Genomic DNA, 72,089 nt, shown 5'->3' on the forward strand with positions numbered 1-72,089 from the left:
TGAAAATCCAAGTACACTACGTCTACTACTAATATCATCTTCCAAACTTAAAACTGAATCCAAAGTCATTTTACCCTTCTGAAATCCCCCCTCATAAAACGCTAGAACACCTCTTTTTTTCCAAAACATAACTCAACCGCTCTACTACCAAACGTTCCATAAGTTTACACAAATGGAAAGTTAATGATATTGGTCTATAACTAGAAGGGATCGACAGGGGTTTCCAGCTTTTAGAATAGGCACTACTACTGTCTTTTTCCATGAGGAGGTGAAGATGGCCGAAACTCCAAATATGATTTAAAAATTTTAATATTATCTTAAGAGAGCTGCCAGCCGTATGATTCAACACACAAAACATATATCATCATGACATGTACTATTAATAGTTTTCGTAAATCCAGGCAAAGAAAACTCCACATCACTGATAGTATCATCGCTACAGATAGCTTCCAGCACAGCAGGGGCCGTAAAGGGGCCGCGCCAGCGTCTATCCCCGGGAAGCTGGCCCGGCTAGGATCGTCCCATAACACTTTCTGCATCGACACTTTGTGAGGAAGCTTCAGTAAGTCCTGCAGGGATCGAATTAACCTTTCAATCAATCTGATATGCCTAAGGACTGAAATGTATGAATCTGCTTTTTGAGGAAATACCACTTGTTTAATAATACGAGAGAATCTGCAGATGCTGGAAATCCAGCGCGACACTCACAACATGCTGCAGGCAATCGGCAGGTCAGGTAGCATCTTTGGAGAGGAAGAAAGAGCCAATGTTTCGAGCCGAGACCCTTCATCAGGACCGGGTTAAACTGTTGTACATTCTCCAGTGGCTTCATCTGGCACTGAACGGGTTAGCGCTCGCCCAAGGAACTCCTGCCAAAAGCTCTGGGGTGCAAGAACAGGTGAAACCAGTTGTGGGACTGCCTTGGAGCAGGAAGATCGACTCCATGCCTGTCAGTATTGTCGAGATTCTGATTGTTTCTTCTCCTTTTGACACGGGAACATCGCAAGTCAGTGTTTTGGTGCTGACAAACCTTCAGCTGGCGGAGCCTCGACCAGCGAAGCAGCGATTTTCCGGAGAAGTTACATGACTTCAACCTCACCCCTACACAGCCCGTCACTATCAGCAGTAATTTCATTCACACTACCACTCAAAGAATTTTCAGATTAACTCGAACTGCTTGGGGCAGTCGGGCCGCTTTGTGCCCCCGTGGTTCCCGAGCGGGAGGGAACTGCGTTCTGTGCCGAGCTCTGACTTCGGCAGAAGGTCATTAATCGCTGGCTGAACAAGTCCTTCAGTCGCCATCAGCAGGTGGGAGGCTCGAGAGGACAAAGTCCCGGGGCGGTGACAACAGCAGTGAACTTCACGGCACACAGACTGTGAGAAAAATCTGTTCATGGTAACTGGCCGGTGAGTGTCTCCTTATCACGCGGTGGTGAGCAAACTCCGGCTGACAGGTAGAACACTGCATCACAACACACAGGTGAGAGATAGAGGCAACTCGTAGTGCTGCGGGGGCTACAGAAAGCCGGTGGGGTGGTGGACACTTGTACAGTAGCTGTGGAGAAAGGGGCAGAGCAGGGAGGGAGAAGGGAGAAAGAGGCGCTGGGAGAAAGTATGGTGGGGTGGGGGGGAGTGGAAAACAAGGAAGTGAATCAGATACATTATCACCGACTTAAATGAGGTGAAATTTAGCAAATCAGACAGGATTTATGAAGAGGAATAAACAGTTGATGTTTCGGGCGGAGCTGGATGAAAACATCTCAGCCCGTTTCTTCCTCCATAGATGCTGAGTTCCCCCAGCACTCTGTATGTCTTCCCCCAGCACTGAGTTCCCCCAGCACTCTGTATGTCTTGCTCTGGGATTTCCAACGTCTGCAGAATATCTTGGGTTTATGACTTGAAATTTGTTGTTTTGCAGCAGCAGTATAGTGCAAAAACATCAAATTATTATCAATTACAAAAAATAATAGAGCAAAATCAAAATAAATACTTGTTCTTGGATTCCTGAACATTTTAGAAATCTGATGGCTGTCATGGTCCGGTCCGTGAAGTCCGCATTCAGGTTCACGGTCTGGTCCATCGATCTGTATTCCAGGTTTTCTGGTTTTCCCTTGTCCTGTTGTGTGCCTTAATTGAAGCACATGATTCTGATTTTGGGCTGTGATATAAATAGCTCCTGGGTTCAGCTTCATTTGCTGGCAATGGAGTGGTTGAGTTGAGTTGTGACTGGAAAATGGTGGAGAGAGAGAACATCAGGGAAAGAGCCAAGCTATTGAAGGAAGTTTTTGGCGAGAGTGGAAGTGAACTAGAGATGGAAGTTGGAGGGAAAGAGGAACGGAATGGAAAGAGGAAGAAAAGAAAGCAGAGGTACGGGATATCAAACTCTGAGGAGTCAGCGGATGATCAAAGCTGGACAGCAAAACAATGGAAAGAAGATGAGATTCAAGCAATTATAAAACTAAGTGAAGATGAGGCGTCTTTTGGTGATTGGAACCCGATTTGTTTGACGAAGATGCTCAACAAAATTATAAGTGAGATTAAAGGAGCAAAGATTTTACAAAATAGATTGCTATTAGTGATTTGTCGGGATAGGGTTCAGCAAGGCAAAGTGATAAGATTAAGTAAAATAGACCACAAAGAAGTACGATGCTCAATACCCAACAATAGAAAGTGGACTAGAGGAGTTATTTCAGGGATATCAACAAAAGTTACTGTGGATGAGATTAAACAGAACATAAAAAGAGCAAAAATTATTGAGGCCAAACGTTTGGAAGTTACAAGAAAAGGGAAAAAGTGTGATAGTTTATCGGTAATGATTAACTTTGATGAAGAGAGATTGCCACCGTTTACTTAGGGTATATGTGTTATGCGGTTAGAATATATATACCACTGCCTTTAAGATGCTATAAATGTCAGAAATTCAGGCACGTTGCGGCGGTCTGCAGAGGAAAACAAAGATGTAGGAGATGCGCTGGAGAACATGAATATGGGAAATGTGAAGCAGGAGCTAGGCTGAAATGCTGCAATTGTGGCGAGGAACGCAACACAGCTTATCGAGGGTGCATTTATAGCAAGAAGGCAGCTGAGATACAAAATGTAAAAGTAACTCAAGGAATCAGTTATGCAGAGGCAGTGAAAGAAGTTAATGAAAAAAAGGCTGTCAAGCAAACGTATACAGGGAATAATAAACTGGTGAATTGTGAGAGCTGTAATATGAAAAATAAGGATACACTATGAATGAGTAGAAAGGAGTTTGTGCTTTTTATGGAGGATGCAATTAATTGTTCAGTGCAAACAAGCAAAAGAACTGAGAAAATTAAAATTATCGTCAAGTCTGCAGAAAAGTATCTTGGTATTAAAGGGATTAAGTGGGAAGAAGTCAAAGAAACGCTGAATGGAGGATCCAACAGTTCACAGGCAGGGGAGATGGAATCTTAATGGCAGTATACTTATCACAAATGGTCAAGAATTTAAGAAGTGTTTCAGAACTTAAGGAAAATCCTCAGATTTTATGGTTGAAGCCCAGGGTAAATGTGCAGAACTCCAACAACAAATAGAAGTACCTGACAAGAACAATTGTGAGTTGGAAAGAGATTGGAAAATGGAGGAAATTATTACAAGGATACAAAAGGAAAAGGAATTTGTTGCAAATTGAATTATCTACATTCAGGTTATAAAATAAAAACATGGAAGCAAATGAAGAAGAACTCCGAGGTCTCAGTACAGTAAACAACTGCAGGCTATGATCCAAGAAAAGGAAAACCTGAAAAAGCAGATAGACTTGGAAAAACAAGAAGGTTAAAAGTATAACGTGCGATAATTACTATTCTTTAACAAGATGATTTTAGTCTTACAAGTGATGTAGATGAAATCAATGTAATTGAGATAATGCAACTTCATTAGAACATGCAACAAAATTAGGGAAGAATAGCAGTTTGTGGCATTATCTAATGAGCGCATTAAGCATTCACGAGGAATTGCAACTACAGAGTGATGCTAATAGAGAACTGCAGGCTGAACTAGATAGTCTAAAGTAGAGAACTCCAGGACATATTTGGTTGGAACACCACAAGTCTAGCAGGTGGCAGTAATGCAGTGAAAACTAGTTGCCAACTGCCATAAAACAAAGAAGAAGTTTCATTTGCTGGACTGTTCCTGTCCCTGCCCCTGCACTGCTGTCAAGTTCAACTGCTGGAGCAAGGTAAGGAAGTATATGTCGTTGTTTTGAACTGTCTCTGTGTCCATGCCTTCGCTAGGTAGGTCTGGCTATTTACCGCTACCTAGTGTTGGGAACTGTCTCGTTGTGTTCAGCATTCTGTGTATGAGTCCCAGCCCTACATCCTGTTCACAAGGAGGGGTCCTGGCTCTGTGTTCCATGTTCCTGTCTCTCAAGCCCAAGGCTCCGCGTTCCTGTGCTTGAGACCAAGGCTCTGCGTTCCTTGTCCCTGCATTCCTGTCTCTCCCTCGACCAAGTCAAGGCTCCCAGCTTAGTGTTCTGAGGTTCCTGTTTCCCAAGACCATGTCATGTCTTCGCCTAGTTCTGGGGTCTGAGCCCAAGTCAACACCCAGGTTCTGGGTCCTTGGCCAGTCTCTGGCTCAGAGTCCAAGCCCAAGCCTCATCATGTCTTCACCTCGAGGAGCCCAAGCCATGTCCAGTGCTGTAGTCACGTCCTCGCCTAGTTCCGGGGTCCGAGCCCGAGTCAAGACCCAGGTTCTGGGTCCTTGTCCAGTCTCCGGCTCGCAGTCCAAGCCCAGGCTCCTAGTTTCCAGTTCCTAGTCCTGGTCCCACTTACCTAGCCAATGTCCTAGCCCAAGTTTGTGTTCTTGTCCCAGCTCCTAGTCTGCATCCATTCATGTCCCTAACTCTAGTCCTGTCCTGTTCCTAGTACTTCAGTGTCTGTGTCTTGCATTTGGGTCCACTCCCATCACCCCCCCCCCTTATGTGTGAGTCTGCAGGATCCTGTACCTCCTGCCTGACGGTAGTAACAAGAAGAGGACATGTGCTAGATGGTGAGCATTCTGAGTGATGGATGCCCCTTTGAGGGACAGCCTCTTGAAGATGTCCATAGTGTGGGGAGGGTGGTGCCTGTGATGGAACTGCCTGAATTCACAGCCCTCTGCAGCCTTTTGCGATTCCGTGTGCTCTCCGTACCAGGCTGCGATACAATGAGTCAGAATGCTCCCCACTGTACATCAAAAGGAAATTGCCAGTCTTTGACATACAATATCTCTCAAACTCATAATTAAGTAGAACCACTCATTCAAAGTTCAAAGCAAATTTATTATTAAAGAACATATACGTCACTACAAGTGTACACACCTGAAATTCATTTTCTTGCGGGCACACACAATAAACACAGTGCAGATCTGTGTAACGATCTGAAATGGAAATACCATTGGCATTAAACACTTGAATGCACCTTTTTAAAAAAAAACGAGGCCATCCTCTGTCATTTCACTGCTCAGGTATAAATATGTACAGAACTAGTGGCAGCAAGGAAGGACCACGGGGAGTCTCTGTCTGAGTGAGTAAATTCTGACTGAAGGACACCATGAAATGTTCAAACCATCGACCGGGTGAAAACTTCTGCGATCATTTTATTGTTAGATGATTCTGACGATGATAATTGTGAAAAATCTGCCATTTTCTACAGCACAAGAAGGCTGGAGTTGAACTAGAGTTGCAGGGGGACGGGAACCAGAGTGCTTGGGCACGTAGTGGAGTGGTTTTAGGGAAAGATGATGCTAAGCCTACATACAAAGACAGGAATTGAAAGGTTGAGCAGCTGAGAATAATGTTCTGAATATCTCTATTTCAATACCAGTAGTATTATAGTTAAGGTGAATGAGCTCAGAGCAGGGATCAGCCAGTGGAATTATGACATTATAGCCATTACTGAGACTTGTTTGCAGGAGGGGCAGGACTGGCAGCTCAATATTCTGGGGTTCCATGTTTTAGACATGATGGAGCAGGATGAGTTAAAGAGGGAGGGGTGGCTTTACAGTCAGGGAAAATGTCACAGCTGCACCCAGACAGGACAGATTGGGGGGCTCATCTACTGAGACTATATCGAGGAATTAGACAGATGACTGCTTTAATGGAATTTAAAGTTACAGGGACTGTCGGAGGAGAGGGGTAGACAACAGACTGTGCAGCAGCCCAGTGTCTAACGTAGATGGTAATGTCGGGAGTCTCAGTCCTAGAGTTGTACAACAGAATAACAGGTCCTTGGGTCCAATTTATCCCTGCTGACCAAGAACAGAACAGAGTGGGTGTATCCCAAGCTTACACCATTGATGAATCATACAAATTGTGGAGATTGGATAGAAGGGATATAGAGAATTATGGTCCTGGTGCAGGACAATGGGAGTAGGCAGTTTAAATGGTTTCAGCATAGACCAGATGGGCTGAAGGGCCTGTTTCTGTGCTGTACTTCTGTATGACTCTATAAATGAATGTTAGTTCAGGATGCTTGGAGATTCACTCTGCTGTGTTCTTTTTCACCTGTATTTAGATTTTGGATGAAGAAGCAATGTCCATCTTCAGAGTTATCACCTTCTTATTTCTAAGTGCCTTTGGACGTTTCACTGAGCAATGCTGTAAGTAATCACCGCTGATTTATACACATATCCCCTTCTTCCCTCATCCCTCACACAGGGTGCTCGGTGTGACTGGCGAACCAGTATTGTGAACACCCTCCCTTCTCCAGACCCATTCCTCACTTTGCCATCCCCTTCCCCATCTTTCCCACTATGTTCCCACAGAGACTGCTCCTCTGAACATTTCTTGTGTTCTTGTCCAGTCACCATATAGCAGGAGCATGCATCCACACAAAGATGGACATCCCCTCGACTTGACCCAACATTTATCTCTCTTCACTGTCAGTCTGCTTCCCCTCTTGAAGCCTAAGACCACAGAGTTTTAAAATGTAATCTTGCCTGAGTTCTCAATGCTAGTCAGTTCCAATGCACTTCTTTCCTTTCCAGATCAACATGGACCTTACCTGACTGGTGAACATTTCCCACACTCCACCATGACCACTCTAACTGTTCCCCTAAGCCCCCTCCTTCTCCTCCTCCTCCCCTCTTCCCCAAATAGGGAGCATCGCCCACACTTTGCCCCCCTGCTGTGTCTATACTAACTCCTCTGATCATCAACATAACAACCCCATGCCCTCATCCAATTAAATAATGCAGGAATTGGTCACTTATGTTTTATGCAAAGCCACAGTACTTAGCATTGAAAAACTTTGGAACAAAATTAACCCAACCTGTCTTTTGAGAATTGACTGGATTGAGTGCAATGTATCGCTGTTCCCCATTACTACCTCTCCAGCTTTATTTTCCAGCAGTCCAATATCTCACCTTCTTTTTACTCCTTATATATCTGAAAACATTACTGCTATCCTCTTTATTATACTTATATTATCGTATAGATTATTTCATATTTCATCTTTTCTTCTGTTATTGCTTTTTCAGTTGTCTTCTATTAGTTTTTAAAAGTTTCCATTCCTTGAGCTTCCTGCTAAATTTTGTTACATTGTATGTCCCCCCATTTGCTTTTATACTTTTTCATTGGGATGAAATGGTCTTGCATCTTCTGAATTGTTCCCAGAAACTCCTGCAATTGCTGCTCTACTGTTCTCCTGCTCGTGTCCTTTTCCAATTAAGATCGAGCAGATCCTATCTCATGCCTCTACAGTTCATTTTACTCTACTGTCATACAGATATATCTGATTTTAGCCACTCTCTCCCAAACTGCAGGATGGTTTCTTCCATACTGTGACCACTGACCCCTAAGTGTTCTTTTACCATGCTGTTAAATTCCTTTATCTTGCTGTTAAATCTGCCTTGTTGTGTTTTCCCAGCTGTCTCCGAGTCTGAGCAGGCTGCCGTTGACACCCTCATGCAGGTGTTACAAAAGAGCGCAGAGGACGACTCTGTGGACCCCGACCCCACCACCTACCTCGGCCTGCGCTCCACACACAGACACGACCAGAGAGTTGAAGAGCATTTCCTGGAGCGGCTTAAAGCAGACGCCATTCGGAAAGTGACTCAAGGAATAGGTACGGCACTGAAAGACGTTCACTCGGTGGGCATGGCTAGAGATGTAAAACTGTGAAATTGTATCAGTCAGCTGGCATACTGAGGACCATCAGGCACCACGAAGGTTAAAACAAAACCAAGAGCTACAACCTGCATAAATAAAACCCCAAAAGAAAGTGCATCAACACAAAGAGGCAACGTATAAGATAAAGGTGGACTGGAAGGAGAGCTGGAGACTGATTGGAGTGGTATGGAAATCAGTGGAATTGAATGTGTGAGAGATACATGCCATATGACTGATACAATACGACCCGCTCTGTGTCCCTGGTCAGTTCAATGGCTTTCCTTTCCTTGCATTCGATCACAATTGGCAGAGGTGTTGAATGGTGTCAACATCCAAGTTCGTGAAACACTTCACGTTGTCCCACCGACTGTTGATTGTAACTGACCTTGTAGCAAAGGGAACATCGTTCTAGAACACAGAACGGTCCTGGACAGCCCACTTGGCCCTCAACGTTGTGCCAATTTGATACCAATTTACAATGAATGCCCTTCAGTGTGTCATTCGTTTCTCCCCTTCCCGTTATATTTGTGTGTCAGAATCACATTGAATTTTCACTGCCTTATGTCATGAAATTTGCTGTCTTTGCGGCAGCAGTACAATGCAATGCATAATAATAGAGGGAAAAACGTGAACTACAGTAAGTATATCTACCAAATCTCTTCAGACTCCTAATGAATTATAGCTGCTGTTTTGCTGCCTTTGGAGCTGCATCAATATGTTGGGACCAGGTTAGATCCGCAGAGATCTTGACACCCAGGAACTTGAAACTGCTCACACTCTCCACTTCTGATCCCTCTATGAGGATTGGTGTGTGTTCTACTCTTTCTATCGTGCATCTAAACCCTCGTCCGTTCCAAATGGCCTGATTCCACTACAACCCAATATCCCATTCTAGGAACCTAGCACTCTCTGTGTTTATTTGGAAAAGATACTGCCCCTCACATAATCTTTATACTTTCCCCCATAACCTTAAATCACGTCCTCTAGTGACAGTTAGAATCTATCCTGTGCAAGAGATTCTGACTGTCAACCCTGTCTAGACCTCTCGTGAGATGAGAAATGTGTCAGGGCGCTTTCAGCCTTTGACTCTCTTGGGAGAACAACACAAGTTTGTCCAACCTTTCCGTTTAGCTTGTACTCACTAATGCAGGCAGCATTATGATAAATCTCTTCTGCAACCTTTCCACCGTCTTCATATCCATCCTGTACAGGGTGACCAAAAGCGCACACAATACTCCAAGTGCGGTCTGGCTAAAGTTTTGTACAACTACAGCTTGACATCCTTCCTCTTATATTTAGCAGCCTGACCAAGAAAGGAAAGCATACCATTCACTTTTGCTGCCATATCTGCTTGCTAAATCACTTACAGGGAACAATGGACCCCTTGGTACATCAGTGCTATTAGGGGTCTGCCATGTACTGTGTAATTTCCCCTTTCATTTGACCTTCCAAAGTGTAAAAGCTCATACTTGCCCAGATTAAACTCCAGTTGTCCCTTCTCTGCCCATTGATTTATATCCACCATCTCCTCTTAAACCCTGTTCCTTAATGTCAACAAGACAAAGGAGATGGTTATCGTCTTCAGGAGAACTCGCACCCCCTTTATATCAGTGGGGTGCAAGGACTTTCAAAATCTTGGTAGTACTCATATCGCACAACTTCACATGGTCCCAGGACACATCCTACACCAGAAAGCCCACCAGTGCCTCTACTTTCTGAAGAGGCTGAAGAGAGCTGGACTTTGCACATCTATACTCAGGTCATTCTACAGATGTGCAGTAGAGAGCGTTCTGACAAGTTTCAACACTGCATGGTATGGAAACTGCACTGTGGTGGATGTTAAGGATCTACCAGAGGTAGACAAAACTTCCCAAAGCATCACTGGCACCAGCCTACCTGGAATAAAGGACATAAACAAAGGGGCTGGAAAAGGGCCAGTAACATCATGAAGGATCCCATGCACCCTGCTCATGGACTGTTTGTCCCACTCCCATCAGGGAGGAGGCTGTAGCATCCACATAGGAACACCAGACTCAAAAACAATTACTTTCCCCAAGTAGAAAAGCTGATCAGGAGCTCCACCCACCACACACCCCCCAACCACCAGTAGTTTATCTTTCCTGACAGTCACTTTATGTAGAGACATCCCTGTGCCTATAATTACTTCATGGACATACAATCATCTGCAAACTTACTAATCCATCCATCTACTTTTTCATCCAGGTCATCCAAACAACAGAGATTCCAGTGCATATCCTTGCAGAACACCACTGGTCATAGACCTCCAGTCTTCCATCTCTGCTCTCTGTCTTTTATGGGCAAACTAGTTGCAAATCCAAACTTGCAATTCACCCGGAGTCCCATGCCTTACTAAATCCCATGTAAATAACATCCTCTGCCTTACACCCATCCAGCTCCTTTGCCACATCTTTAAAAATAAAAGGCTTGATCAAGTTTGTAACACATGACTTGACCCACTTGAACCCAGGTGATTGTCCCTAAGTGGGCCATGCCTTTCCAAATGTGCCTAAATCCTGTCCTTTAGTATCCTCTCCAATAGCTTCCCTACCACAACCATGAAGATCACTAGCCGTCCATTACCTGGATTAGCTGGTCTTTAAACAACTCCTACATGTCAGACATGGACATGTCCAACAGTAACTCCTGCCAATCAACACCCCTTAGCTCCTGTCTCGTCCTGTCATCATCTGTCCTCTTCCAGTTTAGTACCTTACCAAAAAACTTGATTTTATCCTTAGAAATAACTATTGTTAAGTGTAATTTCATTTTTGAATTTTAACTGTTTTCTCCCCTTGCTCTGCAGGAAGTGCTCTGCCCACTGGTTCAGCTGCTCTCTACGTGCTGGCTTTTAGAGCTGGCTGTCTGGATCCAAGCAGCATCTCTGATGGTCAGGCACAGATTAATATGGTGAAAATTCTTGGAGAGAAGTTCAATATGGAGTACCAAAACCTAGGTAAGTTGTAGAACAAGACCATCACAAAGTTAAATTGCAACCAAGATTGAGCAGAAGGAACCATTTTTTGGCTTCTGCTGATACCACCACATGATTGGGGGCAAAACTGTGCATTGTGGTTAGTGCAACACCGAGTGGTTAGTGAACCAGTGAACTGGGTTCATTTCCAGATGTCAAATTCCAGGAGTTCATACGTTCTCCCTGTGACTGTGTGGGTTTCCTCAGGGTGCTCTGGTTTCCTCCCACATTCCAAAGACATACGGGTTAGTGGGTTAATTGGTCACATGGCAGTAATTGGGCAGCACAGGTTCGTTGGGCTGAAGGGCCTGCTGAAAGGTTCAAAGGTTTATTTAATATCAGAGCATGTATTTGTTATATAACTTGAAATTCATACTCTTCACAGACATCCATGAAAGAAGAACCCCATAGAATGAATGATAGAAACATTGAAACCTCGAAACCCCTTCTCTCTTCACACAAACAGCGGCAAATGCATCTTACTGTGCTCTATCTCTAAATAAATAAAATTTGAATTAAGCACCACATAACACAAACAAGTAGTTTGGCTTCTTATGCCTTTTGAAAACATGATGTAATCATTCCCATTCCTCACTCTTCCTTCAGATATTTACTCAATTTCCTCTACTGGTCACACATCCCCTTCCACAGACACCATCAGCTTTGGGAGCTGGATTTATAATGAATGTCAGTCCTGTCATGAGAAAGAGCAGGCACTGGGCATTAAGTGGAGACGTGTTAAACCGAACTGCTGGCAACTGGTGCCAATAAGCATCAAATTGCAGAGCTAAAGAAAATGGTGCATCTGCTGTAGAAATGTCTGAAGATGAATTGTTTCTCTATCTTCCCCTTGTTTAATCCTCTCTCCCCACCTTCTTACTCTGATTTCTTGTCTCTTTTTCCAGTCCTGATGAAGGGTCTCTGCCCGAAACATTGACTGTTTACTCTTTTCCATGGACGCTGCCTGGCTCGCAGAGTTCCCCTGCATTTTGTGTGTGTTACTTAGATTTTTAGCATCTTCTGATTTTCTCTTCTTTGTGTTTCTTTATCCTAATGAGAGAGGAATGTCCATCACTGAGTTATCAAAGTTCAAATAAAATTTATTATCAAAGTACATATATGGCACCATAAACAACCCTGAGGTTCTTGCAGCCAATCACAGTAAATACAAAAAATACAGAAGATCCAGTGAAAGACCACACTCCACAGGGTGGACAACTCATTTATTGCATCTGAGCATCCATTTTTAAAGTGTGATTGGTCCTTTTAGAAGTTGATCAATCACTTCTCTGAAGTTGTGATTGCCACCACTTCTTTAAGCAGACTGGATAATTTTTATGAAGATAGAACAACACAGGAACAGGTCTATTTCCCTCCAATCTTGTTTGTTGATGGGCCTTCCTAAATATCTCTCAAACGTTGCCATTGTATCTGCTTCTATCACTTGTCCTGGCAGCACATTCCAGGTACCTGCTACCAGGTGTGAGGTTCAAACAAGAACTTGCCTTGTAACTCTTTTGTAAGCATTCCCTCTCTCATCTTAAATCTGTGTCCTCTGGTATTTGTCATTTTCTCCTGACTGTCCACTCAGTCTCTTCCTCTCACAATTTTGTGTACTTCTGTCAGTCCTCCCCTCTGCCTCCAACAGACGGGAGAAAACTGGTAGTGTCGTGGTTAGCCTGGCGCTTTACAGTACAGGCGACCCGGCTTCAATTACATGCCACTGCCTGTAAGGGGTTTGTACGTCCTTCCTGTGACTGCGTGAGTTTCCTTTGGGTGCTCCGATTCCCTCCCACAGTCCAAAGACGTACTGGTTGTTCGGTGAATTGGTCATTGTAAATTGTCCCATGATTAGGCAGGGGGATTGCTGGGCAGCTTGGCTCACAGGGCCAGAAAGATGTAGTCTGTGCTCTATCTCAATAAATAATTAAAAACAAGCCAAGTTTGTCCAACCTCTCCTTACAGCTGCTACCCTCTAATCCAGGCAGCACCCTGGTGATCCTCCACTGCAGCCTCGCCAAAGCCTCCACATCAATGCTGTAGTGTGGAGACCAGAACTACACAACACTCCAAACGTGCCCTCACCAAAGTTCATTACAACTACAGCATGATTTCCTGACTTGTACATTTTCAAATATAGTGCCTGTGATTCTGTCCTTGTGTTAATTCACCCAAGCTCACCTGGATGACTGTTCTCAATCCGACATTCCTAGCAAGAGGTTGAGACTGTTCATTTAATGTTGAGGAAACTGATAGATTGTTCTGAGTAATGACTCTTAGTTACCTGGGTATTTCCTTTCAATATTTTTATTAATATTATATAAATTGCATGAATACAAATACAAAATTCATAAGGTTACAAGCAAGTAATACGAATTACATAACATTTAAATCACAGTAATATGATCACAGTATCCCATATTCCAAATCAATCATGTTGGAAAAAAAGATTGAATTATGAAATAAAACAAAATAAAATCTACCCCTACTACCAAAATGAGCTGGTTGCTAAAAAAAGAGAAGGAAAAAAAAACCTTACCATATATTATAATAATAATAGCTCAGATCCATACTTTAATAACAGTTCAAAGATTATAAACGTAACTCAGAAAGGGTCCCCATAATATTAGCAAAATCATGTTTAGCATCACAAATCAAACAATGAATCTTCTCTAGATCAAGGCACAACATAACGTCAGATAGCCATTGAACATGAGTGGGTGGGGCGGCCTCCTTCCACTTGAGCAAGATCGTCCTCCTGGCCATAAGAGACATAATGGTCAATACCCGCAAATTAGATGGCTTCAGTTTTGTAGCACTAGCCTCAACAATACCAAACATGGCAGTCAAAGGATTGGGCTTAAAACTAACATTGAAAGGTACAGAAAAAGTTTGAAATACATCTTTCCAAAATTTTTCAAGCCTCAGACATGTCCAAAACATATGAAATAGTGTGGCCACTCCATTAGTACATCTATCACAGCAAGGGGAAATATCTGCATAGAAACGAGAGAGCTTGTCTTTAGACATATGAACTCTATGTACCACTTTGAATTGTAATTAAGAATGACGAGCACATAATGATGAAGAATTAATCTGCTACCCGGGTATTTGAATATCCGTTCCTCCCTTTTGACCTCATGTTGTGTCTTTGCTGCGATCTTGCTTTTTTCCTCATTGTATATCATCACCCCTTCCCTTCCGTCCTTCCTCCTTTCTCTCTCTAGTCCAAGTACTTCTTTTTTCATCACCTGCTTACTCCAGTTCACGTACCTTCTGTCCGTAATCTGTCTCCACATCTCCTTCCAATCCACTGTTACCATTCTTTGCCACCCTGTGATCCTACGTTTTTTGTTGGGGGAGGTATTTTTTCATGCACTTTGTACCTCTTGACTTTGTTTCACTCTCAATGGTGATTGCAGTAGCTAGGGCAGTGCTCTTGCCCTTGTTTACTCTGGTCGTTTTGCCCCTTCAGTTGTACCATAGATGAAAAGCCAAGCTGCTCAATTGTCTCTCAGGCTGCAACTAAACACCATGTTTCCATATTGCAGGGTCCCACGGACACCCTCTTATAGACTTCTACGAGATCTCCTTAGCAATGCTGGCGCTCTGCATTGAAAAGCAACCTGTCCAAATCCCCTTTGTGGATAAAATCTACAGCAGGGTTATGAGTCACAAAGATCCATTTGGAGAACACTTCTTTATTGGTAAGTGAAATTTCAGAGATTATCTGCCTGGTGTCAGTGGTCGCATGACCAGGTCTTGTGATCTGCACCAGCTGCTCTAGACCACCCACCACCTGGTCCCATGGCTTCACGTGACCCTGAATGGGGAACTAAGCAGATACTACACCCTGCCCAAGGGTGACCTGCAGGCTCGCAGAGAGGTGGAGCACCTTACACCTCCTTTGGTAGAGATGAATCTCCTTGCTACCACCCTTTTCCTGCAGTAGGGTAACTAAAACCTGAGTACAATATTCCAGATGAAGCCTCACCAATGCTTTATATAGCTGCAACATAATGTCCCAATTTCAACACTCAGTGCCCGACTGATGGAGGGAGGCCAGGGCACCAAAAGCCCTCTTTACCTAATGTGCAGGTTCAGCAGGCTATTAAAGAAAGGGATGATTAAGTTGGCTTTCATTGTGTGTGAGTGGTGTGCAAGGCAAGGCAAGTTTATTTGTATAGCATTTTTCAAACTCAAGGCAGTTCAAAGTGCTTTACATAGAACAAGATATAAAAATCAAACATCAAATTTCAGACAATATAAAGAGAATGAAATCACACAAAAAAATTGAAATAAAAGTTACAGTGCAGGAGATTCTAATTAAAAGCCACAGCAAAAGGAAAAGTTTTCAGTCTCAATTTTAAAGAGCTTAAAGTTGGGGCAGACTTCAAGTCATCTGGAAGGTTATTCCCGATATGTGGAGCATAGTAACTAAAAGCTGCTTCACCACGTTTAGTTTTGACCCTGGGGACGGTAAACAGACCCGCCACAGACGACCTGCGAGCTCGGGAAGGTTCATGATGCAACAAGAGATCGGAGATGTATTTTGTCCCTAGACCATTCAGTGCCTTATAAACCAGTGGTAACATTTTAAAGTCAGTCCTCTGACAGACAGAAAACCAGTGTAGCGATCAGAGAAGAGTGATTTGTTCTATTTTCTTGGTCTTAGTGAGGACTCTGGCAGCAGCGTTCTGAATGAGCTGGAGCTGTCTGAGGGATTTTTTACAGAGACCTGTGAAAACGCCATTACAGTAGTCAAGCCAAAAAATAAATGCATGGGCAAGTCTTTCTAGATCTTGCTGAGACATAAGCCCTTTAACTCTATTTTCAAGATGATAGTAGGCTGACTTTGTAATTGCCTTAATGTGGCAGTTATAATTTAAGTCAGTCCATCACAACACCAAGGTTTCTGGCTTGGTTTGTGGTCTGTAACGACAGGGATTTGAAATGAGCACTGACTTTTAATCGTTCTTTTTTGGCACCAAAAACAATTGTTTCAGGGTTTCTCTTTGTTTAAGTGGAGGAAATTTTGGCACATTCAATCAGTGATTTGTTTAATACAGTTCTTTAGTGATTGTATGGAACCAAAGTCACCTGATGACACTATTATATAAATCTGAGTGTCATCCACATAATTAAGCTAATTTATTTTGTTGCTGATCATGATTTGAGCTAGTGGGAGCGTGTATATGTTAAACAGAAGAGGTCCAAGTATGGACCATTAAAGCACACCGCATATTATTTTAGTTTGCTCAGATATGTAGCTACCAATCGATAGAAATAGTCCCTGTCCTGTAAATACGATTTAAACCACTGGCGGAATGTACAGTAAAGTCCCACTCAGTTTTCCAGTCTGTCCAGTAATAAGCCATGATCTGCTTTGTCAAAGGCAGCCCTGAGATCGAGCAGAACCAAAACTGAAATATTACCATCATCGTGGTTGAAGCAAAAGTCATTTAAAACCTTCACCAGAACAGTCTCAGTGCTATGGTGTCATCGAAATCGAGATTGGAAAACATCCATACAGCTGCTGAGAGCCAAAGAGCTACTGAATTGCTGATAAACAACTTTTTCAATGATTTTACTTAAACGTGGTAAGTTTGATATAGGCCTGTAGTTATCATTTACCGAGGCATCCAGATTGTTCTTTAACAACTGCAGTTTTCAGGGCTTTTGGGAAGCAGCCAACAGAAGAGAAGTGTTGACTATTTGCAGAATGTCTGGTGCCAGTCAACCAAAAACATAGTTTAAAAAGGTTGTAGGTAAAATGTCAAGGGAACAAGAGGATTTCAAATGTAGCACATTTCATCTAAAGTGTTATAGTCAATAGGTTTGAATTGTATTATCTTAAGTAAATTAGTTCCGAGTGAGTGAACGGATGACACTGACTTCTGACCTGATGCAGAGACACTAACAGCCTGGCTAATCTTCTGAATTTTGTCATAGAAATAGAACGCAGGGTCATTACATTGAGGGAGAATGAGCTGATTAATACTTCTCCCTGATTGCAGACTTAATGAAGGTTCTTGACCCAAAACCTTGATGGTTTATTCTTCTCTGAAGATGTGGCCCAAGCTGCTGGGTTCGTCCAATATCCTGTGTGTTTTGCTCAAGATTTCCAGCATCTGCAGAACCTCTTGAGCTTAAGACTTGCACTGCTGATTGCTTAAAACAGTAAGAGGTGATCACATTGAAATATACAAAATCCTTACAGGTCTTGCCAAGTAGATGCAGTGAGAGAGAAGTGTTTCCCTGGGCTTGAGGCCAAGAGCCAGGGGGTAACAGATTCAAAATAAGGAGGCAGAGAGATGGTGACCTCTGAGTTGGTGAATGTTCGGAAATCGCTTTCCAAGAGCACAGTTCAGTCTCTGTTGCTGACTTTACTTAGTGCATTAATATCCAGGGAATGGGAGGGGTACAGGAAAATGGTTCAGCAGTTGTGAGGGTCCGAATGGCCTATTCCTGCTTCAACAGATTGCGCCTTTTTTTAAAATGCTACCTCAATCTAGGGTGGGAACTACACACTGAGCCTGATGGTTAAATTAAGCAGGGTATCTGCTGGGTATCTAATTCAATATGGCTTGTTTCATATAAAAATAAGACCATAATTTATATGATCAGAACTAGGCCATTTGGCCCATTGAGTCTGCTCCACCATTTCATCCTGGCTGATCCATTTTCCCTCTCAGCCCCAATCTCCTGCCCGTATCCCTTCCTGCCCTGACTAATCAAGAACCTATGAACCTTTGCTTTACATATACACAATGACATGGCCTCCAGAGTGCCTGTGGCAATGATTTCCACAGATCCACCACTCTCTGGCTAAAGAAATTACTCCTCATCTCTGTCCTAAAAGGACACTCCTCTATTCTGAGGCTGTATCATCTGCTCTGAGACTCCCCCACCAGAGGAAACATCCTCTCCACATCACTCTAATGAGGTGCTTCAATATTCGATAGTTTTCAATGAGGTCACCCCTCATTCTTCTGAATTCCAGTCAGTACAGGCCCAGAGCCATCAAACGCTCTTCATACGACAAGACTTTCAATCCCAGAATCATTCTCGTGAACTTCCTTTGATCTCTCTCCAATATTAGCACATCATTTCAAAGATAAGGGGCCTAAAACTGCTCAAAATACTCCAAGTGTGGCCTTACCAGTGGTTTATAATGTTACGTAAACGGCAACAATGAATATCAATCGAGACAGGTTATATAAAAACAACCAAGCATTTATTAAACACGTGTAAACGACAAGGGAAAAAAAACAAAGGAAAACTTTAACTGGAAGTTAACAGATTTGCAGCCGTTCACCAACTCGCCACTCGGCTCTAGTTCTTAAAGCGATAGCTTCAAAAGTCCAACAGTTTTACACATTCAATTGGGAGAGACTTCTCTGGAGAAGGATTTCTTCACAGACGCACCTTTACTGCTGGTTCTGTCCACAGGATTCACAATGCCGAAAATAAAGAGTTTAAATCAACTGACCTTAAATTCCTTTAGAGAGAGAGAGCACCTTTTTGCATGAACTCCTTGCTCTTTCTGGCAAGAGTTATCTCTATGCAGGTACTCCTCCAATGAAGACTCAATAAGGTCGATTCTTTATTAAACTGCCAAACGATGCCGACTTCTCTCGATCCTTCGATAAATTCTTCACTCTCCCTTCAACTGCTGGAATTGAGTAAATTGGCATATCCAGCCACAAATTTCCAGTCCAAATAATAAGGTATTTTGCAACAGAACACACAACCATTTTAAAAATGAAACTGCGTCACCAAAAACAAACACACAACAGAAACAGAGATACAGCACGTTCTACCCGGAAATCTACAAACTCAAAAACCCACTGCATCACCTGGGTCGACCCTTATATAGTCACGGGGCACATGTCATCACGTGACCTCACATCGGCAGAAAAATCACATCAGGTGACCTCCAAAAGATAATTACATCATTCTCACATCATGTAACAATAAAGCTTCACCATTATATCCTTGATGACTCAACCTGCAAATTAACCTTTAGGGAATCCTGCACAAGGGCTCTCAAGTCTCGTTGGACTTCAGATTTTTAAAATTTTCTCTCTATTTGAAAATAGTTTATGTTTTTATTTCTTCTACCAAAGTGCATGACCATACACATCCCGACACTATATTCACTATCTTGTCATTCTGCAAGTCTAAGTCCTTCTGCAGCCCCTCTACTTCAAAACTACCTGTTCTTCCACCTATCTTCATATTGTTTGCACACTTTGCAACGAAGCCATCAATTCCAAGTCATTGACATATAACATAAAAAGAAGCAGTCCAAACACAGACCCCTGTGGAACACCACTAGTCACTGACAGCCTACCTGAAAAGGCTTCCTTTATTCCCACTCTTTGCCTATGTCTTATTCTGCACCCATGTCTTATTGTCTTATCTTTGCAGTCCTGATGAATTGTCTTGGCTCAACATGTCACTCATTATCCTTTCCACAGATACTGCCTGAACTCCAACATTTTGTATGTGTCACTCTTCTTCCAGAAATGCACCAGACAAATGAAAAAGTGCAGGGTGTTTGGGCAACAAGAAGGCCATTCAGTCCATTGAGTAATGCTGACCTTTTGTGCCACTTGTTCTCAGCTACCCTCTCCCTGCACTGAATGTTGCTGTCACGTTTTTGTACTTTCCTCCAGGAAGTGTGGATGCACAACAGCAGCATTCTGCTGGTCCTTCACCACACGTTCAATAGGTTCTTAAAACAGGAATTATCTGTCTACTGGAACGCAGACAAAGCTTCTCATTGTATCTCAGTCCATGTGCCAACCATGATGCAAAACCAGTTGTGAAGAGTTCAGAGAAGGTGCTGTACCCAGTAGACAGCTAATTCACAATCGCTTCTTTCTGAAGCACAAATGCTGGAAATCTGGAGCAATGCACACAAAATGCTGGAGGAACCCGGATAGTCAGGCAACTTCTCTGCAACCAATGTTTTGAGCCAGGAACCTTCATCAGGGTTTACCCCAGTTGAATCAGAAGGCTTTTATGATTTATTTCATTTCCATAAAACAAGACGAACTAGGACTCCCAGAGCAATAACTGATTTTATGAGAGCCATAGAGCCACACAGCATTGATACAAGCCCTTCAGCTCAACCAATAAATGCTGACCACTTTGACCATAAGACCATAAGATAAAGGAACAGAAGTAGGCCATTCAGCCCATCGAATCTGCTCCATCATTCAATCACGGGCTGAACCAATTCTTCCAGTCATCCCCACTCCCCTGCCTTCTCCCCATACCCTTTGAAGGCCTGGCTAATCAAGAACCTATCTATCTCTGCCTTAAATACACCCAATGACTTGGCCTCCACGGCCGCACATGGCAACAAATTCCAGAGACCTACCACCCTCTGACTAAAGTAATTTCTCTGCATTTCAGTTCTAAATAGACGTCCTTCAATCCTGAAGTCATGCCCTCTTGTCCGGTCTCCCCAACTATGGGAAATAACTTTGCCATATCAAATCTGCTCAGGCCTTTTAACATTCGGAATGTTTCTATGAGATCCCCCCTCATTCTCCTCAACTCCAGGGAATACAGCCCAAGAGCTGCCAGACGTTCCTCATAGGGCAACCCTTTCATTCCTGAAATCATTCTCCTGAATCTTCTCTGAACCCTCTCCAATATCAGTGTATAAAATAAAGAGCCAAAACTGCACACAATACATAGAACATAGAACATAGAACATAGAATAGTACAGCACAGTACAGGCCCTTTGGCCCACAATATTGTGCCGACCCTCAAACCCTGCCTCCCATATAAGCCCCCACCTTAGATTCCTCCATATACCTGTCTAGTAGTCTCTTAAACTTCACTAGTGTATCTGCCTCCACCACTGACTCAGGCAGTGCATTCCACACACCAACCACTCTCTGAGTAAAAAACCTTCCTGTAATATCCCCCTTGAACTTCCCACCCCTTACCTTAAAGCCATGTCCTCTTGTATTGAGCAGTGGTGCCCTGGGGAAGAGGCGCTGGCTATCCACTCTATCTATTCCTCTTATTATCTTGTACACTTCTATCATGTCTCCTCTCATCCTCCTTCTCTCCAAAGAGTAAAGCCCTAGATCCCTTAATCTCTGATCATAATGCATACTCTCTAAACCAGGCAGCATCCTGGTAAATCTCCTCTGTACCCTTTCCAATGCTTCCACATCCTTCCTATAGTGAGGCGACCAGAACTGGACAAAGTACTCCAAGTGTGGCCTAACCAGAGTTTTATAGAGCTGCATCATTACATCGCGACTCTTAAACTCTATCCCTCGACTTATGAAAGCTAACACCCCATAAGCTTTCTTAACTACCCTACCCACCTGTGAGGCAACTTTCAGGGATCTGTGGACATGTACCCCGAGATCCCTCTGCTCCTCCACACTACCAAGTATCCTGCCATTTACTTTGTACTCTGCCTTGGAGTTTGTCCTTCCAAAGTGTACCACCTCACACTTCTCTGGGTTGAACTCCATCTGCCACTTCTCAGCCCACTTCTGCATCCTATCAATGTCTCTCTGCAATCTTCGACAATCCTCTACACTACCTACAACACCACCAACATCTGTGTTGTCTGCAAACTTGCCAACCCATCCTTCTACCCCTACATCCAGGTCGTTAATAAAAATCATGAAAAGTAGAGGTCCCAGAACAGATCCTTGTGGGACACCACTAGTCACAATCCTCCAATCTGAATGTACTCCCTCCACCACCACCCTCTGCCTTCTGCAGGCAAGCCAATTCTGAACCCACCTGGCCAAACTTCCCTGGATCCCATGCCTTCTAACTTTCTGAATAAGCCTACCATGTGGAACCCTGTCAAATGCCTTACTAAAATCCATATAGATCACATCCACTGCACTACCCTCATCCATATGCCTGGTCACCTCCTCAAAGAACTCTATCAGGCTTGATAGACATGATCTGCCCCTCAGAAAGCCATGCTGACTGTCCCTGATCAGACCATGATTCTCTAAATGCCTATAGATCCTATCTCTAAGAATATTTTCCAACAGCTTTCCCACCACAGACGTAAGGCTCACTGGTCTATAATTACCCGGACTATCCCTACTACCTTTTTTGAACAAGGGAACAACATTCGCCTCCCTCCAATCCTCCGGTACCATTTCTGTTGACGAGGATAAAGATCCTAGCCAGAGGCTCAGCAATCTCTTCTCTCACCTCGTGGAGCAGCCTGGGGAATATTCTGTCAGGCCCTGGGACTTATCTATCCTAATGTATTTTAACAACTCCAACACCTCCTCTCCCTTAATATCAACATGCTCCAGAACATCAACTTCACTCATATTGTCCTCACCATCATCAAGTTCCCTCTCATTGGTGAATACCGAAGAGAAGTATTCATTGAGGACCTCGCTCACTTCCACAGCCTCCAGGCACATCTTCCCACCTTTATCTCTAATCGGTCCTACCTTCACTCCTGTCATCCTTCTTTTCTTCACATAATTGAAGAATGCCTTGGGGTTTTCCTTTACCTTACTCGCCAAGGCCTTCTCATGCCCCCTTCTTGCTCTTCTCAGCCCCTTCTTAAGCTCCTTTCTTACTTCCCTATATTCCTCAATAGACCCATCTGATCCTTGCTTCCTAAACCTCATGTATGCTGCCTTCTTCCACCTGACTAGATTTTCCACCTCACTTGTCACCCATGGTTCCTTCACCCTACCATTCTTTATCTTCCTCACCGGAAGAAATTTATCCCTTACATCCGCAAGAGATCACATCGACCACATGTCCATAGTACATTTCCCTGCAAAAACATCATCCCAATTCACACCCGCAAGTTCTAGCCTTATAGCCTCATAATTTGCCTTTCTCCAATTAAAAATTTTCCTGTCCTCTTTGATTCTATCCTTTTCCATGATAATGCTAAAGGCCAGGGAGCGGTGGTCACTGTCCCCCAGATGCTCACCCACTGAGAGATCTGTGACCTGACCCGGTTCATTACCTAGTACTAGATTTAGTATGGCATTCCCCCTGGTTGGCCTGTCCACATACTGTGACAGGAATCCATCCTGGACACACTTAACAAACTCTGCCCCATCTAAACCCTTGGAACTAATTAGGTGCCAATCAATATTAGGGAAGTTAAAGTCACCCATGATAACAACCCTGTTATTTTTGCACCTTTCCAAAATCTGCCTCCCAATCTGCTCCTCGGTATCTCTGCTGCTACCAGGGGGCCTATAGAATACCCCCAGTAGAGTAACTGCTCCCTTCCTGTTCCTGACTTCCACCCATATTGACTCAAAAGAGCATCCTGCTACATTACCCACCCTTTCTGTAGCTGTAATAGTACAATGTGGTCTCATAAGTGCCTTATAGAGCCTCAACATCACATCCCTGCTCTTATATTCTACACCTCTAGAAATGAATGCCAACATTGCATTTGCCTTCTTCACCACCGACTCAACCCGGAGGTTGACTTAACCTGCAGGTTAACCTTTAGGGTATCATGCACAAGGACTCCCAAGTCCTTTTGCATCTCTGCATTTTGAATTCACTCCCCATCTAAATAATAGTCTGCCCGTCTATTTCTTTCACCAAAGTGCATGACCATACACTTTCCAACATTGTATGTTATTTTCCACTTTTCCCATTCCCCTAAGCTATCTAAGTCTCTCTGCAGGCTCTCTGTTTCCTCAACACTGCCTACTCCTCCACCTATTCTTGTATTATCGGCAAATTTAGCCACAAATCCATTAATCTTGTAGTCCAAATCCTTGATCTACTTCGTAAAAAGTAGCAGTCCCAACACTGACCCCTGTGGAAATCCACTGGGAACTGACAGCCAGCCAGAATAGGATCCCTTTATTCCCACTCTGTTTTCTTCCTATCAGCCAATGCTCCACCCATGCAAGTAACTTCCCTGCAATTCCATGGGCTCTTATCTTGCTAAGCAGACTCCTGTGCAGTACCTTGTCAAAGGCCTTCTGAAAATCCAAGTACACCATATCTACTGCATCTCTTTTGTCTACCCTGCTTGTAATTTCCTCAAAAAATTGCAGTAGGTTAGTCAGGCAGGATTTTCCTTTCAGGAAACCATGCTGGCTTTGGCCTATTTTGTCATGTGCCTCCAGGTAATCCATAATCTCATCCCTAGCTATCGGGAGACTGGAAGATTCCCAGGATTCCCACATTGGGGACCCAGAGCAAAGTAGTAACCCTACAGACATGCTCACTATGCTCCAAAAAAAAATGAAATCCACCTACCCACTTAGCTCACCATAGCCCTACAACTCTGTCTCAGACTACTCCACCGACCACCTACCTAGTCCCAATTTCCTGTGTTTAGCCCATATCCCCCCCCCAAGGATTACCCCTCCATGTGCTCCTTAAACAATACCTGTCTCAACCACTTCCTCTGGCAGCTCGTTCCATTTACTCACTACCTTTGTGGGAAATTGCCCCTCAGGTCCAATTTAAACCCCTTTTCCTCTCACTCTAAATCTATGCCCCTTTGTTTCAGACTCCCCTACCCCTGAGAAAACTTTACTGCCATCCCCATTATCTGTGTGTGTATATGTATATTGTAATTCATGTTTTTTTCAGTTATTATGTATTGCATTCTACTGTCACCACAAGGACAACAAATTTCGCGACATATGCTGGTGATGTTAAAGCCGATTCTGATTCTCTTTCTAATTCTACGTTGTAGATACAGCCTCCATGACAGTCCTTGCTCTCACATGCATACACGATCGCAATGATCTTGATACCATGGAAAGACATCACACTGAACAAGCCATCGTGCTCTTGCTGCAACAGCTCCTGAGTTACCAGGAGATGAATGGTACCTTTGGGACTATCTACAATACTGGCCTTGCTGTTCAGGTGAGTTAAAACTGGCAAGTAACACTTACACCGTGGGTAGCGAGGCACTCGTTACTGGTGACACCGATCCTGTGGTGGAGTGAGGGAGGGTGGGTGTAATCGTGACCAAGGACAGCAGAGCAAACTGAGAACGTTGGATGACCTATGCATTCCACACCTCATCTGATTTTCCCCTTCCTTTATTTCAAATCTGGGTCAGAGTTAATTCTACACCTTACTCTGCACTTGTGTTCAGCACCGTCCGCAGCTCTCTCGTTACAGAACTGCTACGTTTAAGAGGCAATTATACAGGCACGTAAATAGACAAGGCAAAGATGGACAAGGTCCTAATGCAAGCATATGGGTTAGTATGGATCTGGTATGATGAAGGGCCTGATTCTGTGTTGTACAACCCTGATTCTACGACTCTCAATATCTGCACTATTCTGTTCAATACATTATTTCTCAATAAAGGTAAAAGTTCAAGTGACTTTGACCAGGGCAGAAGGTGGAACACCAGCTGATCAGAACATCATTCCCACTTGATAAACATCCCCCTGCCTGATATCCAGTTAACACAGTGAAAGTGTAACATATTTCACTGCTGGCCAAATTCATTCATTGGCCAAATGTCCACCAAATGCATTTCTTTGAATTATATTGGATATCGTTCTGAATATCTTTTGTCTTCTGTTTCCAGGCTTTGGCTGAACAGGAAAAACTGGAATTTTCTCTCTTCCATTGCCCAAAACATTTGCAGCTCTTGGTCAGCGAAATCTATAAAGGGTCATTTAACACAGTGCGTAAAGCTTTCCCGGTCCTTCTGGCTTTGGAGGGAAAGTCACTGTTGCACGTTGGAGACCCCAGTTGTCATTCCCGTCGGGGTGAGTATGAAAACCATGATATCAACATGTGTTAAAAGAATCATTAAACAAACTCTTGGAAATAACTGAAATGACAGCCATGTATCAGATAGTAACACCTTGCCTCTGGCAGTGTTCTGTTTTCACCTTCACACTCAGTGGGGATTTATGCCAGTTCAGCATAAATCCCCACTGATGTTCATATGGAGCATTGCTCCATTGCAGTACTAGCTTTTGAGTGAGACCTTAAACACCCTCAGTGGCAACTTTATTAGATACATCTAGAATTTGGTGTGGTCTTCTGCTGTAAACCATCCACCTCAAGATTCAATGTGTTGTGCATTCAGAGATGCTCTTCTGCACACCACTGTTATAGTGTATGGTTATTTGAGTCACTGACACTTTCCTGTCAGCTTGAACCATTCTCCTCAGACCTCTCTCATTAACAAGGCATTTTCGCTCACGGAACTGCCACTCACTGGACAGTCATGAATGAAAATGCCAGGAGACCAGCAATTTCCGAGATACGCAAACCACCCTATCTAGCACCAACAATTAGTGCATGGTCAACGACATCTAAATCATATGATTTCCTCATTCTGATGTTTGGTCTGAATAACTGAACCTTTTTACCATGTCTGCGTGCTATTACGCATTGAATCACTGCCACCTGATTGCCTCATTAAATGGTTACCTTAATGAACAGGTGTAGTGATACACCTGTGAATCACTCTCACTTCCTCGGCTGCGTGAGTCTGGGGAAGACCATCTCTGGCCCGCCAAACCTGTGAGATTGAGACGCGAGCCCCCCCCAAAACTCTGTTTGTGTGGATGCTGTGCAATTCGTTCCCCTGTCACAAATGAGAAATAACAGACAGTGCACCACACACAATTAAAATGTTAGGCTTTGTAATTCTTAATTTGACTAAAGGGTTAGTAACGAAAGAACAAAAAGAGAAAAGGTCCCATTTCAATGAAACAGTCTAATGTGCACAAGTTGGAGCTCACGGTTTCCCCTTCGCCGATCCTTCTTCAATCTCCCCCGGCTTTGTCAAATCACAGCCCCGCTCTGGGTCAAATCCTACAAGCTCTTCTCTCTTCATCTCTCTAACCAAAACCTCAAGCCTAACCTTAGTGTCCCTCACCAGAGAAACCTCCCCTTAATCTGACCATCCTAATTGGATGGCACACAATTCTACCACCTCTTATCTTCAACAGTAACCCAAACATCAGTGGAAAACAAGCAGCTCACACAGAACAGGAACAAGAAATAGGAACCAGGGCAATTATACTCTTCCCCCCACCAAAATAGTCATGTCCTCATGACTTTGAAATAATTTGTCATCCCATCATTAATATTGTTCGTCCATCGTTGTCGTCGATGAAGACCTTGACACCATTGATTTGGATTTAAGTGAGGGAGAGTTGCGCAGCGTCAGCCTCACTCTCTCTTCCCAATTCCCATCTGGATCCAGTAGCAAGACAAGAGTCGAGATAGCTGGAGATGGGACTAGGCGCAGTGGATGACCAGGACATCTTCTGTGTCTTGTCATGCTCTGCACATTCCACGATGCTTGCCGAGACCGCCTTCTTGACTGTTGGACCTTCCATTGGTCTCATCTGCTCAATCCGCGGGAGTCTGTCTTCACATGCTGGGATAGACAACTCCCTATCTCACCGAGGGTTTGAGACCCGTCGGCTACCCTCACCTGGTTTAGCCGGCTTGTCGAAGCCGTTGTCTGGGGTGTGGCCGCTGTCGCATGCAAACGGCTACGGGGAGTCACAGGTGAGAGCTGAGTGCCAGGTGGGGACCAAAGGTGGACAAACCGCCCTGAAAAGGACATGACATGTTCCCCCACCGGAGGTGCTACCCCTCTCTGATACCCCATACACCCCTAATGTATCATTACACGGTGTCATTAATAAAATGTTTTCAAAGGAATTTCATGATGTCAGAACCTCCAATCCACTTGTAAGGAGTACGGACATATTTTACCAGGGGACAGCCGTAGCACTCTGTTCCCCTGGTGCTACATAGGCCAGCCTAGCTGGGGGTCTCCTAATTCTTTGAGACCTCCTTACTCTATCATCTACTTCTTCAGATTCCAACACTCCTTGGGATACTGCTGGACTACCTGGTGAGGCGTCCCCTGGTCTATCACTCGTGCCCTCCTGCAACTCAGACCCCTCTGCCACCTGGCTGAGCTCCGCTTCACCCCCTTCACGGTCCCGCTGAAACCCAGCCTGTCCACGGATAGTCCCCCTGATTTCACCAGCCTCCACACAAGAAGGGTTGGGAATCTCTTCCTTAATCAGTGGGGAGTTAGCAAAAGGCAGCATATACCACACTCCCATTTCCCATTCAGGGGCGGGGGGCCAGTCTAATACTTCCTGCTGCTGGCCCTTCAGTCTCTCCGTGTTGCCGCAGAGTCCTCTGACTAGGTGTAGGCTCCAGGTCGGGCTCTGGGTCTACCTGCACCTCTTGTCCCAGAGGCAGAAGGTGGTTGCAATGGAGAATCTTGACAGGCCCATTCCCATCCTCTGGTTTCACCCGGAAAACTGGTACATTTTGGCATCTGACTCTCCACTGCATAGGGCTTAACTGCCCAGCGGTCAGTCAACGTGTGCTTCCCAGGTAGCCCCAAATTCCTTATGAGGACTCAGTCTCCCCGCATGAGTTGGGAGAATCTAACATTTTGATCATACCTCCTCTTATTTTCTTGATTCTGCTTGGCAGTCACGACCTCGCTAATTCATAAGCCTTTTTCAGCTCCCTTCTCATATCAGACACATACTTCAGATAAGTCTTCAATGGTAGGTCTTCCTCACCAGTCCCAAAACTAAGGTCGATGGGCAGCCTTGCCTCACGCCCAAGCATCAGATAATACGGCAAGCACCCAGTAGCTTCATTCTGTGTACAGTTGTAACAGTGGACCAGTTGCCCAATATGTTGACTCCACTTGTTCTTCTTGCTGATCTCCAAGGCTCCGAGCATGTCTAGCAAGGTCCAATTAAACCTCTCGGGCTGAGGATCACCCTGTGGGTGATAAGGCGTAGTCCTTGACTTTGACTCCAAGCACGCTTAGTAACTCATGAGCCGACTCTCGAAATCCCGTCCCTGATTATTATGTATCTGCCTGGGGAGGCTGTAATAAATGAAATACTTCTCCCATAACACTTTGGTCACAGTGGATGCCCTCTGATCATTGGCAGGGAAAGCTTGTGCATATCTAGTGTAGTGATCTGTAAAGACATTCGCCATGTTGCTGGCATCTGGCTCTATTGACAGGAAATCCATCCACACCAGATCAAGGTTGTGGGACAATGGAGTGACGCTTGTAGGCAGCATTCTCCTCCGTATACATGGAATGCACGACTCGCAGTACTCTTCGACCTGTGGCTTCATTCAGGGCCTGTGGAACCGATCTCTGAGCAATCCATAGGACTTTTCAATCCCCGAGTGTCCAGAATCATCATGAATGACTTCAACACAATCCTCCGACACTTCTCAGGCAGAACCAGCAGGGAACTCCAAGGTTGGTCCGGAGGCAACGTGACCCGGTAGAGGATCTGGTTCCTCAGCTCCAATCTACGCCATTCTCTCAGTGATTGAGACAAGTTTCATCTTCTCTGCTTGGGCCATGTTTCCCTTTTCAACTGCTGACCAAATGGTACCAATGCCTGGGTCATCTCACTGAGCAGCTGCCATTTCCCTGGGACTCCATTCCGCCAACTGGTTTGTCTTCAAAGTCACGTTACAGTAAACTTGTGGAATGGCACCATCGGAAGCTCCCGGTTGATCTACCACTCGATCCTGCCCTTGCCTTCACCGTGATGGAAAACTGGCACATGGCTTTCACTCCCGGGGCAGGAACGCTCTCCCACTCTTCGTCCCTGTCCAGCCCTTCATGCGCACATTGGAACAAAGCATCAGTGTCAATGTTCCTACTTCCCAGCTGGTACTTCAGGCTGAAAACATAGGCAGACAATGCTGTCAAACACCGAAGGCCTGTGGCATCCAATTTCACCAAGGTCAGGATACCAGTTAGGGGATTGTTGTCCATCTCACCTCAAACTTGGCACCATAGAGGTAGTCACTCAACCATAGCCCATTTCAATGTCAGGAACTCCAACTTGTGCATGGGATACTTTTTCCTCAGAAGGTTACAGACTTCAGCTGACAAACACAACTGGCCTCAACCCTGTGCCCTAATCCTGATACAGAACACCCCCAAAGTCCTCTCTGCTGGCATCCATATGCAGTACATACAGCAACCTGGGGTCTGCAAAATCCAGCACAGGTGCTTGTGTCAGCAGCTCCTTTAGCAACTGAAATACCTCTTCACATTCATCTCGCTCCAAAAGGCTTTGAAGAGCTAAGATCATCTTTACCCTCCTCTCCTCATTCCTTTCTTCCCCAAGGTAGGGTAACCACACAGAAACTGATTTAAAGGGCGACTGACTTTCGCGTAGTCCTTCATGAACCTCCGATTGTACCCACAGAACCCAAGGAACGAGCGCGAAGTGCTCACAGTCTGGGGCCTTGGCCATGTGGTCACCGCCTCCATCTTAGATGGATCTGTGCCTACTCCATCCCGTGAGACTATATGTCCAACATAGTTGACAGACGTTTGGCAGAACTGGCACTTGTCTTGGGAAAGTTTTAACCCTTTAGCTTTCAGGCAGCCCAGCACCTTCAGTTACCTCACTTAATGTTCCTCCAAAGTGGACTCACACACTATGAGGTCATCCAGATACACCAATACCTCAAGCAAGTTCATATCTCCCACTGTTTTCTCCATGACACACTGGATCGCAGGGGCTCCTGATATGCCCTGGGGCATCCTCTCGAACTGGAAAAATCCCAGTGGACAAAATTGCCGTCTTCTTTGTCAACCTCACTCATGGGGATCTGGTAATACTCACTCCTCAAGTCCAGCACACTGACTCATTTCACACCAAGCAGACAGGCAAGCATGTCTTCGATCCTCAAGACAGTATACTGGTCAGGGACAGTTCAGAGATCTGTTCAGAGACTTATAGTTCACACACATCTGTACCTTCTCATTCTTCTTCCTGGCCACTATTATTGGGGACGCATAGGGGCTTTGAGACACTGTGATGATCCCAGCTTCCTTCAACTTACACAAATGCTGCCAAATGTCCTCTACCTCTGCAGGGGCCAATCTCAGCAACCTCTCTAAACGGGGTATCCTCAGTCACCCAGATAGTGTGGCACGTGCTCTTGGAACAATCCACATCAAACTTGTCAGTAGAAAAGATACCTTCCAGCTTCAACATCTTCTCTGTCAACCTCCTCTTCCGACCCGCAGGTACCGGGGAGTCCCCAAAGTTGAATGACTCAGCAGTTAACTTTCCCTTTTTCAAAAAGGGTTTCTCCCTGGCTTGTCTCACAGGGACATTAGACATTACTGTCACCAGGAAGAGGTATGTCAGGGGCATCCCCTGCTTGAAGGTGACCTCCCTCTTTGTAGTGTTCCTGACCACCACTGCCATCCTGTTCACCTGTAAACAGGATTTCTGCAGTTTGGGCCTCACCAGTACCCCAGCAGATAAGCCCAACTCCTCTTTGGGGTCTTCTGGAGCATCCTCCAGGAGGGCCTTGGCCTCGGGCATTCTGGGAAATTTGGAGTTTCCCATCACTCTCACTACTTCCCCAGGCGGTAACACAATTGGTCTTGACTGGGTGAACCACACAATCCCTCGTCTAAGCTCATTATCCGGCCCAATGTGGCCACACACTTCCTCAAAAGTAGCTCGAAACACCGGCTGAATAGACAATGTTTTCAGAAAGCTCTCTCCTTGCAGGCTCCCATTAACCTCCCCACAGCAGGAGTAGTTGTGCCCACAAGAGTTGAAACTCCACCCTTCTCAATGGGGTCTGGATAAACCAGCACTAATAGAAGCATAGAAAACCTACACCACAATACAGGCCCTTCGGCCCACAAAGCTGTGCCGAACATGTACTTACTTTAGAAATTACTTCAGGTTACCCATAGCCCTCTATTTTTCTAAACTCCATATACTTATCCAGGAGTCTCTTAAAAGACCCCATCATATCCACCTCCATCACCGTTGCCAGCAGCCCATTCCACGCACTCACCACTCTGCATTTTAAAAAAAAAGATAAAAAACAACTTACTCCTGACATCTCTGTACCTACTTCCAGTCACCTTAAAACTGTGCCCCCTCATGTTAGCCATTTCAGCCCTGGGAAAAAGCCTCTGACTATCCACACGATCAATGCCTCTCATCATCTTATACACCTCTGTCAGGTCACCTCTCATCCTCCGTCGCTCCAAGGAGAAAAGATAAAGTTCACTCAAACTATTCTCATAAGGCATGCTCCCCAATCCAGGCAACATCCTTGTAAATCTCCTCTGCACCCTTTCTATAGTTGCCATGTCCTTCCTGTAGTGAGGTGACCAGAACTGAGCATAGTACTCCAAATGGGGTCTGACCAGGGTCCTACATAGCTATAACATTGCCTCTTGGCTCTTAAACTCAATCCCATGATTGATGAAGGCCAATACACTGTATGCCGCCTTAACCACAGAGTCAACCTGCGTAGCAGCTTTGAGTGTCCTATGGACTCAGACCCCAAGATCCCTCTGATCCTCCACACTGCCAAGAGTCTTACCATTAATACTACATTCTGCCATCATATTTGACCAACCAATATGAACCACCTCACACTTATCTGGGTTGAACTCCATCTGCCACTTCTCGGCCCAGTTTTGCATCCTATCGATGTCCCACTGTAACCTCTGACAGCCCTCCACACTATCCACAACACCACCATCCTTTATGTCATCAGCAAAGTTACTAACCCATCCCTCCAATTCCTCATCCAGGTCATTTATAAAAATCACAAAGAGAAGGGGGTCCCAGAACAGATCCCTGAGCCACACCACTGGTCACCGACCTCCATGCGAATATGACCCATCTACAACCATTCTGCCTTCTGTGAGCAAGCCAGTTCCGGATCCACAAGGCAATGCCCCTTAAGATCCCATGCCTCCTTACTTTCTCAATAAGCCTTGCATGGGGTACCTTATCAAATGCCTTGCTGAAATCCATATACACTACAACTACTGCTCTACCTTCATCAATGTGTTTAGTCACATCCTCAAAAAATTTAATCAGGCTCGTAAAGCATGACCTGCCTTTGACAAAGTCATGCTGACTATTCCTAATTATATCATGCCTCTCCAAATGTTCATAAATCCTGCCTCTCAGGATCTTCTCCATCAACTTACCAACCACTGAAATATAACTCACTGGTCTATCTCTACTCCCCTTATTGAATAAGGGAACAACATCTGCAACCCTCCAGTCCTCCAGAACCTCTCCCATCCCCATTGATGATGCAAAGATCATTGCCAGAGGCTCAGCAATCTCCTCCCTCACCTCCCACAGTAGCCTGGGGTACATCTTCTCTGGTCCCGGTGACGAATCCAACTTGATGCTTTCCAAATACTTCATATCTATATGCTCAAGCTCTTCAGTCCGATGTAGGTCATCCCTACAATCACCAAGATCCTTTTCCGTAGTGAATACTGAAGCAAAGTAGTCATTAAGTACCTCTGCTATCTCCTCCGGTTCCAGGTACACTTTCCCACTGTCACACTTGATTGGTCCTATTCTCTCAAATCTTATCCTCTTGTTCTTCACATACTTGTAGAATGCCTTGGGGTTTTCTTTAATCTTTGCTCACCACGGCCTTCTCATGGCTCCTTCTGGCTCTCCTAATTTCATTCTTAAACTCCTTCCTGCTAGCCTTATAATCTTCTAGATCTCTATTATCACCTAGTTTTTTTTTAACCTTTTGTTAGCTTTTCTTTTCTTCTTGACTAGATTTTCAATGTACCAAGGACCTCAGCCACTCCCACATCAGCCTCCGAAAGCTCCAGCTTCACTGACAAATAAGCATCATATGGATAATCACCCACACTAAGACCCCAGATCTCTAGTGCTCTGAGTGGCATCAATAGAAAATGCATCAGATACTGGTTGTAAAATGAACAGTACAGCAAAGTAACCCGTGACCCCGTGTTGAGCACGGCTCCAGCATAAATACCCTCTATCCGTCACGATACACTGGAGCTTGGCCCAATAAGCCTTCAGAAATTTGTTTTTTTTTTTGCTTTATGGTATTCCTTGATATATCCCCCCCCCCCGACCCCCCGATATCCCCGATATGCCAGGCCATCCTCTCACTGGGTCTCTTCTAAGTTTCCCGATGTCTCTCTCTGCTTAGGTACCCATAGGCTCACTCTGAGGGGCTTCCCATCGTTCACACTCCTGCCTGAAGTGTCCTTCACCACAGTTATAACAGACAATACCGGCCGCTCCCCTTCTTGCATAGAAACATAGAAAATAGGTGCAGGAGTAGGCCATTCGGCCCTTCGAGTCTGCACCGCCATTTATTATAATCATGGCTGATCATCCAACTCAGAACCCTGCACCAGCCTTCCCTCCATACCCCCTGATCCCCGTAGCCACAAGGGCCATATCTAACTCCCTCTTAAATATAGCCAATGAATTGGCCTCAACTGTTTCCTGTGGCAGAGAATTCCACAGATTCACCACTCTCTGTGTGAAGAAGTTTTTCCTAATCTCAGTCCTAAAAGGCTTTGCCTTTATCCTCAAACCGTGACCCCTCGTTCTGGACTTCCCCAACATCGGGAACAATCTTCCTGCATCTAGCCTGTCCAATCCCTTTAGGATTTTATATGTTTCAATCAGATCCCCCCTCAATCTTCTAAATTCCAACGAGTACAAGCCTAGTTCATCCAGTCTTTCTTCATATGAAAGTCCTGCCATCCCAGGAATCAATCTGGTGAACCTTCTTTGTACTCCCTCTATGGCAAGGATGTCTTTCCTCAGATTAGGGGACCAAAACTGCACACAATACTCCAGGTGTGGTCTCACCAAGGCCTTGTACAACTGCAGTAGTACCTCCCTGCTCCTGTACTTGAATCCTCTTGCTATAAATGCCAGCATACCATTCGCCTTTTTCACCGCCTGCTGTACCTGCATGCCCACTTTCAATGACTGGTGTATAATGACACCCAGGTCTCATTGCACCTCCCCTTTTCCTAATCGGCCATCATTCAGATAATAATCTGTTTTCCTATTTTTGCCACCAAAGTGGATAACTTCACATTTATCCACATTAAATTGCATCTGCCATGAATTTGCCCACTCACCCAACCTATCCAAGTCACCCTGCATCCTCTTAGCATCCTCCTCACTGCTAACACTGCCGCCCAGCTTCGTGTCATCCGCAAACTTGGAGATGCTGCATTTAATTCCCTCATCCAAGTCATTAATATATATTGTAAACAACTGGGGTCCCAGCACTGAGCCTTGCGGTACCCCACTAGTCACCGCCTGCCATTCTGAAAAGGTCCCGTTTATTCCCACTCTTTGCTTCTTGTCTGCGAACCAATTCTCTATCCACATCAATACCTTACCCCCAATACCGTGTGCTTTAAGTTTGCACACTAATCTCCTGTGTGGGACCTTGTCAGAAGCTTTTGAAAATCCAAATATACCACATCCACTGGTTCTCCCCTATCCACTCTACTAGTTACATCCTCAAAAAATTCTATGAGATTCGTCAGACATGATTTTCCTTTCACAAATCCATGCTGACTTTGTTCGATCATTTCACCGCTTTCCAAATGTTCTGTTATCACATCTTTGATAACTGACTCCAGCAGTTTCCCCACCATTGACGTTAGGCTAACCGGTCTATAATTCCCCGGTTTCTCTCTCCCTCCTTTTTTAAAAAGCGGGGTTACATTAGCCACCCTCCAATCCTCAGGAACTAGTCCAGAATCTAACGAGTTTTGAAAAATTATCACTAATGCATCCACTATTTCTTGGGCTACTTCCTTAAGCACTCTGGGATGCAGACCATCTGGCCCTGGGGATTTATCTGCCTTTAAACCCTTCAATTTACCTAACACCACTTCCCTACTAACATGTATTTCGCTCAGTTCCTCCATCTCACTGGACCCTCTGTCCCCTACTATTTCTTGCGGGACCCCGGCTGCTAGCAGCCCTCTGCATAGTCCGACCCTTTAGAGATTCTGCCTCCCTATCAGCTCCACCATAGGGTGGGCTGCACCCACTGATAACAACTGGGACAGCTCAGTCCTAAACTCTGCCACGAGCTCCTTCACCACTCCCCGGGGTGGGTTATCAGTGCTGACCTCAGTCAAGGGGACCACTGATGACTGGACCCTGCGGACGGATGCCTCCTGCGCCTCCATTGCGTTCTCCCCTCCTACTTCTCTGATCAGCTCGACAAACGAGGGAGTGGGGTGCGTCTTATGAGACATTCAGATGCCCCAAGTAATCAGGTACGGCAAATGAGCGCCACTCGCCACTTGGTCCATTCTTAACTGATACACCTCAAGCGTTTGAATGGCCCTTCTACGCTGCAAGCAATTTAGCTGCCTCTCTAACAGAAGGTGTAGGCAGAAAGCTTCTCCCCCTTCTCTTGACACACGTTCTGAAAGCCTGTCATGAGCTCTATTGGGCTTCCCGTCACGCCAAACACCTTTTCCAGCGCTTGCATGTTGGCCGCAGAGGTGGCAAAGGGGTTCTGCGTCTTTCCGGCTCTCATTACGTCAGCAGCCCGGCCTTCCAAACTCTCAACCAATGGCTGTCGTTTTACGTCATCAGAGCACCGCCACTCATCTAGCAGAGCGTCCTGCTCCGCCCAAGTTTCATACTCTCCCCCCTCGGGGGTGGGACCCTCTGTCTGGGCACTGGGCCATTTATTCGCCAGGGTGGTAAGGGCTGATACCAACTCAGAAGCCCCAGTCTTCACTGGGGGACTCATTAGACATTCCAAATCAGACCAATCCTTCCCCTCGCTCCACAGAAACAAGAGCAGCCTGTCTTTGAAGTCTCTGCCCCCAGCTACAGGAGACTCGGCTTGTGATTTGACCTGCTCTCCTACACTCTCCTCCTCCCAGAAAGTATGGTCAACCCACGGTCTCTCCCCTCTCCTGGGATCCCAACAGTACCAGGCAGTTCCCCTGCCGTTACGTCAGCGCTAGTTTGGACTCAAACAAAGTCTTTCCCTGCCATTTTATCAAACCTCCGCTCCACCATCACAACTGCTCCTACAGCTTTATCAGTACTTAAAGTTCAAATTAGCAGCTCATCAGGGATACAAATGTCTACCCCACTCAACACACATGAATTTGTTCCCAGTAACCCCGAGGATTCGCACCACTGCTCAACCCCGGCAGCATCCATAACCACCTATCATAATCACTTTACCGGACAATAGTTTAGCACTGACTTAAACACACAACCTACTAGATCAATGCTCAGGGCAATCACACAGCATCCAACGAAATCGATCCCAGACGATACTCCCCACAATGAAACACTGATTTCCTCGGCTGTGCAAGTTCAGGAAAGACAGTCTCCGGCCCTGCCAAATGTGTGACATTGAGGTGCGAGCCCCCACCCCCCAAACCCCCCGTTTGTGTGGATGGTGTGTAATTCATTACCCTGTTACAAATGAGTGGCACACAATCCTCCCATCTCTTATCTTCAACAGTAAGCCAAACACAAGCTGAAAACAAGCAGAACAGCACAAAATGAAATACATACAGCATAACAGTGAAAACTATGAACCAGGGCATTACATCTAATAAAGTGGCCATTGGGCCCCATCACTGATAGTGAGGAAAAATCTAATGGGACTACTTTGTAAGAAAGCTGATTAATTATCTACTACATCGGCTCCTTTCTACATTTCCTTTTGAGGGAGATTTCTGTATTTAGACTGGCTGCAGAATTTTGCAAGTTGCAACAAGATCCAGAGTTAGAGCAGTGAAATCCCAGAAGCTGGCCTCTGCTTCAGAAGTCCAGACAAGAGAGCCCGTGTCATTAGCGCTGTCCGTGAAGCGGCCACTGGGCTGAAGTTCCTGATGATCATCCGGTAGAAGCCTGCAAACCACAGGAATTGCTGGACTTGCTTGACACTGGATTGTGGTGACCAATGTTCCCTCTAATTTTTAGTAGTCAGTGTGTGCAAAAATCTTATGTTGTGCAAATTTTTTTCCTGTGACAAAAGTATATGCGCACCGAATGCACACATATGGCACAGTTTATGTAGGGTTACAAAATACTTGACATAAAACTGCACATAATAACAACAAATTTACTTGCCAAATGACGCTTCAAAAAGTCAAGTTTCCAAATATCATCCCACTTCTTTCCACTAGCAAATTCTCCAGTAACTTGCGCATCATGACAATACAAACAGATAACTCCAGTTTCTGAAACATACGTAAATATTTCTTGTAGCTGAACGTTCATGACCTCATGAGCTTTTGGTGTAGCAGTTTCTATTATTTTGTTAAGCTATTCAACTTTAAACAAATTTGCAATTCTTTTATGCTTCACACCCTTCGCTTCTTTTACATATTCTTTTAATCAATATTTTTTTCAATAAAAATTTAGTAAGCTATCTGCAGGATTTGAAACAGATCTTTGTAAACTTTACGATATGAACACTGTCCGCCAAACATGGCTACCGCCGTGATGCAGCTGTACAAACCGGAACAGGATAGGTGAGGTGATGTGGATTGTGCTATTTGAAAAACTGACTAACTAGTTAACAGAAACAGTTAACTAAAAGATTATTTTCAATAAGTATAATTATTTTAAGTAACTAACCTTTTGTGCACACATTAATTTCCTTTGTGCGCTGGTTGAAAAATGTGTGTGCGCGTGCGCACAGCTTAGAGGGAACAGTGGTGGTCACTAGTCTCTGAATGCCTGGGTCTTCATAGGGTCCATCTTGAGTTTGCCATTGGAAATGATGAAACCCAAAAATGAAATGGTCATCATGTGAAACTCAGACTTCTCCAACTTGACATAAGGTTAATGGGCTAGAAAGTTTTTTGAAATGTCCCAGGTGTGAGCGATGTACTTCTCCGTAAACACCAATGAGCATTGAATGATGAAGCCATGGCAAGAACTCGGTCTCCGTTGAATCTCTCCAGGGTCAAAAGATGTACTGGCACAACAAGGTGACCAACAACCTCACCTGAGCAACTCTGGCACCCTCCTTGCGAGAGCTGGCACACGGAGGCCTGGAGACACGTTATCAAACCGGATTGAGAACTGAGCACAAAACCAATGTCACGCGAAATCACTAGTAGGGCTTATGATTGAGCACTGAGCCCCAGTTCAGGTGTTCCTTAAATACTCAATCCTTGGTACCCAGAACATTATTACCAATTAGTGGAGCCATCCTGAACCCTTAAGGGGGCTGTGCCAGCTACCTGTACTCCGGAGAGTTAGAGCGTCCAAACCCCGGAAACTGGCGCTGTTGGTAACTTCTTGTAGCAGTCCTGTTCATTCACGTTTGGTCCGTAAGCCTCTGTATGCACAAACTTCTCTCTTCCTTTCTGTTTTATTACTTGTGTCACAGTCCCGACCGGTTATTCCCTGGCTCCCTTTAAATTTCCTTTGTATCACGATCGGGACCGTTGACTCCTTGTTTTCCTTTAATTCATTGTTTCCCCGTGTTTCTTGGGCTCTGTAATTAAAGGCACTTGATTCTCATCTGAACGGTCAGTATATAGTGTCGGGCTTACAGCTGCTCGGGGCTAGACCATCACCTCACATCTGCGAAGCAAGTGTGAGCAAGTCACTTTGCTGGAGCGAGCCAAGTCTTCTCCCCAAAGCCAGTGCCAGTAAGTTGCCTCTCCTCACCGGAGCGAGCCTGTCAAGTTACCACGCCTGAGCGAGCCTGCTATGCTACCTCGCTGGAGCAGGTCCATCAAGTTAACCACCGGAATGAGTTTAGAGCCGTTGTCTGTAGTTCCGGGGTCGAGTCAAGAGATCGACGCTACTTGGAGCCACTTTGTGCCAAGATAAAAGAACTATCTATCATTGTGTGGTTTTGTCTCTTCGTATCCTTGCCTCTGCTGGGTAGGTCCGTCCATTTGCCGCTACCCTGAGTCGGGAACTGTCTCTTTGTGTTCTGTGTTCTGTATCCAAGGAAGAGTCCCGGCTCTGTGTTTCGATGTTCCGAGTTCCAAATCCAGGCTCCGATGTTCCGAGTTCCAAGTCCAGGCTCCAATAGTCCTGAGTTCCAAGTCCCAGTCCAAGTCCAAGTCCGGGTCCCTAGTCCCAGGTCAAGCCCAAGCCCAAGCCCAAGTCCGGGTCCCTAGTCCCAGGTCAAGCCCAAGCCCAAGCCCAAGTCTGGGTCCCTAGTCCCAGGTCAAGCCCAAGTCCAAGTCCGGGTCCCTAGTCCCAGGTCAAGCCCAAGCCCGGGTCCCTAGAGCCAGGTCAAGTCCAAGTCTGGGTCCCTAGTCCCAGGTCAAGTCCAAGTCTGGGTCCCTAGTCCCAGGTCAAGCCCAAGTCCAAGTCTGGGTCCCTAGTCCCAGGTCAAGCCCAAGCCCGGGTCCCTAGACCCAGGTCAAGTCCAAGTCTGGGTCCCTAGTCCCAGGTCAAGTCCAAGTCTGGGTCCCTAGTCCCAGGTCAAGTCCAAGTCAGGTCCCTAGTCCCAGGTCAAGTCCAAGTCGGGTCCCTAGTCCCAGGTCAAGCCCAAGTCCAAGTCCGGGTCCCTAGTCCCAGGTCAAACCCAAGTCCGAGTCCCTAGTCCCAGGTCAGGTCCAAGTCAGGTCCCTAGTCCCAGGTCAAGCCCTAGCCCAAGTTGAAGTACAGGTCCCGAGTCCCAGGCCAAGCCCAGGCCCAGTGTCCCAGTCTAAGTCCAGGGTCCGAGCCCAACTCCAGCCACGCATATTCCCTCTTCTGTTTCATTCACTCCTTGTTGTCTCTCTGTACAATCCTTGCTTCCCTGCTTTCCTAGTAACTATTAATAAACTCTATTTTAGTTAATGCTACAAAACGTGTTTGTGTCCTGCACTTGGGTCCCCCGTGCTCCACACTTGTGACAACTTGTTCAAACTGACTAGGTTTCAAATTAATAAAACACATTCAGTAAACTCTTGATAGCTTTGTACATCATATATTGAAACCCCCAGCATTATTAATTATGAATCAGAATTGAGATATTGTTTTTTCTCTCTCAGATAATCTGCCTGAAGATGAAAATGAGAAGTGAAACAAGGACCAAGAGATGAAGACCAGGATGCTGTTTTGGTCCATTACATGGAAAGGATACCTTGTAGTTATATAGTTGGACCATAGAACAGCATTTGATTACCACGTCATGTCAAATTCATTAAACTAATAACCCCTGTTAATCGCTCTTCCTCCAGACCCTGACCAAATCCTACCTTTATGTGCCTGAAATGGTGCTTAGCGCTGTTAACTCATGAACACGCCTGTGCTCTGTGCCTCACCTCCACCCTGACAGCGGTTTGCAGGGATCCTCCACTGCGTGTGTGTTAAATCAATAAACAGCCTCTCGCATCTATGTTGCATTTATCCTGTCTCGCATTAAATACCTGCTCTCTTATACTGGACATTACAATCTCTGGGGGAAAAAAAGACACTGACTACCTACTCTACCTATGCCTCATATGTTTTTTAATAAATTTAAATGTAATTTCCCTCCAGCCTCTACCACTCGAGAAAATAAAACAGCCTCAGGATGCCCTGATATTTTTTATTTATTCACTGAGATACAGCACAGAGTAAGCCCTTCCGGCCCTTCGAGCTGTGCTGCCCAGCGATCCCCAATTTAACCGTGGTGTAATCACGGGACAATTTACAATGAGCGGTTATCCTACCAACCGGTGGGTCTTTCGACTGTGGAAGGAAACCGGAACACACCGGAGGAAACCCACGCAGTGTCGGGGAGAACATACAAACTCCTTACAGGGTGGTGGCAGGAATCGCACCCAGGTCACTGGTACTGTAAAGCTTTGTGCTAACCTCCACACTACTGTGCCATCCCAAAAAATGATCTCTGCATAAACATCTACTGTTTATTCCCCTGTGTGGATGCAGCCTGACTTGTTGGGTTTGTCCAGCATTTTGTTCAAGGTTCCCAGCACTTTCAGAAACTTTGTGTCCTAGATTGGCCTCATATCACATGTTCTCCAAACAGGCAGCATTCTGGTAAACCTCCGCTGTATCCTCTCCAAAGCCTCCACATCGTTCCTGTAATGAGGTGACTAGAATTGAATACAATAGTCTGAATGTGGCCTAACCAGAATTTAACCAAACTTCCTGGCTCTTGAAGGTAACACCTCGACTAATAAAGGCCAGGATGCCAGACACCCCTGTCGACTGTGAACTGTACGGCAACTTTCAATGAGTCTTGATACGAAGATCCCTCTGTATGTCAGCACTGTTAAGGATCCCCCCTGTTACTGTGTTCCTTCTCGCTATGTTGGATCTCCCAAACTGCGACACTTCACCTTTGCCAGATTAACCTTCAGCTGCAATAGGTCTATGTTCTGCTTTATCCTTTCGCAGCCTTCTAAGCTATCCACAACACCAGCAATCTTTATGTGGTGTGCAAACTTTGTAGCCCACCCTACCATGTATACAGTGAGTAACAAAGATCCCTGTGGAACACCCAAGTCACAGACCGCCAGATATCCACCACTACCTAATGACTTCTACAGGCATAGAAAATGTATCCCACATATCCTTGTTTTCTGGAGGAGCCTTGTGGAATCCATGTAGACAGCATCCGCTACTCTGCCTTCTTCAATCCAACTCAGTCGGATTAGCCAGAAACATACAAAACCATGCTGGCTGTCCCCATGCTTCTCCACATGTTCAGGAGTTCTATCCTTAAGGGTTGTATATTCACTCACTTCACTCAGAAACTCACGGTATATCCCATAGGCCCTGGGGACTTATCCATATCAATGCTCTATAAGAGAGCTAACACATATGATTCCTTGTCTCAAAATGCCTGTTCCACTCCCATCTCATTGTCTTCTTCATCCTTCTCCTCAGTAAATACCAACACAAAGAAATCATTCAGGATCTCACCCACACCCTCTGCCTCTGAGCCCACATTCTTTCCTGTATTCCTGAGCAGTCCTACCCTCTCTTGCTCTTGCTGTATGTGTAGAATGGGATTCACTAATCCTACTCACCAAGGACTTTCCAGCTCTCCTAAGTTTCTATTTCAGTTTCCTTCTGGATCCTTGATCGTCCTTAATTACCTTGTCCCATTGCAGCTTCCCAAGTCATACATATGCTTCTTTCTGCTTCTTGACTCAATTAACCATCTCTTGTATCGTCCAGGGTTCTCGTGCCTTGCCATCTTTGTCCTTCCCTTTTATTGGAAAATGTCTTTCCTTTTTCATAGCTATCTTGAAGCTCAAGATGTGATCACTGTTTCCCAAATGTTCACCAACAGATAGATCAGATCAGTCACCTCGCCAGCTCATTCCCTGGTACAAAATCTAGTACCTGAATTGCCTTCCCTCTAGTTGGACTATCCATATACCAATTCAAGAAACCCTCTAGGATGCACCTACCAAACCCTACCCCATCTAAAACCTTTTTCCCAGTCTGTGTTGGCAAAGTTCAATCATCCACAATGATAATCCTGTTGTTTTTACACCTTTCCCTAATCTGTCTGCATCTCTGCTGCTCAGTGTCCCAGTGGCTGTCTGGGGCTCTGTATATAAACCCATCTAAGTGACAGTGCCTTTCTAATTCTTGAGTTCCACCCATATTATAAGACCATAAGATATAGGAGCAGAAGTAGGCCATTCGGCCCATTGAGTCTGCTCCTCCATTCAGTCAAGGCTGATCCAATTCTTCCAGTCAACCCCACTCCCCTGCCTTCTCCCCATACCCTTTGATGCCCTGGCTAATCAAGAACCTATCTATCTTTGCCTTAAATACACCCAATGATTGGCCTCAACAGCCGCTCGTGGCAACAAATTCCACAGATTTATCACCCTCTGACTAAAGTAATTTCTCCACATCTCTGTTCTACATGAACGTCCTTCAATCCTGAAGTCGTGCCTCTTGTGCTGGACTCCCCAACAATGGGAAATAACTTTGCCATATCTAATCTGTTTAGGCCTTTTAATATTTGGAATATTTCAATGAGATCCCCCTCATTCTCCTGAACTCCAGGGAATACAGCCCAAGAGCTGCCAGACATTCCTCATACGGTAACCCTTTCATTCCTGGAATCATTCTCATGAACCTTCTCTGAACCCTCTCCAATATCAGTATATCCTTTCTAAAATAAGGAGCCCAAAGCTGCACACAATACTCCAAGTGTGATCTCACGAGTGCCTTATAGAGCCTCAGCATAACATTCCTGCTCTTATCTTCTATACCTCTAGGAGTGAATGCCAACATTGCGTTCGCCGCCTTCACCACTGACTCAACCTGCAGGTTAACCTTTAGGGTATCCTGCACAAGGACTCCCAAGTCCCTTTGCATCTCTGCACTTTGAATTCTCTCCCCATCTAAATAATAGTCTGCCCGTTTATTTCTTCCACCAAAGTGCATGACCATACACTTTCCAACATTGTATTTCATTTGCCACTTCTTTGCCCATTTCCCTAACCTATCTAAGTCTCTCTGCAGGCTCTCTGTTTCCTCAAAACTACCGGCTCCTCCACCTATCCTTGTATCATCGGCAAATTTAGCCACAAATCCATTAATCCCAAGTTGAAATCATTGACATACATCGTAAAAACCAACTGTCCCAACACCGACCCGTGTGAAACTCCACTGGTAACCGACAACCAGCCAAAATGGGATCCCTTTATTCCCACTCTCTGTTTTCTTCCGATCAGCCAATGCTCCACCCATGTTAGTAACTTCCCTGCAATTCCATGGGCTCTTATCTTGCTAAGCAGACTCCTGTGCGGCACCTTGTCAAAGGTCTTCTGAAAATCCAAGCACACCACATCTACTACATCTCCTTTGTCTACCCTGCTTGTAATTTCCTCAAAAAATTGCAGTAGGTTAGTCAGGCAGGATTTTCCTTTCAGGAAACCATGCTGGCTTTGGCCTATCTTGTCATGTGCCTCCAGATACTTTGTAATCTCATACATTTCCAATGTTCCAGTCATCCGGTACAATGCCAGAATCTATCGATCTTGAAAAATCTTTGTAAATGCCTCCACAATCTCTCCAGCTACTTCCTTCAGAACTCGAGGGTGCACTCCATCAGGTCCAGGAGATTTATCCACCCTCAGACCATTAAGCTTCCTGAGCACCTTCTCAGTCATAATTTTCACTGCACATTCTTCACTTCCCTGACACTTTTGTATGTCCAGTATACAGTACTGCAGATATCTTCTACTGTGAAGACTGGTGCAAAATACGCAAACAACAGCTTCAGTTAGTCCTGACGAAGGGTCTCGGCCTGAAACGTCGACTGTACCTCTTCCTAGAGATGCTGCTTGGCCTGCTGCGTTCACCAGCAACTTTGATGTTGGTGCAAAATATGCATTCAGTTCCTCTGCCGTCTCTGCATCTCTCATTACAATATCTCTAGTGTCATTTTCTATTGGTCCTATATCTACCCTCAACTCTTTTACCCTTTGTATACTTAAAAAAGTTTTAAGTATCTCCTTTAATATTAGTCGCCAGCTTCCTTTCATAATTCATCTTTTCCTTCCTAATGACCTCCTTAGTTTCCTTCTGAAAGTTTTTTGAAAGCTTCCCAATCCTCTATCTTCCTACTAGCTTTGGCTTCCTGGTATGCCCTCTCTTTTGCTTTCACTTTGGCACTGACTTCACTTGTCAGCCGCGGTAGTGTCCTTCCACTATTTGAAAATTTCTTCTTATTTGGAATATATCTGAAGATGAGCATTGAAACATGCAGTGAAGTATGTTCTTTCTGCATCCAATAACTAGCACAGACTGAGGATTGTGCTGGGGGGACATCTTCGGAAATGTGGGAGGAAGCTCACGTGGTCCCAGAGAGAACATAGAATACAGAACACTACAGCACAACACAGGCTCTTGGGCCCATGATCTTGTGCCAAGTTTTTAACCTACTCTAAGATCAATCTAACTTTCCCCTCCTACATAGCCCTCCATTTTTCTATCATCCATGTGCCTATCTAAGAGTTTCTTAAATGCCCCAATGTAGCTGCTTCCTCTGCATGCACCCACCATTTTCTGTGTAAAGAACTTACATCTGACATCCCCCCTACAGTTTCCTCCAATCATTTTAAGATTATACTCTTTTGTATTAACCTTTTCTGTCCTGGGAAAAGGCCTCTGACTGTCCACTCTATTGACACCTCTTATCATCTTGTGCACCTCTATCAAGTCAGCTCTCATCCTCCTTAGTTCCAGAGAGAAAAGTCCTGGTTCGCATAACCTCAGCATCGTCATAAGATTTACTCTCTAGTCCAGGCAGCACCCTTGTAAATCTTCTCTGCATGTTCTGTAAAGATTTCATATCCTTCCTATAATGAGTTGACCAGAGCTGAACACAATATTCTAAGTGTGGTCTAATCTGGGTTTTACAGAGCTGTAATACTACCTCTTGAATTCAAACCCCACCCCCCCCAACTAATGAAGGTCAACACGCAACATGCCTTTTTAACAATCCTATCAACTTTGCTGGCAACTTTTAGCAATCTATAGATGTGGACCCCACACTGCCAAGCACCCTGCAATTAACCTTGTATTCAGCCTTCAGATTCAAACTTCCAAACTGTATCACTTCACACCTTTCTGGGTTGAACTCTCCGTCGCTTCTTAACCCAGCTCTCCATCCTGTCACTGTCCCATTGCAGCCTACAACAACCCCACACACTGTCCACAACTCCAACAACCTTCATGTCATCTACAAGCTTACTAACCCACCCTTCCCTGTACTCATCTGTAGCCAGAGAGCGGTGCCTGTCACGGCTCAGCACTGCCCTCTACCTGGTCGGAAGGCACACCACATGCCAGGCAACATTTCACCCCTCCCAACTCATCAATATACACTTAACCATTGGCTACCTTAACTGGATTAACCCATCTAGCACCAAGCCGTTGCCCCCCCCGGTGAATCACCTGGGCTGGACCCTCCAGCCCCCTGACCTATAAAGGGTGCTACATGTGCTTGGTTTGCTCTCCGTTTTGCCATCCTCGAGGGACCACCCTGCTGTTGGTGCATTGAATAGGGTTTTGGGAGTGTTTATTTATGTCCCTGTAGCAGAGAGCCGTGCCTGCCAATAGTCAAGGGGGGGGTAGGTATCGTAGTTACTTTTCCCTTGCTTATATACGTACCTGTACTCTGTCCCCACACCGTTTTCCTGTGTATTGTACTGCCAATCCGACTTTTCCCATGCTCGTCCATTCTAAGCGCGTTTGTGCGAATATTGTAGCTGCTACTGTTGTCCCCAAGCTCTTCTCCCCTTGTAAATAAACTCCTTATTGTTAAAACTGTGTCCAGAATCCTTGCCTTGAGACCCAAAGAATCTGTATCATTTCCATCACAACATTTGGCGCTGTGAGCAGGGTCTCATAGGTCTTGGCTGGACACAGAGCACAGGGGAGAACGTTCTGGAACAAGGGTAAGAATGCCAGTGCAGGCACCCAGAATAAGATCCCCGGGTGGACCGATGAGAGGGAGCGATTTGAGAGTCTGGCCAGCATGCTGGCAGACCACGGGAAACCAGTGGACTGGTCTGAGCAGTTCGACCCCCGTGGTGAGAAGCTGGGCCACCACGTGGTCTCCTTCCTTAAGGAACCAGGGTTCCCCAAAGCCAAGGGGACTCAAAGGGGTGTCTTTTGGTTGTTTGCGTTCCTGCTGAGACGCCTGGTCAGGATTACCGACCACATTCAGCACCTATGTGGTCAGAAGGACAAGGAACTAGAAGAGCTCGGAAAGCGCTGCAGGAGGCAGCACAAGCTGCCCAGACCCGAGCCAAGGAGCTCCAGGTCAGGGGAACTGAGGTCGCCTGCAGGCTCATACAACTGCAGCAGGCGCGGGCAGCCCGTCGGTCTGGCTGGCAGCCGGACCCGCTAAGATCCGAACCCGGTCCAGCGCGGCGACAAGTTGGACGCGTGGCTGGGGGACGGGGACATTTGGCTGGATAGCGACGAGGAGCGGGTGCCCGAGGAGCCTAGGTCCCACAACCACCCTTCCCCCTTCTCACCCGAGCACCAACATGCCCGACCCGTCACCAGGCGGTCCCAGGTTCACCGCAGGGAGGAAGGGGATGAAGGGGGCCCAGCCAGACCTACCCCTCGTCACTCAGAGACCACGGAGACCCGGGACTTCTCCCCCAAGGAGCTGACCCAACTGGCGGATTGGTACCGCCAACGACCAGGCGAGTACCTGGCTGCTCCGGCTGTGGGACGAGGAGGGCCCCAACCTCAGCCTCTTCCATCAGGAGGCAAGCGCCCTGCGAAGCCTCGCTGACCAGCAGAGCAGAAACAATGCACTGTGGGCGCCACAAACACAAGTCCGCGATGGCACCACCCTGTGAGATCGGGTAGTGACCGTGGTAAGAGCCCGCTATCCCACCCTTCTGCAGTGGGATCTACACGGGCGCCCGCAATGGGGTACGTTCAGTGAGGGCACCGGGTTATCAGGGAATGGGCACTAGTCAACGGCATCTATCAATGTGCCTGCGACCGCAACTTCCTCGAAGACAGACGAGTGACCGGTGCCCGAGCAGGTTACCTGGTCTCTACCACGCACCCCGACCTGAAGTCAGTCATCCTACCCCTCATGGCACCAGCCAGTGGTAGGACCGTACGGGATGCCATCGCCCTCCTGGAGGGATTGGAATATATGCAGAGGGGGGCACCCACCCAGGTCCGCAAGACCGAGGCAAGGGCTCCAAACACTATTCCTCCCCGCTGTACACGCAGACAGCTGTACACAGACCTGCTGCGCGCAGGGCTGGACCGTGACACCATAGATGGCATCCCCACCCCCAACCTACATGCCCTGTGGAAGGAGCATTGCAGGGGCAAAACTAGCTACAAAAAGACCACCATCCGCCCCGCCCCCAGACCCCAGACCGTGCCCACACCAACCCACCCTCTGCACCTCCCTTACCTGAAACTGCCTCACCTGCCCTCAAGGCAGAACGCAGAGAGTTCCTGAGACAGGAAATGTCCCACCTCCACCACCAAGGCGTCTCACCACGGGGGTATCAGACCTTTGCCCCCTCCCATAGGATGAAGGCCAGGGCCCGCGGCGCATCTACTCTCTCGCCCTCTCCCTTATGTATCCTGGCTGTGTGGTGCGTCTTCCGAGGGGCATGCTGTAGCCAGAGAGCGGTGCCTGTCACGGCTCAGCACTGCCCTCTACCTGGTCGGAAGGCACACCACATGCCAGGCAACATTTCACCCCTCCCAACTCATCAATGCACACTTATTCACTGGCTACCTTAACTGGATTAACCCGTCTAGCACCAAGCCGTTAGCCCCCCGGTGAATCACCTGAGCTGGACCCTCCAGCCCCCTGACCTATAAAGGGTGCTACATGTGCTTGGCTCGCTCTCTGTTTTGCCACCCTCGAGGGACCACCCTGCTGTTGGTGACTCTCTGATCTACGGGCTGTTCCCGGGGACGCACATGGAGACCGACATCCGGTGCTGCTGGCAGACTCGGTGAAAGACGCTCTTTGGTCGGCCCCAAACTTGATGGTCTACCAGCACGTGGAAATGTCCGTGGGAGAATGCTGCCGACTGGCACATTCTCGTCCGCAGGAGTACATGCTGAGGGACGCGCTGAAACTTGGTGCAGCCACCGCAAGGGCCCGGTGGGGAAGGACCACGGTTTAGGGTTCTTCTCCCGCGGGAGTGGGAGGGGTGGGGTGGCGGGGAGTATACCCCTTAATAATGGCGTGGAAAGGTGAAAATGTATAAACCGTAATGGAAACATCTGTAAAGGATTGAGAGTCATTGAGTGGTATATTGTACATAATTTTATTTTTGAATGAAGTATATATTGAAATTTTTAAAAAGTGCATTGAATACGGTTTTGGGAGCGTTTATTGTTGTCCCTGTAGCAGAGAGCCGTGCCTGCCCATAGTCAAGGGGTGGCTGGTATAGTTACTTTTCCCTTGCTTGTATATGTACCTGTACTCTGTCCCCACACCGTTTTCCCGTGTATTGTACTGCCGACCGACTTTTCCCACGCTCGTCTATTCTAAGCGCGTTTGTGTGAATACTGTAGCCGCTTGTGTTGTCCCCAAGCTCTTCTCCCCTTGTAAATAAACTCTTTATTGTTAAAACTGCGTGTCCAGAATCCTTGCCTTTGAGACCCAAGGAATCTGTCTCATTTCCATCACAACACCATCCAAGTCACCTATAAAAATCACAAGCAGCAGAGGTCCCAGAACAGATCCCTGTGGAACACCACTGATCAACCTCCAGACAGAATACTCTCCATCTACTACCACCCGCTACCCTCTATGGGCAAATCAATTCTGTATCTGCACAGCCAAGTTTCCCTGGATTCTGTGCCTCCTGACTTTCTGAACGAGCCTACCATTGTGAATGTTATCAATCGCCTTACTAAAATCTATGTATACCACATTCACTGCTCTATTTTCAATGTGCTTCGTCACATCCTCAAAGAATTCAATCGACCTCATGAAGAATGACCTAGCCCTCACAAAGCCATGCTGACTATCCCTAATCAGACTAGACTGCTCCAAATGCCGATAAATCCTGTGTCTATGAATCTTCTCCAATAAGTTTCCCACCATTGAAGTAAGAGTCATTGGTCTACAATTCCCAGGGTTATCCCTACTCCCTTCCATGAACAAAAGAATAACATTTGCCAGCCTCCAATTATCTGGTCCTACTCCTGTGGCCAGTGAGGATACAAAATCATCACCAAAGGCACAGAAATTTCTTCCCTCACTTTCCATAGTAGCCTGGAGTATATCCCTCTGGCCCCAGGGACTTATCTATCTTAATGTTTTTCGAAAGTTACAGTACATCCTCTTTCTTAATGTTGACGTGTTCTAGATATCAGCCTGTTTTACATTGTCCTCACGAACATCAAGGCTCCTCTGACTGGTGAATACTAAAACAAAGTGTTCATTAAGGACATTCCCTACCTCCAGGCCTGTTTCCTCTACTGTCCCTGATCGGTCTGACCTTCTCTCTGGCCATCCTTTTGTTCTTCAATTATGTGTAGAAAACCCTTGGGGTTTTCCTTAATCTTACTCACTAAGGCCTTCTGATGCTTCTTCTAGCTCTCTTAAATCCATTCTTCAGCTCCTTCCTGGCTATTTTGTAACTCTCAAGACCCCTGTCTGATACTTGCTTCCTGAACTTTAAGTAAGCTTCTTTTTTCTTCTTGGCTGGATGTTCCACATTTCTTGTCCCATCCACGATTCCATCACCCTACCGTTCTATCCATACCTCATTGGGCCAAACCTATTCAGAATGACAGGCAAGTGCTCCCTAAGCAACCTCCACATCTCTGTTGTGCATAGAAATTAAAACTCATTATAGACAGTGGAGCAACTGGACCCCAACCGCTAATTTTATAGATTAGATTATGAGGACACGCAGTCCTCTTTTATTGTCATTTAGTAATGCATGCATTAAGAAATGATATAATATTCCTCCGGTGTGATATCACAAAACACAGGACAGACCAAGACTGAAAAACTAAGAAAAACCACATAATTATAACATATAGTTACAACAGTGCAACAATACCATAACTTGATGAAGAACAGGCCATGGCACAGTAAAAAAGTTCAAAGTCTCTCGAAAGTCCCTCATCTCACGCAGACGGGAGAAGGAAGAAAATTCTCCCTGCCATGCCCAACTACAGTCCGACTCTGAGTCGTCCGAAAACTTTGAGCTCCAATCAGCCCTCCGACACCAAGTACCAAGCACCATCTCTGCCAAACGCTTCGACCCCAGCCTCGGTCACCAGCAGCAGGCAAAGCCGGGGATTTTGGGGCCTTCCCTCCGGAGATCCTCGATTGCACAGTAGCAGCGGCAGTGAACTGGGCATTTCAGAAATTTCCCCAGATGTTCTTCTGTGCCTTCTCACGTCTGTCTCCATCAAATCAGAATTGTGCACGGCATCCTACTTACAAATACGATATCATTTCACCGGAGAGCTGCACGCGCTGCATCGCGGCATCTTCTCCTCCCGCCTAATTGCTGCCTCTGTAAAGTGATTGTGCTAACTGCCATGCTACCGTCCCACCTGCTACACTTTCTGAGTCTCTCTGTGGGACTTTGGCCCAATGCACAGACAGAATTAGAACTGTCTTCACCCCTATGCAGTATGGATGGGGAGACTCAGTTTGGAAAGTACAGGCAGGGCCTCTTGCAAGAGGAGAGTTTGTGAAGGGCAGAGTGGAGGGTTAGGGTGGGGTTTAGCGGGAGAGTTTTCAGGAAGGGGGAAAGAAATGAAGTGGGTGTGTTTGAGAATGGAGAGGTTGGCAGTGGAGGGGTCAGAGGTTGAGGTGGTTGGGGTGTGGGAGGGGTCATTGTGAAGGGAATTGTTGGGGTCAGGAAGTGGTCAGTGAGTGAGGAGGTTGAAAGAAGGGTCGCGTGAGAAGGATCAGGTGAAGGTTGGATGGTGAGAGTGTTGGGGGGAGCCTAGATGAGAAAGGTCAGGAAGGGGTGTGAGAGGTTGAAGTAATAGTGACAGTCTGGTGTATGTGAGCCCTTGTCACAATGTTAACACATTCCATTTGGCCAGGCTGGTTATTGTTTAGATTTGCAATCTTGTTCGCCTCACTTTTATTCCTGACTGCAACTCAGTTGTGTCTCTGTCTGCTGTTTCCATTGATCCAGCAATTTCAACTGCTCCCTTAAATGCGAGTTTTGCTTCAGGCAGGAGCTGTTTTTGAATGCTTTCTTGTAAGATTCCACAAACTGAATGATCTTTCAGTGCATCATTAAGCCCATCACTACTCAGACAATTTCTTCAATTCAGCCACATACGCTGGAATAGACTCCCCTTCCTTTTGATTCTGCTTGTGAAACCTAAAGTGCTCTGCAATCAACAACAGCTTCAATTCTAAGTGTTCTTGCATTACTTTTACAATAACAGCAAAGCTTATTGCTGATAGTTTGTTTGGAGCAGTCAAACTTCAAAGCAAACTGTATGCCTTTAAACCCAATGCAATCAACAAAACTGGCCCTCATTTCTCATTGGATTCCACTTGCTTTAAAATACAGCTCAATTAGCTCAGTATACATGAGTCAGTTATCTATTCTGCAATCAAATGTCTCTATGTTTCCAATGTAGTCAGCCATTTCAGTTTTTTTAAATTTATGATTATCTCCCTGTCTATGAACCCACAAATTTATCAGCTTCCTGCCATTTTTTAATTTGACTGTCTCACTGTGCTTTTTTTTTAAAAAAAATTGAACATCTAGCTGGACTTCAACAGGTAGGTAGTTGTTTTGGGTTGGTTTAAAAGTTCCTTGTCGCCACTGTTTGTCAGGAGCCTAGCTGCGGCATTTTGGACCAGCTGCAGATGGGAAGAGGACGACTAACTAATCCCAGTATACAGGGAATTGGAGTAGTCCAAACGGGAGGTTATAAGGGCGTGGATGACTTTCTCGAGATCTTTGAAAAAGAAAAACTGCTTGATTTTGGCAACAGTATGAAGCTGGATAAAACTGGCTTTTACTACTGCATTAACTTGCTTGTCAAACTTAAAGGTGGAATCAAATATCACACCAAGGTTTTTGACATGGGGTTTGACAAGGGTGGACAGGTTACCAAGACTGTTGGTAATCACTTTGATGGAGTCAGGGGAGCCAAATAGGACAAAGAATGCTTAATCAAATAATATATTTACAATATTACTCAAATATTACTGAAATACTAAATACACAACACACACCATACCACAGCCCCATCACTCCTGCACTGGGGAATGCCCTGAGAGTCTCTATGGTCCAAGATGGTCCAACATTGACCCCTTGCCCTAAAAACAAAGGGCGCAAGAATGCACAGGATTGCAGCGTTCTTCATGGCAACCGTGAACTCCTTTTTTAACTTAAGGACCAAGATCAAGGTGATCTCATCAAAATATACAAAATTCTCACAGGAAAAGAACAAATTACTGGAGGAGATCAGCAGGCCAGGCAGCATCTGTGCAGGCAAATGCTAACCATTTCAGGCCAAGAGCCTCCATGAGGAATGAGAGTGGAGAAGGGCGATAGACAACATAGAAAGCAGAGGGAGAGGGCTGAGTCTGTAGCTGGCATGTTATAGCTGCAACTAGATGAGGAGATGCAGCTCCTAAGGGACCGCATTACGGAAGTGGAGCTGCAGCTCGATGACCTTCGTCTGGTCAGGGAGAGTGAGGAGTTACAGGCAGGTGGTCACACCGGGGCCACGAGAGGCAGACAAGTGGGTCACGGTTAGGAGGGGGAAGGGGAAGAGTCAGATAATAGGGAGTACCCCGGTGGCTGTGCCCCTTAACAATAGGTACTCCTGTTTGAGTACTGTTGGGGGGGACAGCTTACCCGGGGGAAGCGACAGTGGCCGTGCCTCCAGCACAGAGTCCGGCCCTGTAGCTCAGAAGGGTAGGGCAAGGAAGAGGAAGGCAGTTGTGATAGGGGACTCGATAGTAAGGGGGTCAGATAGGCGATTCTGTGGACGCAGTCCAGAGACCCGGATGATAGTTTGCCTCCCTGGGGCCGGGGTCCGGGATATTTCTGATCGTGTTCAAGATATCCTGAAGTGGGAGGGTGAGGAGCCAAAGGTCGTGGTACATATAGGTACCAATGACATAGGTAGGAAAAGGGAAGAGGTCCTGAAAGGAGAATATAGGGAGCTAGGAAGGGAGTTGAGAAAAAGGACTGCAAAGGTAGTAATCTCGAGATTACTGCCTGTGCCACGCGACAGTGAGAGTAGGAATGCGATGAGGTGGAGGATAAATGCGTGGCTGAGGGATTGGAGCAGGGAGCAGGGATTCAAGTTTTTGGATCATTGGGACCTCTTTTGGCGCAGGCGCGACCTGTACAAAAAGGACGGGTTACACTTGAATCCTAGGGGGACCAATATCCTGGCAGGGAGATTAGCGAGGACTACTGAGGTGACTTTAAACTAGAATGGTTGGGGGGTGGGAATCAAATTAAAGAGGCTAGGCAAGAGGAGGTTAGTTCACAACAGGGGGATGGGAACCAGTGCAGAGAGACAGAGGGGTGTAAAGTGAGGGTAGAAGCAAAAAGTAGTAAGGAGAAAAGTAAAAGTGGCAGACCGACAAATCCAGGGCAAACATCAAAAAGGGCCACTTTTCAACATAATTGTATAAGGGCTAAGAGAGTTGTAAAAGAGCGCCTGAAGGCTTTGTGTGTCAATGCAAGGAGCATTCGTAACAAGGTGGATGAATTGAAAGTGCAGATTGTTATTAATGATTATGATATAGTTGGGATCACAGAGACATGGCTCCAGGGTGACCAAGGATGGGAGCTCAACGTTCAGGGATATTCAATATTCAGCAGGGATAGACATGAAAGAAAAGGAGGTGGGGTGGCGTTGCTGGTTAAAGATGAGATTAACGCAATAGAAAGGAAGGACATTAGCCGGGAGGATGTGGAATCGATATGGGTAGAGCTGCGTAACACTAAGGGGCAGAAGACGCTGGTGGGAGTTGTGTACAGGCCACCTAACAGTAGTAGTGAGGTCAGAGATGGTATTAAACAGGAAATTAGAAATGTGTGCAATAAAGGAACAGCAGTTATAATGGGTGACTTCAATCTATATGTAGATTCGGTGAACCAAATTGGTAAAGGTGCTGAGGAAGAGGATTTCTTAGAATGTATGCGGGATGGTTTTTTGAACCAACATGTCGAGGAACCAACTAGAGAGCAGGCTATTCTAGACTGGGTTTTGAGCAATGAGGAAGGGTTAATTAGCAATCTTGTCGTGAGAGGCCCCTTGGGTAAGAGTGACCATAATATGGTGGAATTCTTCATTAAGATGGAGAGTGACATAGTTAATTCAGAAACAAAGGTTCTGAACTTAAAGAGGGGTAACTTTGAAGGTATGAGACGTGAATTAGCTAAGATAGACTGGCAAATGACAATTAAAGGATTGACAGTGGATATGCAATGGCAAGCATTTAAAGATCACATGGATGAACTACAACAATTGTTCATCCCAGTTTGGCAAAAGAATAAATCAAGGAAGGTAGTGCACCCGTGGCTGACAAGAGAAATTAGGGATAGTATCAATTCCAAAGAAGAAGCATACAAATTAGCCAGAAAAAGTGGCTCACCTGAGGACTGGGAGAAATTCAGAGTCCAGCAGAGGAGGACAAAGGGCTTAATTAGGAAGGGGAAAAAAGATTATGAGAGAAAACTGACAGGGAACATAAAAACTGACTGTAAAAGCTTTTATAGATATGTAAAAAGGAAAAGACTGGTAAAGACAAATGTAGGTCCCCTGCAGACAGAAACAGGTGAATTGATTATGGGGAACAAGGACATGGCAGACCAATTGAATAATTACTTTGGTTCTGTCTTCACTAAGGAGGACATAAATAATCTTCCAGAAATAGTAGGGGACAGAGGGTCCAGTGAGATGGAGGAACTGAGCGAAATACATGTTAGTAGGGAAGTGGTGTTAGGTAAATTGAAGGGATTAAAGGCAGATAAATCCCCAGGGCCAGATGGTCTGCATCCCAGAGTGCTTAAGGAAGTAGCCCAAGAAATAATGGATGCATTAGTGATAATTTTTCAAAACTTGTTAGATTCTGGACTAGTTCCTGAGGATTGGCGGGTGGCTAATGTAACCCCACTTTGTAAAAAAGGAGGGAGAGAGAAACGGGGGAATTATAGACCGGTTAGCTTAACGTCGGTGGTGGGGAAACTGCTGGAGTCAGTTATCAAAGATGTGATAACAGCACATTTGGAAAGCGGTGAAATCATCGGACAAAGTCAGCATGGATTTGTGAAAGGAAAATCATGTCTGACGAATCTCATAGAATTTTTTGAGGATGTAACTAGTAGAGTGGATAGGGGAGAACCAGTGGATGTGGTATATTTGGATTTTCAAAAGGCTTTTGACAAGGTCCCACACAGGAGATTAGTGTGCAAACTTAAAGCACACGGTATTGGGGGTAAGGTATTGATGTGGATAGAGAATTGGTTAGCAGGCAGGAAGCAAAGAGTGGGAATAAACGGGACCTTTTCAGAATGGCAGGCAGTGACTAGTGGGGTACCGCAAGGCTCAGTGCTGGGACCCCAGTTGTTTACAATATATATTAATGACTTGGACGAGGGAATTAAATGCAGCATCTCCAAGTTTGCGGATGACACGAAGCTAGGTGGCAGTGTTAGCAGTGAGGAGGATGCTAAGAGGATGCAGAGTGACTTGGATAGGTTGGGTGAGTGGGCAAATTCATGGCAGATGCAATTTAATGTGGATAAATGTGAAGTTATCCACTTTGGTGGCAAAAATAGGAAAACAGATTATTATCTGAGTGGTGGCCGATTAGGAAAAGGGAAGGTGCAACGAGACCTGGGTGTCATTATACACCAGTCATTGAAAGTGGGCATGCAGGTACAGCAGGCGGTGAAAAAGGCGAATGGTATGCTGGCATTTATAGCAAGAGGATTCGAGTACAGGAGCAGGGAGGTACTACTGCAGTTGTACAAGGCCTTGGTGAGACCACACCTGGAGTATTGTGTGCAGTTTTGGTCCCCTAATCTGAGGAAAGACATCCTTGCCATAGAGGGAGTACAAAGAAGGTTCACCAGATTGATTCCTGGGATGACAGGACTTTCATATGAAGAAAGACTGGATGAACTAGGCTTGTACTCATTGGAATTTAGAAGATTGAGGGGGGATCTGATTGAAACGTATAAAATCCTAAAGGGATTGGACAGGCTAGATGCAGGAAGATTGTTCCCGATGTTGGGGAAGTCCAGAACGAGGGGTCACAGTTTGAGGATAAAGGGGAAGCCTTTTAGGACCAAGATTAGGAAAAACTTCTTCACACAGAGAGTGGTGAATCTGTGGAATTCTCTGCCACAGGAAACAGTTGAGGCCAGTTCATTGGCTATATTTAAGAGGGAGTTAGATACGGCCCTTGTGGCTACTGGGATCAGGGGGTATGGAGGGAAGGCTGGTGCAGGGTTCTGAGTTGGATGATCAGCCATGATCATAATAAATGGCGGTGCAGGCTCAAAGGGCCGAATGGCCTACTCCTGCACCTATTTCTATGTTTCGAGGAGGGGAATGACGGGCAGAGAACAACTCCACATTTTTATGGAGCTCAACAAGTAGCTATGTAAACATTTCCACCAGACGGAGGAGAGTGGTGGTGGAGGGGAACTGGTTGGGTCTGGCATCCAGAGAGAAACGTCTGCAGTAGTCTGGCAGACTGACCTCTACCTTACTGAGGCCTAGACACCTCCTCTTACATACCCTTTGCCCAGGATCCCACTGAGGAGCACCAGGCCATTGTCTCCCACACCATCACCAACCTTATTAACTCTGGGGATCTCCCATCCACTGCCACCAACCTCATAGTTACCTCATCACACACCTCCTGTTTCTACCTCCTACCCAAGATCCACAAACCTGCCTGTCCAGGTAGACCTAAACACGAGGAATTCTGCAGATGCTGGAAATTCAAGCAACACACATCAAAGTTGCTGGTGAACGCAGCAGGCCAGGCAGCATCTCTAGGAAGAGGTACAGTCAACGCGACATGATCCTCTCATATCCTTTTTGCCAATCACTTGTCCAGCTCTTGGCTCCATCCCTCCCCCTCCCACTTTCAAATCTCTTACTAGCTCTTCCTTCAGTTAGTCCTGACGAAGGGCCTCGGCCCAAAACATTGACTGTACTTCTTCCTAGAGATGCTGCCTGGCCTGCTGCGTTCACCAGCAACTTTGATGTGTGTTGCTGTCCAGGTAGACCCATTGTTTCTGCTCGTTCCTGCCCCACTGAGCTCATATCTGCATACCTCAACTCTGATTTATCTCCCCTAGTTCAGTCCTTTCCTAGCTACATCACTCTTCACACATTCTGGATCTTATCAATGATTTCAAATTCCTTGGCCCTGAGCATCTTATTTTTACTATGGATGTCCACTCTCTATATACCTCTATCCCCCGCCAAGAAAGCCTCAAAACTCTCCATTTCTTTCTGCACACCAGACGCTACCAGTTCCCCTCCACCATCACTCTCCTCCATCTGGAAGAACTTGTCCTCACTCTCAATAATTTCTCCTTTGGCTCCTCCCACTTCCTTCAAACGAAAGGTGTAGCCATGGGTACTCGCATGGGTCCCAGCTATGCCTGCCTTTTTGTTGGCTATATGGAACAGTCTATATTCCAAGCCTAAACTGGTGTCACTCTCCAGCTTTTCCCACACCACGTCAACAACTGCATTGGTGTTTCCTGCTCCTATGTGGAGCCTGTTGACTTCATCAACTTTGCCTCCAACTTCCACCCTGCCCTCAAATTCACCTGGACCATTTCCGATACTTCCCTCCCCTTCCTCAATGTCTGTCTCTATCTCTGGAGTAAGTTTATCTACTGATCTCTATTATTAAACACACTGACTCTCACAGCTACTGGACTATACATATTCCCACCCTGTTACTTGTAAAAATGCCATCCCCTTCTCTCAATTCCTCCATCAGGATGAGCCTTTCATTCCAGAATGAAGGAGATTTCTTTCTTCTTCAAAGAAAAGGGCTTTCCTTCCTCCGCTACCAACGTTGCCGTCAGTCACACCTATTCCATTTCATGCACGTCTGCTCTTACCCCCTCCTCACACCACCCCACTAGGAATAGGGTTCCTCTTGTCCTCACCTACCACCCCACCAGCCTCCACGTCCAGCACATAATTCTCCAAAACTTCCACCACCTCCAATGGGATCCCACCACCAAGCACATATTTCCCTCTCCCCCCAACTTTCTGCTTTCCGCAGGGATTACTCCCTATGTGACTCCCTTGCCCATTTGTCCATCCCCACTGGTTTCTCTCCTGGCACTTACCCTTGCAAGCAGAACAAGTGCTACATCTGCCCTTACACCTCCTCCCTCACTACCATTCAGGGCCCCAAACAATCCTTCCAGATGAGGTGACACTTCACCTGTCAGTCTGTTGGGGGTCATATACGGTGTTCAGTACTCCCGGTGTGGCCTCCTGTATATTGGTGAGACCCAACATAGATTGGGAGACTGCTTCGCCGACCACCTACGCTCAGTCAGCCAGAAAATGTGGGATCTCCCTGTGGCCACCCATTTTAATTCCACTTCCCATTTCCCATTTCCATTCCCACTAGACTGGAAGACCGCTTCGCCAAGCACCTACACTCAGTCAGCCAGTAAAAGTGGGATCTCCCAGTGGTCATCCATTTTAATTCCACTTCCCATTCCCATTTCAACATGTCAGCCCATGGCCTCCTCTATTGTCGCGATGAGGCCACGCTCAGGTTGGAGGAACAACACTTTGTATTCCGTCTGGGTAGCCTCCAAACTGATGGCATGAGCATCAACTTCTTGAACTTCTGGTAATGCCCCACTCCTCCCATTCACCATTCCCCATTCCCTTTTCCTTCTCTCATCTTATCTCCTTGCCTGCCCATCACCTCCCTCTGGTGCTCCTCCCCACTTTTCTTTCTTCCGTGGCCTTCTGTCCTCTCCTATCAGGTTCCCCCCTTCGCCAGCCCTGTATTTCTTTCACCAATCACCTTCCCAGCTCTTTACTTCACCCCCTTCCCCTCCTCCTGGTCTCACCTTTCACCTTGTGTTCTCCCTCCCCTCATCTTCTAACTCTGACTTCTCAGCTTTTTTTCTCCAGTCCTGATGAAGGGTCTTGGCCCAAAATGTTGACTACACTCTTTTCCATAAATGCTGATTTCCTCCAGCATTTTGTGAGTGTTGCTAGGATTTCCAGCATCTGCAGATTTTCTGTTGTTTATAGATGTTTCTCTAGCTGAGGTGTCTAGATGTCCTAGAACCAGGGCTCACTGTCTCGAAACAAAGGCTCAGCTACTGAGAACTGTATGAAGACAAGTTACTAAACACAGTGGGACTGATGTGCTGAACTGTGTTTAATTTAGTGCGGATGAATGTCGAGCCTGGATCAGTGCATGCTGGGGCCACAGCAGAGGTTTGATTATGAGAGGAAGAGAAATGGCAGCTGAACGCTTCTGGGTTTTAATGTCTCCGATGTAATGGAGAGGAAGGTAAAAGATGTGGAGATGTGCTGCTTTACTAACCAAGGGGCAGAGGTCTGAAGGAGTCACGAGGGCTCTGGTCGCAGAGGTTAAAGGTCTGCTAGTCCTGGGTGGAGGCACAAAGGTCAAGCCGTGGTTGGCAACCTGGGATGAAGTCGGAGTCCGAGAACCTTGGGACAAGGACTGGAGGCCCAGTGGCTGCGTGTCCTGCGGTTGGAGGCCTGCCTATGTGTGTGAGTGGGACGGGTGGGGAAGGGGCTTGCTTCCCTGTTGGTGTCTTGTTCTGCTTTTTGCTTCTTGTATTTTGAATACTAATTGAATTCAATCAGGTTTAATATCACTGGCATATGAGGTGAAATTTTATGTTTATTGCACCATATTGCAATACATTATAATAAATACCATAAATTATAAAAAGAAGTGTGTGTCTGTATATATTAAAGAGAGGAAGAAGCTGTTCCTGAAATGTTGAGTGTGTAGCTTCAGCTGCTGTACATCCTCTATCATTGCAGTACAGTAATGAGAACAGGGTTTGTACTGGGCGATGGGGATCCTTAATGACAAGTGCCACCTTTCTGAGGCATTCTCTTTTGAAGGTGTCCTGGATGCTGGGAAGGCCAGTGCCCATGGTGGAGCTGGCTGAGTTTAAAACTTTCTGCAGCTCTTTCCAATCCTGTGACATGGCCCCTTCATACCAGACGGTGATATAACCAGCTAGAATGCTCTCCACGTGCATCTGTTAAAATTTATGAGAGTCTTTGATGTCATACCAAGTCTCCTAAAACTCCTAATGAAATATAGCTACCATTGTACCTTCTTCGTAATTGCATCAATATGTTGGGCCCAGAATAGATCCTCAGAGCAGCTGACACCCAAGAGTTTGAAACTACTCACCTCTTCTCACTTCTGATCCCTCGATGAGGACTGGTGTGTGTTCCCTCGACTTACCCTCCTTGGTCTTACTCACGTTGAGTACAAGGTTGTTGCCGCAACACTACTCAACTTGCTGATCTAAACCACTCCTCAGCACCATCTGAAATCCTACCACCAGTAGTTGTAGCATCAGCAAATTTATAGATGGCGTTTGAGCTGTCCTGAACCGCAGAATCAAGAAAGTGAAGCATTGGGCTAAATGCTCATCCTTGAGGTGAGCCGGTGTCGACTGTCAACGAGGAGCAGATGTTAGTTCTGATCCTCATGGACTGTGGTCTCCTGGAGAAGAAGTCAAGGAACCACATGCAGAGGGAGGCGCAGAGACCCAGGCTTTGGAGCTTGTTGATTAGAACTAAGCATATGATAGTGCTGAGCACTGAGCTGTAGTCAGTAAGCAGCAGATTGTTGCAGGTATTTCTATTGCCCGGGTGATCTAAGACCGAGTGGAGAGCCAGTGAGATTGCATCCACTGTAGACCTATTGTGGCGGTAGGTAAACTGTAACGGGCCCAAGAGTTGGTTCTGGCCATGACTAACCTCTCAAAGCACTTCATCACAGTAGATGTGAGAGTCACTGGACGATAATTATTGAGGCAGCTCACCCTACTACTCTTGAGCAGTGGCATGGTTGTCGCCCTTTTGAAGCCAGTGGGAAACTCTGACTGCTGCAGTGAGAGATTGAAGGTGTCCTTGAATACTTCCACCAGCTGACTGGCACAGGTACACCATCAGAGCCTGACGACTTGCGAGAGTTCACCCTCTTGAAAGGTGTTCTGATGTCAGTCTCTGAGACAGAAATCACAGTCACAGGATACTTCAGGAATTTGCATAGATGTGGTTATACTGTATTCTCCCTTTAAAAGCATGCATAAAAAGTGTTGAGTGAAACATCACAGCCGTTCATGCTGTTAGGTTTCACTTTGCTGGAAATAACGGCCTGCAAGCCCGTCCCAAGTTGATGTGCATCCAATTCCATCTCTAACCTCAATCAGATTTGTTTTTTTCAGCCTTACAATACCTTGCATAGGCTGAACCTGGACTTCTCGTACAGTTCTGGATCACCAGTCTGGAAAGCTGCAGATCTTGCCCTCAGCAGACTACACATGTCCTTGTCCATCCACGGCTTTTCGTTTGGGCATCTCCAGTATGTTCTTAAAGACACACACTCAGCCACACAGGCATTGATGAAGTTGGTGACAACTGTGGCGCATTCATTCAGACTTGAAGATAAACCCCTGAATATTGTCCAGTGCACAGACTCAAAGCTGTCCTGTAGGTCTTTCTCCACCTCCCTTAACCATACCTTCTTGCTCCGCACCACTGGTGCTGCTATCATCAGTCTCTGCCTATACACTCAGTGTAGACGTGCAGCCAGGTGATCGGAGTTTGGATGGTGCAATAAGTGGTTCTTGATGGTGGTATAGCAGTGCCAAGTCTGTTGGCTCCTCTGGTTCCACAGCTGATATGTTGGTGGTAGCTGCTTAAAGACTTCTTCAAGCTGACCTGGTTGAGATGTCACGCAATGATAGGGAAGCCATCAGTATACACAGTTTCATGCCTGCTGATTATGTTGCTCAGCTCCTTCAGCTTCACTCTGACATTGGCCTGAGGTGGATTATACACCGCTACCAGGATGATGCTGGAACATTCCCTCAGCAGATAAAATAGACAACATTTGACTACTAGATGTTCCAGGTTGGGTGAGCAGGACCATCACTTTTGTGCACCATGATGAGTTAATCATAAAGCATACTTCAGCTCCCTTGTCTTTAAGAGACTGAGCTGTCCTGTCTTTGCAGAGAATCATGAAGCCATTAAAGCTGCAGTGCTGCGTCTGAAATGGTGGGGGGGGGGGGCGCGGGATAGCCACGTTTCCATGAAGCAAAGTACATCGCAGTCCCTGATGTCCTTCTGGTATTGCAATTTTGCTCTGAGGTCTTCATTTTTGTTTTCCAGAGACTGTACATACAGTCACCAGCAGGATAGTTGGGAGTGGAAGTCTAAAGCCTCTGCATTTCAATCAAACTTGTAGTCAGGTGCAGCGTCACCATTTCCATTTTCTTAGAGGGGAACTGCACTGGTGAGCTGAAGCTGCCATCCAACGCTGCCTACTGAAGTACCCCTGTCTGTGACTGTGGATTTCGGCTGTAGTGGTCCTAAATAGGAATATTTGATGATTCCCATCAGAGTAGCGTGCGTCTCAATGGCACCGTCTTGCTCTGTGAAACATTGTGGGCATGCTGTGTTGGTGCTGGAATGTGTGGCGACACTTTGGGCTGTTTCCCCCCTCCCCCAGTGCACTTGGGTGCTCTGGCTGATAACACATTTCACTGTACGCTTGTATAGGGTACCGTGCACAATTCTGATTTGATGGAGACAGCTGTGAGAAGCACAGAGGAACATCTGGAGAAACTTCTGAAATGCCTGTTTCGCTGCCGCTGCTACTGTGCAATCGAGAATCTCCAGAGGGTAGGCCCCAAATCCTCGGCTTTGCCTGTTGCTGGGGCTGGGATCGAAGATTTCGGCAGAGATGGTGCTCGGTGCTCGGTGTCGGAAGGCTGGTCGGAGGCTCGAAGTTTTCGGACGGACTCAGAGTTAGACTGTGGTCGGGTGCTTCCAATGCTTTGGCAAGTTTGCGGCGCTGGAAGCATGGCAGGGAGAGTTTTCTTTCTTCAACCGTCTGTGTGAGATCATGAGACTTTCGAGAGACTTTGAACTTTTTTAACCGTGCCCATGCCCTGTTCTTCATCAAGTTACGGTATTGCTTTGCACTGTTGTAACTATATGTTATAATTTGGTTTTTGTCAGTTTTTCAGTCTTGGTCTGTCTTGTGTTTCTGTGATATCACACTGGAGGAACATTGTATCATTTCTTAATGCATGCATTACTAAATGACAATAAAAGAGGACTGCGTGTCCTCATAATCTGATCTAATGTACATGTGATAACTGAATCTGAATCGGAAGGAGAACGTCACAGCTGTGCTCACAGAGGATGCACTGGAGGGCTCATTCACTGAGACAATATGGCTAGACCTTAAAACTCAGAAAGGTGCCATCACTTTGACAGTATTATACCATAGGCCTCCCAATACCCAGGAGGAGATCGAGGAATAGATATGTTGACAGGGTTAGGAAAAGATATAAAAGTAACAGATTGTCATGGCCGGTGCCTCTAACTTTCCAATATTGACTGGGACTGCCTTAGTACCAGAGGGTTATTTGGGGCAGACTACCCAGTAGGAAATTTAGAAAGTAGTGATCCTAAAGCTTTGAGATAACCATGAATAAGGATAAGAATGGACCTTGTAGGGAAGTATTAAAGTGGGGAAGAGCTCAGCATTAATTTGGAGTTAATTGGGACAGCTGTTTCTGTGCTCCTCTCCATCTGATGTGTGGAGTGTATTTAAAGACCAGCTGCAGAGGACAGCTTGGGTATGTTCCAGTCAGAAGGAAGCAGGATGGCTAGCTACTGGAACCTAGGATGATGAGAGAGATTGTGAATTTAGACAAGAAAGAAAAGATTGTGTGTGTAATATTTAAGAAGATAAAATCAAACAGAGCTCTTGAGGATTATAAGGAACTAAGTAAGAGGTCAAGGAGAGCCAAGCAGGGTCACTAAACGTCCTTCTCAACCGCAAAGCATTCAACACATACATTGAGAGCAAGAGGATAAGTAGGGAGAAGGTGGGACCGCTCAGGGATAAAGGAGGGAACATGTGCTGGGAAGCGGATGAGATCCGAATGAGCCCTTTGTGTTGGTGTTCACTGAACAGAAGATCATGGAAGGCAGTGAGATCAGTGTCGAACTTGCTTTGCTCGGCTGTTTGGAGATAAAGAAAGAGGTGGTGTTGGGCCTCACAAGGGACTTTAACTGGATAAGTCCCCTGGGCTTGAAAAGTGATGCCCGAGGTTATTGAAAGAGGTAAGGGCTGAGACTGTTGGCACCCTGAACAAGATCTTTATGTCCCACTGGCCTAGGATAAGATCGGAGAGGATGGGTCAATAGCCAATCTTGTTCTCTTGTTCGAGAATGGAAATGCGGATATTCTTGGAAATTATACGGTGATGAGTCTCGTGTAACTGGTAGGGATGCCATTGGGTGGATCCTTAAGAATAAGACTTATAAGCTTTTGGAAAACCGGAGCATTCAGAACAGCTGAGCATGGCAGGTCATTTCTTACTAACATGGTTAATCTTTTTCAAGGTGATGAAGGTGGGGCTGTGGAAGCTGTAGGCCTGGATTTTAGTAAGGCATTTGACAAGCTCCTTCATGGCAGTGAGGTTCGGACTTGGCTTGTCCGTTGAAGTCAGAAGGTAGTACTGTAAGTGTTATTCTCCCCGGGGATCTGTGAAAGTAATTTTCAGCAGGGATCCGGACTGGGACCTCTGGTTTTTTTGGTGATATGCTGTACCGTTCTATTTGTTTAAATTTTTACCAACAAGACAGTGAATCGTTTGAATTCTCCAACCAAGAGAGAAGTGGGACTCAGCCAGTAAGTATTTTCATGTTGAAATGGGAAAATTTTTGGATGTCACGGGACCTGAGATAAGCACAGGGAAGTGGTGAGTGGTGGGGCTACTTATACAAAGGAAATGCAGGGGCACAAAGGCAACTGCTTCTTATTTTATGTGACCACTGGCAGTGTATAGGTGGGTCTATTTTAACCCTTCTGAGCTGTAAAGGGCAGTATTCCTTCAGTCTTCTGAATATGAAAACAGAAAATGCTGGAAATTCCCAGCAGCTCTGGCAGCAGCTGTAAAGAAAGGAACAAGTTTCATATTGGAGTTGCCAGTTCTGATGCAGGGTTATCCACCTGAAATATTCACTCTGTAGAGAGATAGAGATAGAGAGATCCACACAGACACACACATTAATTAAATCTATCATGCCAGTTACCTGGGAGACTGCCCCAAATTACCCTCTGGCACTATGTTAGTTCCAGTTAATACTGGGCTATTCAAAGAAAAAACTATTCAAAGTTTTACACTCTCAAAAGTTTCTTCCCCTGGGCAGTTAAAACAATTAATTTTGTTGTAATTAGTCCCCCTCCCCCTCTCCCCCCCCCATCTACTATCCCAGTCACTGCACTATAAACACTTCGAACCACATTTTCCCATGGCGTTTACTTGGTAAATACATGCAGGATTTAAGGATTTATATTCATTTATTCCTTTAACCTCCGACTTTAATTTTTATACAATAATTTTTTTTAATTGTTGAATTTTGTTGTTTCCATTGCATGTTGTGCCAACACACCACAGCAAATTCCCAATACATGTAAATGGATATGGCCGATAATGATGATCCTTCACCTTTCTGCCTTCCAACTAGGTGTGTCAGTGATAAACCCGGTCTTCCCATTTCTTTCCCATTATCCAGATGGTGTATGAATGTAGGGGGTAGTGGTGGCCTCTTGCAGGATGAGCCTCCAGTCATCATCCCCGCTCACTGTCTCCTTGTAGCAGCATCCCATTGGGGCGAAGGGACCACACAGCAGACACAAGGGTCTGCAGATCGTCAACACGGGAGATTCTGCAGGCACTGGAAATTCAGAGCAACACACACAAGATGCTGGAGGAGCTCAGTAGGTCAGGCAGCATCTGTGGGAGTGAATAAAGTCGATGTTTCGTGCCGAGACCCTTCATCAGGACTTCAGGTGCTGGAATCTGGAGCAGAACGCAGTCGGCTGGAAGGATGAGGTGGATGAAGCAGCGTCTGCGAGGGGCAAGAATTGTCAGTGTTTCATTGTTGTCCCTTTCTGCAGCAATAGTGTATCCTGGGAGTGGCCACCTGGAGCTGTTCTGAAGCGCGTGAGGAAGGCAAGGGTCCAAAAGTCTGAATGCGTCCTGAGAGAAGGACCAGGTGCAGCAGTCAGGGGACCTGCCTTCTTCAGCGCACAGCCGACCTTCAGCTCTCTCACTCAGAAGCGTTTCAAGCCAGCCGGTGAGCTTCACACAGCCTGGAACATGAAGGCTCAGTTCTTCCTCCTGCTTCTCTCCGCTTTAGCCTTGCCCCCGGCTCATGCTGAGGTGGTGGCTGAGTTCAACAACAACAATTGCGGCCAGTTCTTCCGGAGTGGTCTTGAACCGCGGGGCCTGGAGCCCACCAGCCCTGCCAGGCTGTGTCAGCGCCACAGGGGCAGGTACTACTTTGCCGGGCTGTTTGACAGAGACCGCCGGATCCCCGTCTACTCCGCGCACATCTTCGGGTTTAAGTACAACTCCGATGACATGCAGAGCGGATCTGACAAAAGCTGGAAGTACGAACCTCAGGTAGGCTGAGCTGCGGCCGGGTCTGCCGAGGGCACTCTGCTGCCGGTGCACCTCTGGCCTGAGTGGGTGGTGGGACCCTGCTGGTCACGGGCAGCCCTCAGGCACACGTCGGACCCTGCCACTGGCATCAATGGGTACAGGAACATGTTCTCTCTTTGCTGACGGGACATACTGGAGCAACTAGTGCCCTCTGATTGCTCAGCGAACCCTCCTCCATCTCCCTGTCAGCCTCTCCCTCCGTGTAGACCGGACTGTGCCTTGCGCACTAACCCTTTACCACCTGTAGCCTCCAGCCCAACTCTCCTGGCTCACTGGCCCATCTGCCCCAAACTCATCATACCCACCCTCCCCCTCGCACTCAGCAGATATCCCACCCCCCCATGTTCACCAGAGCCTCCCCACTCACTAACCTCCTCTACGCTGCTCATTGCTACCCCTACACCCCCATTCCTCACTCTGGGGGTCTCCATCTCAGTCTGGAACCTGAGGGGCACAAGTAAAGGCATCCGCTAGTCGTGCGAGACCATGGATCTGCGCCTGGAAAGTCTTCACTCTCCAGGGCGCAGGCCTGGGCAAGGTTGTATGGAAGACCAGCAGTTGCCCATGTTGTAAGTCTCTCCTCTCCACGACACCGATGTTGTCCAAGGGAAGGGCATTAGGACCCATACGGCTTGGCACCAGTGTTGTCGCAGAGCAATGTGTGATTAAGTGCCTTGCTCAAGGACACAACACGTTTCCTTGGCTGGGGCTTGAACTCACGACCTTCAGGTAGCTAGTCCAATGCCTTAACCACTTGGCCACATGTAGTTTATATCCCACCTTGCTGGAGATAGGAACCCCCTCTCGCTCTGCTTTGGTGCCCTGTAATCACTGACCCCCCCCCATAATCACTGTGAGCACACAGCTCACCTCACACTGCCTGCCGAGGACCGAGGGCCGAGGGTCGAGCCAGTGAAAGGGAGCCGGGGTAGGATGTGGTCAGCTGCAGTGTTGAGGCCAGCTGGGATTATCCCAGTCACCCCTCAGGGCCGGGAATCGCTGGCAAATTATCCATGTACGCTGCTGGTTGAATTGCGCTGGGTGGGTTAAATTATTTGCTGATCAGAGATAGAGGGAGAGTGTGAGAGGCAGAGGGTGGGAGGGAAAGGATGAGAGGGAGGGGGAGGGAAGGAGAGAGGGAGACACCAGGGGGAAAATGTGAGGGTAGAGGGAGAGACCGTGGAAAAGGAGAGAGAATGGTTGAGGCGATGAGAGGGCCCGAGGGACGGAGAGAGTGGTAGGGTAAGGGTGGGTGTGAGAGAATGTGAGGAACCAGAGTGACCAGGAGAGAGGATGAAAAGGGTAAAATGAAAGTGCCAGAGAGGGAAGTCTGACCGGAAAGAGCTGCAGGCTAGGAGTGGTGGTGAGCGTAGGCCCTTCCTAGACTTTCCTGTCTTTTCAGAGTTTATCGGATGGCTAATCTGATATCGGTATCATCTCCTATCAGATTCTGTCACATGGGGTGCTGGGAACAGACCCAGATGCGAGACACAGACACTGAAGTACAAGGAACAGGACTTAGCTAGAGTAGGGACATGACAGGATTCAGATCAGGAGCAGGGACAAGAACGCAGACTTGGGCTAGGGAAAGTGGGACCAGGATTAGGAGCTATGGCTTGGACTCCGAGCCCGAGACTGGACAAGGACCCAGAACCTGGGTCTTGCCTCGGGCTCAGACCCCAGAACCAGGCAAGGACATGGCTGGGGTCTTTGGTCTTGAGCTTGGCTTGGGATCTTCGAGGCTTGGGTTCTTGAGTCTTGAGCTTGGCTGCGGGATCCTCGAGGCTTGGGTTCTTGAGTTTTCAGCTTGGCTGCAGGATCCTCGAGGGTTGGGTTCTAGAGTCTTGGGCTTGGCTGCGGGATCGTCAAGGCTTGGGTTCTTGAAGCTCAGAGACAGACTGGGAACCGAACATCAACACAGAGCCAGGACTTATCCTTCAACAAGCCGGGACTCATCTTTAGCACAATACTAACATGAGACAGGACAGCACATAAACATAGAGCCGGGACTTATCCTAAGACAAGCCGGGACTCAACTTCATCTCCACACCAAGGTGGGACAGGTCTCCCCGTGAGGTAATGGCAGAACGGCCGGACTTACCCAACAGAGGCGAGGACAAGACAAGACAGGACTCCCTGCAGGGCAACAGCAAAACGGCCTGACTTACCCCACAGAGGCGAGGACAAGAAGAGACCAACACCAAAGAACAACAGACAGTTCCATCTCTGCTCCAGGGTAGCTCCAAGTCTTAGTTCAGCCAGCAACCTCAGCTGGCTTTGGAAACAGCCGGATCCCTACCTAGCTCAGAGTGGCTGGCAGCCACTCAGCTGGCCAGGGAAACAGCCGAATCCATACCACAAAGACGACTCCAACGAGTGGCAACAAGGCTTCATGAAGCAGTGGTCCTCCAACCAGGCCCAGAGATCACCAATGGTTTCAGTCGCCTTCCATCAGCAGGCTGCTCCAAGGGGAACTGACAAGACAAACCAGCAGCCCACACTCAATCCCAAGGCTACTTACATTGCAAGCCCAAAGATGGGAATCAGGTACCTATATCAACTCAAACAAGGGACAGCTGGAAAAACTGGAGTCCTGAATCCGCAGACCGGACTGTGGACCGGACTGTGAACCAGAAAGCGGACTTTACAGACCGGACCATGACAGATTCCTTCTTGTTCAGCCCTTCGCCTCTTCCACCTATCCCCTGCCAGCTTCTTACCCCACACCACTTCCCCATCACCTAATCTCACCTATCAGCAGCCAGCTTCTACTCCCCTCCACACATCTTCTTATTCTGGCTTCTTCTCCTTTCCTCTCCTTTTCAGTCCTGAAGACGGGTCACGGCGCAAAACGTCGACTCGTTATTCCTCTCCATAGGTGCTGCCTGGCCTGCTGCGTTCCTCCAGCATCTGCAGAATCTCTAGTGTTTATGATGTTGCTGGATGTGAAGCCCGACAGCGAAGGCAGCTGTTGACCAAAAACAACCCTTGGCAAGCAATGCAGTCGGTTCATTATTGTCACGTGGCTGAGATACAGTGAAAAGCTTTTGTTTCCGTGCCACCTACACAGATCGATCCAGTCAGCAATTAAACGGGAAGACAGAATGACCAACCTTGTGTTACAGTTACAGTTAATATCACCGACACGTGTCGTGAAATTTCTTGTCCTTGCAGCAGCAGTGCAATGCAATAACAGAGAAAAACCATGAATTGCGTAAGTGTTTATATATTAAATAGTTAAATTAAATGGGCAGTGCAAAAATTGAAATTAAAGAGTAGTGAGGTAGTGTTCATGGGTTCAATGTCCATTCAGAAATCTGATGACGGGGGGGTGGGGTGCATCTGTGGATGTGAACATCCCTTCACTGAGGACATTGATAGCAGCAGGTATGTAAAGAAGGCCTGGAAGATCATCGGGGACACCAGTCACCCCAACCATAAACTGTTTCAGCTGCTTCCGTCTGGCAGAATTTACCACAGCATTAAAGCCAGGACCAACAGGCTACGGGACAGCTTCTTTCTACAAGCCATTAGACTTTTAGATTCAAACAACAGGAATTCTGCAGATGCTGGAAATTCAAGCAACATACATCAAAGTTGCTGGTGAACGCAGCAGGCCAGGCAGCATCTATAGGAAGAGGCGCAGTCGACGTTTCAGGCCGAGACCCTTCGTCAGGACTAACTGAAGGAAGAGTGAGTAAGGGATTTGAAAGTTGGAGGGGGAAGGGGAGATCCAAAATGATAGGAGAAGACAGGAGGGGGAGGGATGGAGCCGAGAGCTGGACAGGTGATAGGCAGAAGGGGATACGAGAGGATCATGGGACAGGAGGTCCGGGAAGAAAGACGGGGGGGGGTGACCCAGAGGATGGGCAAGAGGTATATTCAGAGGGACAGAGGGAGAAAAAGGAGAGTGAGAGAAAGAATGTGTG

At 46.3% G+C, this 72,089-nt stretch overlaps 1 protein-coding gene across 2 annotated transcripts; it reads left to right on the plus strand.

Moving 5' to 3' along the window:
- Positions 1-334: 334 nt before the first annotated feature.
- Positions 335-41,338, plus strand: LOC134350195 (transcobalamin-2-like). 2 transcript variants are annotated; one of them, XM_063055180.1, is made up of 8 exons: positions 335-1,480; positions 6,516-6,600; positions 7,869-8,066; positions 10,935-11,084; positions 14,654-14,809; positions 24,814-24,989; positions 25,669-25,852; positions 40,936-41,338. In XM_063055180.1, the coding sequence occupies exons 2-8, from the start codon at positions 6,534-6,536 to the stop codon at positions 40,965-40,967; spliced, it is 963 nt and encodes a 320-aa protein (XP_062911250.1). In that variant the 5' UTR covers positions 335-1,480; positions 6,516-6,533; the 3' UTR covers positions 40,968-41,338. The 2 variants fall into 2 exon arrangements, with proteins under 2 accessions (XP_062911250.1, XP_062911248.1); XM_063055178.1 differs by having other exon boundaries at positions 335-1,407.
- Positions 41,339-72,089: the final 30,751 nt, after the last annotated feature.

This window comes from Mobula hypostoma, chromosome 8 (genome assembly GCF_963921235.1).
Source record: "Mobula hypostoma chromosome 8, sMobHyp1.1, whole genome shotgun sequence".
NCBI lineage: Eukaryota > Metazoa > Chordata > Chondrichthyes > Myliobatiformes > Myliobatidae > Mobula > Mobula hypostoma.

What these genes read in the sequence shown, in the direction of transcription:
- LOC134350195 (XM_063055180.1), top strand. Translation starts at nt 6,534, where the DNA reads ATGTCCATCTTCAGAGTTATCACCTTCTTATTTCTAAGTGCCTTTGGA. An exon ending in TATGGAGTACCAAAACCTAG is followed by an intron (nt 11,085 to 14,653) that starts GTAAGTTGTAGA and finishes TCCATATTGCAG; the next exon opens with GGTCCCACGGACACCCTCTT. An exon ending in TGGAGAACACTTCTTTATTG is followed by an intron (nt 14,810 to 24,813) that starts GTAAGTGAAATT and finishes TCTACGTTGTAG; the next exon opens with ATACAGCCTCCATGACAGTC.